We start from the raw sequence: 72,089 nt of genomic DNA on the forward strand, positions 1-72,089 counted from the left end.
GAATCCGGACTTGGATGGGTCTAGGATGTTGTTGTCCTCGAGGTGGCGGGTCAGCTGCATGTTGGCAATTTTCTCAATGACTTTCACCGGGAAGGGGAGAAGGGAGATGGGCCGGATGTTCTTGAGGTCTTTGGGGTCCGCCTTGGGCTTCTTGAGGAGGGCGTTGATTGTGTCGTTCGTCCAGCTTTCCGGGAATGTCGCTGTGTCGAAGGAGATGTTGATGATCTTCCATAGTTGGGGTGCGATGGTTGCGTTGGCTTTGTTGAAGATGTGGTGTGGGAAGGGGTCTGACGTAGAACCTGAGTGGATGGAGTTCATGACCTTGCATGTCTCTTCGTCGTTGATGCAAGACCAGGAGGTTAGCTGGTTGGTGCAGGTGACGTTCGGGGTGGGGTCTGTTGCGGTCAGGGCGGATGAGGAGTTGAAGCTGTCGTGGATGTCGGTGATCTTGCGATGGAAGAAGGTCGCCAGTGAGTCGCACAGATCTTGCGAGGGCGGATGTTGTTTGTGTTGGCGCTGGGGTTGAAGAGTTCCTTCACTATGTGGAAAAGTTATTTGCTGTCATGTGTGTTGTTGTCCAGTCGGGCTTTGAAGGACGTTCTCTTGGCTGTTCTGATTAGGTGGCGATGTCTGCGGATGGCGTCCTTGTGAGCCGTGTGGCTGTCTGGTGTGCAGTCGTGAATCCATTTCTTCTCCAGCTTCTGACATGTACGTTTGGAGGTCAGGAGTTCTTCGGTGAACCAGGCGGCTTTCTTGCTGGGGTGGTTGATGTAGGGTTTCTTGATCGGGCGAAGTTTTTGGTGCAGTCATCGATCCACTGTCTGAGATTTCAGGAAGCAGTGTCTGCGTCGGTGGGGTGGGTGGGTTCTGGGAGAGGGTGGTGGTCAGCTGGTCTTCAGTGACTTTGCTCCAGCAGCGTCGGGGCAGTTGATGGGTGCGATGGTGCGTGGTTGGTTTCTTGAAGGTGAAGTGGATGCATCGGTGATCGGTCCAGTGGAGTTCGGTGGTGTGGTTGAAGGCGACGTGGGTGCTTGTGGAGAAGACGGGGTCAAGCGTGTGGCTGGCGGCGTGGGTGGGTTTGTTGATGAGTTGTCGGAGGCCGAGGTTGGCGATCAGGGTGGTGGAGTTGGCATCGTTGTTGTTCTCGAGGTGTAAGTTCAGGTCCCCGAGGAGGATGTAGTCCGTGGAGGCGAGTTTGTGGGTGCTGGCGAGGTCGGCGATGGAGTCGCTGAAGAGGGACCGGGGTCCAGGAGGTCTGTAGATGAGTGTTCCTCTGAGGGTGATGTTGGGGTTGGTGTGGATCCGGAAGTGAAGGTGTTCGGCGGAGTTGAGGGAGTTGTCTGCAAGGGTGTGGACCTGGTGGGTGGACATGTGGACGATGGCTATTCCTCCTCCCATTCCGTTGGTGCGGTCTCTGCGGGAGATCTTGTCGCCGTCCGGGATGGCTATGGTGATGTCAGGTGCCGAGGAGTTGTTCCACCAGGTCTCGGTCAGGAAGGCCACATCTGGGGAGGTGTTGTCGAGCAGGTCCCAGAGTTCAATGGCGTGTTTGCGTGCAGAGCGGGTGTTGAGGAGTATACAGCAGAGGTGGTTGGGTCTGGTCAGTGGCAGTTTGGCAGGTCTGTCGCATGTGAAGTTGCAGATGTGGCAGGAGAAGGGTCCGTGGGTGCGTATCGGAGCGGCCTGGAAGCAGCGGTTGTCTCGCCGGTGTTGAGAGAGTGGAGAGTGCTGGCATTGTTTAGGAGTCTGGTGTCGTGGCATGTGCGGGGTCCAGGGGTTCTGGTGCTGGGTGCGGTCAAGGTGCGGACCCGCTGAACTCGTCCGCTGCTCGTCCGGGCAGCGGTCATCATTAAGGTGGGGAAGGAGGGAGGACCACCTGGGTGGCGGGAGCGTGGCGGCAAGGGGGCGTGGCCACAAGGGGCCGTGGTGGGAAAACGGGATACAGAAGGAAAGAAGGGAGGATGGGGGGGGCGGTCAGGGCAGTAAACCGGGGAAAAACAGAGCAAAACAAAAACACAATACTGAAGGCCCCCACCAGGGCACAGCATTGAGCAAGCAGCAGGCACAGCAGACACGAACTTGTGCTCAGGGCAGCGGCGAGCCGACAACCAGGAGGAGCTGTACGGTGGTAGGGGGGAATGACCTGACCTGGTCACCTCCACCGTCGGGCAGCGTCAACCTTTAAAGGCAGGGAGGGAGGATCAGCTGGGAGGCAGGAGCGGGTGGCAAGGGAGCATGGCCGCAGGGGGCCGCTATGCAAACCGGGATACAGAAGGCAAAAAAGGGGGGGGGGCCAGGACAGAAAACCGGGAGAAAAACAGAGCAAAAGTCACAAAAACACAATACTGGAGGCGACAAATATGCCCCAAATGAAATTCCCACCAAGGCACAGCGGTGATCAAGCAGCAGGCACAGCTGGGATAAATTAGGACATTAACACACAGTGATGCTGACACAAGGGTATTTCTACTTGACACAGATAATGGAACACCAACATGGGGATATTGACACTGGCACAAATATCGATGCTGGTCCAATGCCACAGGGCAGTAGCGTTGGATAGCGTAGAGGTAAAAATTACTATTCCCACTCCAGAGAGTGCAACAGTAAGGAAAGCGTTGGATAGCGTAGGGGTAACATTATCTATTCCTACTCCAGACAGTGCAACAGTGAGGAAAGCTTTAGATAGCGTAGGGGTTAAAATTTATATTTCCACTCCAGAAAATGCAACAGTAGGTAAGGCGTTGGATAGCGTAGAGGTAAAAATTACTATTCCCACTCCAGAGAGTGCAACAGTAGGGAAAGCATTGGATAGCGTAGGGGTAAAAATTACTATTCCCACTCCAAATTGTAAAATTATTAAAATTAACATAATTATCAATTAATCAATTTAATAAAATTAATTGTCAATGAAAATGTAATGAATTATTAAATAAAAATCATTTAACAATTCATTATAAATAAATAACACTACATAAATTAACATATTTAACATATTTAATTAATATTTAACTAATAACATATTTAATTAATAGCGCGGGGAAGCCCTTGGGTCACCAGGCACTTTAGAAATCGCTAAAATAAAAATAAAATAAATAAAAAATTATAATTAAATTACTTCCCACCCTACTCTCCTATAAACCAACAACCCGCTACAGAAATTAATGTAGTTAAATTAACATAATTATCAATTAATCAATTAAATAAAATTAATTCGCAATTAAAATGTAATTTATTACAAAATAATAAATAATAAAAAATTAATTATAAACAAATACCAATAAATACATTTACATATTTAATTAATTAAAATTCAATTACTTTTCACCCTACTCCCCTATAAACCCACAACCCGCTACAGAAATTAAATTAGTTAAATTAACATAATTATCAATTAAATAAAATTAATTGGCAATTAAAAATGAATTAATTACAACATAAAAATTAAATAACAATTAATTATAAAGAAATACCAATAAATAAATGTACATATTTAATTAATTATAATAAAATTACTTCCCATCCTATTCCCCTATAAACCCACAGCCCGCTACAGAATTAAATTACGCAACATTTAAATAACATTAAATTAATTAATTAAATTACATTATAACATAAATAAACACTTTTAACACATAAACTACACTATAAAATATTCGATATTATTAAATGTTCGATATTTTTTTAACCTATATTATGTACTTCGATATTTTAACTATCTATATTTTAAAATTCAATATTACATTACTTACCTTCAAAACGATATTTTTGATGTCTATGTTTTGTCCATTCGATATTCTGTCCAGCCTATATTTTGTACTCGATATTATGTCCATTCGATATTTTGTAGTCGATATTTTGACTGTGCACCGTTTCTTTCTCACTTTGCTCTAGAATGTACCATTTACTATTTATTATGACTAAAAGTGGTACATGTAGAAAAATGGTAACACTTTAGAACAATTGCAAAATATGCTGCTTTCTTTAAAATCCCAACATATTAGAAAAATACTATGGGGGAACCAAATCAATGTCAAACATCGAGAACTGAAATGCTCCTGTAGTTGTTCCTTGGGGCCATGCCCACCTTAACATCTACCCCTGGCTATGGGCTGGCTGGGGAACACTAAATCACTTAATTAATAGTGCTCATCAACACAAAGAACAAGGACAATGAGGCACTAAGGGGAATTAAGAAGCCACTTTTAACTCACTGTATCATCTGAGTTAGTTAAATTACTTTTTGCTACCTCATTCTGCTTGAGAACTAAGCATGGGCCGAGCTGAAGTAGTGCCTCCACTGAGGTGGAAGAAACTCCGTGGAGCTACACATCGCTCCGCTCCCTCCCTGCTCCCTCCCACCTCCCAAATGCTTTAAAATGATAAAAAGAAGGCACTTACCTGTGTTTCTGTCACTTCCCCTGCCTGGCCACTCTCCTTCCTGCTCCTCGCTGCCTCGTGTCCTTCTTCATAAAAAAAAACACTATGTTGCACGTCTTGCGCGTGCACATGCGCACACACAAGACGTACAATGTATTGTTTTTTGTAATAGCAAGAGGAGCAGGAAGGAGAATGGCCAGGCAGGGGACGCGGCAGAAACACAGGTAAGTGCCTTCTTTTTATCATGTTAAAGCATTTGGGAGGGGGGAGGGAGCGGTTAACTCTGCTCCACCATGGAGGTGGAGTTTTGCCTACCTCTGCGTTCACCGCAAAGTGCCGAGTATGCAAATCTCTGAAAATTCCGCTGGCGGAGCGAAGTTACCCTTCCAGGGTTAATGAAAACACTAGAAAATGGTATGCAACCTTTACAACGCAACTTTTACCACGCAGTGCTGTTACAACGCATGTATTACAACGAAAACCATTACAATGCATTACACTGGGAGGCGCTCTAGGATAAGGAATAGTTTTAATTTACTAGCCAACACCTTCCCTAGTGTCCAAGGGGACTGGAGTTGGAATAGTAAATTAAACTATTCACTATCCAGCACCCCCAAGTGTAATGCGTTGTAAAGGTTTTCGTTGTAATACTTGCGTTGTAACAGCATGCGTGGTAAGAGCATGCTTTGTAAGGTCACACATCCCTCAGACAAATGATGAAAAAAAGGACCGTCCGTCAAAAAAAGGTCAAAATGTCAGCCAATCTTGCAAGGAAGAAATACATGTATAATGTACACCTCCTGTGTTAATACTGTGCAGGCGCAGCCATATAATAATATTGGGGATGAATCAATGCTTTAAATGGGCCGGTACTGTCCGGTACTGAGTACCTGCACTTTTTTATTTTGAGAGGGAGAGTAATGGCACATCTCAAGAGAAATGTAATACTTTTAATTGGAGAGTAGCGGCACTTCTCAGAAACAAGCAGGTACTGTAGTACAGAATACCAGCACTTGTTTTTTTCCACTTCAATCACTGGGCGGAGTTATAAGACCGATCTAATATGTTTTTTTTTGTCAAATTCGAGAGGCCACCAGGGCGTGGTTTTCCATGGGGATATAGTGGCGGCTGAGCATTACTTGATTATAGAAATGATGTATTTATTAAAACATAGAACTGTGCCCTGATGCGCCCGATTCAGAGTACACGTGGGATTGCTGTTAGGAATATTACAAGTTATTGACCACTGTGAGTTCACAAGTAGAATTCCAACAAACAACCTGCTATTAAGGAAAGTTAGAAATAAATGGTAAAACTGCCAATCTGGGATGTTGTTAAAGGAAATAATGTGCCTTTTTTATGATTACGAATTACATTCAGTCTGATAGTTTGTATGACTGGAGTTATTGTATCAGGCATTTTCTTGTTATGATTTCATATTTACTTCTATGACACGGTCTCATCAGATTTGTTTGTTTGGCTTTACAAACCCCCATCAGACTTAAAAATAATAGCAAAAAGAAGACGAAGACAATATACTTTAGTACCAATAAGTTTTGCAATTCCAAAGGAGCTGACATGAAAGTTGGTGTTATGGTGTGCTGCCATCAGGTGTTCATGCTGTAGAATGCAGCTATTTTCTCATCACTACAAATCGCCTAATGAAAACTGATTGCAGTTACAGGCCATTCTTACGGGCTTATTTACAAGCCCATTGCGCAGCCAGTTCGTCACTTTTTCCCATATTAAAAGTGACGCACCGGTGGCGCAAGGGACTTGTCAATCAGCTCCAGAATGGTTAATTTTGACTTTTTTTCTGACATGTTTCGAAATGTATTTAAAGACATAAATGAATGCGCTCTATATACATTGACATGCCATAACATTTCCTATGCTTTAGTTAATTTAAGTATTTCTCTTTCAATCTTTGTATCTGCTTGCTTTCCGTGTCAAACTTTCATTTGACTTAAACGCTGAAAAATACACACAGTATTCGCTCCTTACTTGCCATCTCTTCTTTGGAGTGAAGGGCGTCGGATTCTGTAAGTGTTAAACCTATGACTATTCATATTCTGTCAAATACGTGCGAGTTAAATATGAGGGGGCAGATTTATGAGGCCGTTGCGCCGCAATTGCGGCAAATAATGCGCCCTATTTACAACGTGAGGCATCTAGGAGATGCGTCACGTTGTAAAGCACTGCGCCATAAGGAGGCGTTCCTGCGCAGGGGGGGCGTTCCTGCGCAGGAACGCCTCCTGAAAGTGGCTGAGTGAAATCTATGAGATTTCACTCAGTCACTTTCAGGGCAATGCTGCGTCAAAACCCTGCGCCTGCTTGAAGCAGGCGTAGGTCTTGACGCAGCATTGTGCGGATGGTGTACCCCCGAGCCTTGCTGGAGCTGCGTCGCGCTTTTGACGCAACTCCAGCAATGCGCCACATTTCCGGCACAGATGCGTCACGCATCTGTGCCTTTTTTGCACCATGTTGCGCCGCATTATAAATGCGGCGCACCATGGGTGCTGGAGCTGTGGCGCACGTTAACTGGTGCATCCCTGGGGATGCGCCAGTTAACATAAATCTGCCCCAAATTTACTAATCTCTCAAAGTGTGATTTTCAGTTTTTTTACGACAATAAACATTTTGAACATGCATGACCAGATATGGTGGATTAGAAGACTTAGTTGTTTCTTGTTGTGAAATCATTTTTTTAGAATTCTAAAGAAGCAACTCAAAATGGCAGTCAGAATGTGGCTTGCCATTTTTCTTCTCTGCACATATACACATTTACGAAGCCCTGTGTGCTGTTGGAATATCACGTTTTGTGACGTTCTGGTGGCCTAAATGTGTTAGCATATTCCACAAACTCCATTGCTGAAACTACTCTCCCACTAGAATAAACGGAACAAACGGATGCGAACCAGTAAGTAAGGGGCAGATTTATGTCAGACTTGCGCCACGTTTACGCCGCTGTTGCGTCACGCAACGGCGCGGAAACGTGGCGCATCCCTGCGACCTATTTACAACGTGACGCATCTAGGCAGATGCGTCACGTTGTAAAGCCCTGCACCACATGAAACCTGCGTCAGGTTTCATGTGGTCGTTCTGTCGCAGGGTGGGCGTTCCCTCGTAGGAAACTGACGCAGTGAAATCTACAAGATTTCACTGAGTCAGTTTTACGACGCTGCTGCGTCAAATCCTTAAGTGACGCACCACGTTATGTATGGGTGGCCTCTGTACATTGCAGTAGTTGCGTCGCACTTGCGATGCTCCTCCAGCAATGCACCGCCCGTACACCACAAGATGCGTCACGCATCTGCCCTTCCTTGCACCATGGTGCGCCGCATTGTAAATGCGGTGCATCTGTGGTGCCGCAAGGATGGAATTGCGTGACGCATCAGTTCTGGCGCATCCCTGCTGATGCGCCAGAACTCATAAATCTGCCACTAAGTGCTCAATTTTTTAGTTTATTGAATGTCTTCCACTATGACCGCCATGACGCGTTTTAGCCTGCCTTGGCCTTGTTCACATGACGTGCAATAGGAGTCGCCCAAGTCTATTTAAAGTGACCAGTACCTCTCACGTGATTAACATGGACATAAAAAAAATACGGTTGTTTCAATTGCATTAAATAACACATAGAAAAACACAGCATCTCATGTGCAAATCATAATATATAAATAAATATGTAATATATATAAATATGTAATTATGTATACAATGTAAAAATTCTACCAAATTGATATCACTGTGCACAGTGTGCGCATGCACCATGTCATACACACTACACTGTGCAGGAACGAAGGTGCAATTCCAGAGGAGCACAACGTGTGCCTCCCCACACGCACCCCCATGGCCAGATTCAGACAGGGTGGGGGGGACCAGCCATGAATGGGTGGTGAAAATGCAGGACATAATATGCTAGGCGGTGCAGTCATTATCACCGAAAGCATATTCAGGCCCTTTGAAGATCGCCCTCATAGCGGGATCCTTGACCCCGGTGGAGGAGGCAGCCTTGTGGCAGTCTCAAGCCACACTAGTAATAGTGCCGAGGGTGGTGGTCAGACAACAGTACCAGAATCGCTGTACTTGTTATAAAGTCCTAAGAGTTACACCATGTTCATATTGTTTTTAAAATAATTGCATAATATCCTTGATTTCAAATACGTTTTATGTTTCAGTCTGGATTGCTTTATAAGAGTGACATAGTTTAAAAATAAATTATACACATGAATAAAATGCAGGTCTCTGTTCAGGAGGTAACCAATGATTAAGCATGGAGGTTGTTGGGATTAAAGCACAGCAACAAGTTAGCTGCTAACTAGGGGGCATATTATCAAGGGGGTTTATCTCTGCTTTTTTGGCTTTAAAAGCCAAGAAAGCGGAGATAAAATGATCTCCCTATTACCTAGCTGTCGCTAACACCAGTTAGCGACAGCTAGTAGGAGATAGCGACCATCTTGGGCCCCACTTTGCATGTCAGTGATATTTATCACTAATGACATGCAAAGAGGGCGTGCCAAGATGTTAACGACTGGAAACAGTCGCTAACATCGCTATCTCCTATTACCAACTTTTGAAGATATTCGCGCTAAGCACGAATATCTCCAAAAGCTAACAGCTGCCCTTAGCAGTTCTTAGAAATGTTATCCAATGGAAGGTGGATAACATGGCTAAGAGCATTAGCTCGGTAATGCATGAATATCGCTGACTTTTCAGCGATATTCATGCATTTCGGACGATTTTTATCGCATTTGTGATAAAACTTGGTAATACCAAGGTTTATCTGCGATAAAAATCGCCGCAGCTAAGCGGTAAATTTTTGTCTCTAACCAAGCAATAGCGATAATTATCGCTATTGCTTGGTAATATGCCCCTAAGATGGAAATGGACTTTGCCTTCATAAGATAGGATAACAATGAAACTTGCAGGGACAAGAAAGGAAAACTCTCAGACAACACAAGTCATCAAATGTATGATTTCCTGGTAAGGAATTTATCAGCAAGCAACTGCAAGGCCAAAAGACATGGCCTAAACTGTGTCTTTACAGTGGCAATATTGAAAGCATTATACATTTAAAAAATCAAATGAGAAAGTATATGTTTTACGGTTTCACATTTTATGGTGCTTGCTTCAGAATTAGCTGTAGTGTGTAATGGTGCTTTCATCAGGATTAGGTTCCATGGGCAGTGAACCAGGTTGGTTTCAGGAGTCACTGGACCTAGGTCGCACAATTCTTTGCTCTGCCCCTTTACAGTCTCAACACTACAAAACCCTATTTTCGTTGTACTTTACACCAGCCAGGATAGCAAGGTGGGGCGGTACTACGGGTATCTCCTGCCCTCGCTGTAATTCTCTAGAAGCTGATATGGTACATATCTTCGCGGGGCGTGGTTTGGCGCGCAATGGAGGCAGCCGTGGCAGGGTAGAGCTTTGATCCGAGCTCCCCTTCCCCGGGCCGATTCTCCGACCCAAGCATCCGGACACGGCTGTAACTGCAGGCGGAACCGGAGCAGACACTTGCCTGCCTGACAACCAATTTTGGGGATGACAGCTTGTAGGGCTCCGCACGGGCACAGCCAAAAAGATCGCGGCCGCCCCGGACGCTGCTGTCCCGGCGAGCCCACTAGGCCTGAAGCGGTGGCCGGCACGGCACCTTGTCAACACCAGCGACCGCTTGGGATGGCAACCAAGAGACTTCCCCCTGCCCGCAGATTGCATCGCTGAGGCAGCTCCCCCCCTACACGGCTGCACCCCGACTGTACTCCATCCCTGGGAGACCCTGCCGGAGGATTGACGGAACGGGGCGGACCCACACACCGGGCGGCGCCGGACCCTGTGGTTGCTGTGGCTGGGGAGAGAGAAGGTGAGCCGCGCTCGGATACTGCACCGCTGGCTGTGCGGGGAGAGGGCCCAGAGGTGCCGGAGGACAGATCGCCGTCAATAGCGCCCCGGCAGACCTTGTGCCGGGGGAAAGCACACCACATTGAGGGCTGCAGATACACTGCTCACCACCGCCCCAGAATGCCCGGCTACGCGAGGCCGCGGCTCCTGCCTGCATACTAGGCCTCAGGCTACGGCCTGCACGGCGCATCGTGGGAACCTGCACAGTCCACGGGGAAGGGCGCGGTGACTCCCCCTGCCCCCCAAGAGCGGTGCCCTCGCGCCGGAAGCCACACGATGCTGAGCGGTTGCTGTGCTCTGGCGTCATGGGAGTCTGCTGTGGTGCTGAGGCGGCAGGATGATCACAACTATTGAACAGGGGCTACAAGTGGCCGCGCTCAAAGGAACCTGCAGGGGTGAAGGATGTGGTAGACCGCGGCGGGCCCTTACAACGACGGCTGGGCTGCGCATGAGGCCAGGTACGCAGTTATGTCACCGCCACCGCCACCCGCATAGCAGCGGAGCCATCAGCGGAGCGGGGGCACCTACAGACTCCGGGATACACCCAGCCCTAATCCATATCGTGTTCTGGAGAGAGAGACTCCACATGCTCTATGGTTGGAGAGGCCCCCCCCTAATGGCTGACGCCCCCCAGCATTGACTATCCTCTGACTGTTGCTGAGGAACCCGGAGGGACCAGGCGTGGTGAGACAAACCCCCCCCCCTTGGGAGATAAACCTAGAGTACCCCCGACTAAAACATTCACTCCCCAGAGAGCGCAACACCGGCGGAGGGGGGCAGCGAGCACCAGACGGAGGAGACAAGTATTGGGGCGCCTATACCCCGGCTGTCTCAACATAGCCTCCTCTGTGAGCAGTGATCACTCACACCCACCGCCTTACCCATGTCTGGAGGGGTGAGGACGTGTACTGGAACCGGCAACACATCCATAAAAGGGAAGCAGGCCAAATCGCCACCCACAATGGATACAGATGTGAAATCCAAATTGGACAGTGTCCTAGCTGTGATGGAACGCTTGGAGGAGTCCCTACAACAGACGCGCACCTCCCTAGAGAATAAGATCAACAGTGTGGCAATCGATCTGACTCATCTCAAGGCCGATCACAAGAAATTGCAAGACCGCACCACCGCGCAGGAAACCACGGTAACTGATCTGGGACCCCGAGTGAATCAAGCGGACAAACATATACGTGACCTTCTCAACAGGGTTGAATTCCTGGAGGAGCGCGCTGAGGACGCAGAAGGGCGGGCGCGAAAAAACAACATCAGACTGGTTGGCATACTGGAAAAATGGGAGGGGACGGACCGTACGCGCCACGTGGAGGACTGGCTAAGAAACCTCTTACCGGAGGGAACACTATTGCAACACTTTGTGGTGGAGCAGGCCCACAGGGTATCCATGAGACCCCTCCCCCCGGGATCTAACCCCAGACCGCTGACCTTTCGCATCCTTAACTACAGAGACCGCGACGCCATCTTGCGCGAACCCAGGAAATTAGGATATATACGAATAGACAATGCCACAGTAATGTTTTTTCCGGATTATACCATCCAAGTACAACGACAAAGACACTCCTTTCTAGCAGTGAAACGCAGGCTGCGACATGCGGGCCTCAAGTATTCACTCCTCTTTACCGCGCATCTACGAGTGGTGGCGCAGGATAACACACACTTTTTCACCAACCCTGAGGAGGTTGAAGCCTGGCTGGATGGCGGAGTGGAGGGGACACCTCGATACACGCGGGGCACTGCTACGATGACTCGCTCCCGGCGATCAAGATGAACACGCAGGCGCAAATCACCTACGCCTCACAACTCGCAGGAAACGGCGACCCACTCCCCGCCAGCGGACATAGTCACGGAAATTAGCAGCTCTCTGGCGCCGTCCTCAGCCCCACACGCCAGTCCGCGCACTTTTGCCAGTGACGACGAAGCAATCTACGGCATACCGGACTCTCAACTATCCACGGACCCACCCGATGTCACACCACAAACAGTGGATCTACTTGGCTGAGGGGAGCCCCCTTGGGGTCCTCGGAATATTCACGCTGTGATGACTATTGTGTGCTCGCGCCCCCTGCCCGACATGGGGCGCAGATTAATTGGGTGACGGAGGCCGAAGGGGGATCCCCCCCTTGCTCTTCATGGGATGGAGTGGGTGAAACACAGTGAGTACACCTTACAGACATTACAAATGCTAGACCTGTGTCATTGAGGCGCCTCCCCGCCCCCCACTGTACTTGCTGCTGGGCTGGCGATCCCCGGCCCAACCTTGCTGGAGGTGTGCGCCCTCGCACGGACTTCCTTTCCAATCATTGCAACGGACGAACGCTCTCCCGCCACGTTGCATTTGCTGATGCCCGGTACAGCCGGTTGGATATGGCCCATAATCTTACGGCCCTTTGAGAACACCACTGTTGTGTCACTACTGTACCAATTGCCCACCACCCCCCAGAACTGTATAGTTAGAAGCTTATTTAACTCACTTGAGTGTTTGGACGGCAGCATGTTGCGCAGCCGACCTTTTGGTATTCCTTATTGTATTGCCTCTTTTAGGCTCCATGTTTTCCCTTTTACCCTCACCCCTTGGGAACTGTCTGAGTTGCTACTTAATGTGACAGCAGCTGTGTCTGGTCTGGAAAAGGAGAAGGTGCCGGGAGATCAGTGGGGGGCCACACTCAGGGAATTGGGACCGGATGACAGAGGTGACTCCTACACAAGTGACGATAATGGCTGAAATTAGGATATGTACATGGAATGTCAGGGGCATGCATACACCAGCGGGACGTTACCAGATTTACTCTTACTTGAAGCACCATAAATTTCATGTAGCACTATTACAAGAAACGCATCTAAACAAAGCGGAGGTGCGCGCTCTGCACCGCAGATGGCCCGGGCAACTCTATGCCACGGAGTATTCCTCCTTCGCCCGTGGGGCGCTCCTGTGGGTCCGTCCAGGAACCCCATGGGTGGTCATGGACACACATGTAGACCCGGACGGCAGGTATGTGATAGCCAGAGGTAGACTGGATGGACAGCCAATAGTACTGGCTTCACTGTATTCCCCAAACATTGACCAGGGTAGTTTTTTACCTGCCTCTCGGTGGTGTTGGCGGCCTGGCATGGGGTCCCGTGGATACTAGGGGGTGACTACAACTGCGTCCTAGATATGACTCTAGACAGATCTTCCCCACCCCCGACTAGTGCACCAACACACGTCACCACGAAGGCATTAATCAGCTGGGCTACACAGTGGGACCTACACGATACATGGCGGACACGTAACCCAACAACACGGACGTATTCCTACTGGTCGGGCGCGCATGATCTGCATGTACGTTTAGGCAGGTTCATGGTGACCGCTGACCTCCTCCCATTGGTTACAGACACACAATACATAGGCCGCACACATTCCGACCACAACCAACACACTCTGACCATCGCATGGGAGCATCCACACCCGCCCATCCCCACCTGGCGGCTCCAGCCGGACCTCTTGCTAGACGCGGCTTTCCACGACTCCCTTCTCTCACAAACTGCCCAATACTTTGAAGATAATCCTGATACAGCATCCTCCCTCCAGATCGAATGGGACGCATTCAAAGTGGTAATCCCGGGACACTGCTTGGGCACACAGGGCCACATGCGAAGACAACTGGAGGGTGACCTGACGAGATTAGAAACTGAACTGCTGGACCACGAATGGGACGGGGTGGGAGGCGCAAGCAGCCCCCTGACCGAAGCAAAAGCAGAACATAAACGCCTCCTGGAACGTTTGCGTAGTCTCAACTTCGCTGCACACTCTGCCCGCACGCATCGCCAGGGCGACAGACCTGGCAAACTGTTAGCCTGGCTGATTGCACGCGAATACCGCATGACCCCAATATCGGCGATACAAGTAGAAGGGAGCGGGTTACTCTACACACAACACCAAATACATGAAGCGTTCATTACTCACTACACAGATTTATATCGCGACCCACAACCTGACATAGCTGAATATCTCTCACCCCTACAGCTGACGGCTACGAAACAGGAAGACCTCGGAGCACCACTTGCTCCTGAGGAACTCCATGAAGCCATCTTCAACCTGTCAAACAGCAATCCCCTGGTCCAGATGGCTTACCCGCCGAATTTTATAAGGCTGGCTCGGACATACTCATCCCCCAACTATTAATGATGTATGCTGCGGCTGTGGAGGACTCCTTCCTCCCCCCACGCTCAATGAGGCTAACCTCATTTCCTTACTCAAGCCCGGCAGAGATGGTGAGCAATTGGGCTCTTACCATCCCCTGGCCCTCCTCAATACTGATTATAAAATCCTTGCTTCCACCCTGGCCCGGAGACTGGCCCCCCTGGTCCCAACCCTGGTAAACCATGATCAAAACGGATTCATACCAACACGTCACACCTCCTATAACATCTACCGCCTATTCCACATACAGGAGTACGCAACACACTACTGGCCACGCGCCGGGTGCTAGTGTTGGACCGAGAGAAAGTATTTAACTCGGTGCAATGGCCATACCTGCGGGCGGTCATGGACAAACTTGAATTTGGGGACAGCTATGAGACTATTGTTGGCTTATTGTACCGTAGGCCCACAGTTCGTGTCCGCACTGGTGCGTTGCTTTCCGATGCTATCCGCATACGGAGAGGCACCAGACAGGGCTGCCCCCTGTCACCTCTGCTGTTTTCCTTGGCCATGGAACCCCTAGCCACGATCCTCCGGACCCGAGGTGCGGAGTGGGGAATATCGATGGCGGACGGCCTCCACGTGATATCGTTGTACGCGGATGATCTCCTCCTCTACGTCAGAGACTTGACTAATGTCCCACAATCCCTCGCCAACATTTTCTGCACCTTTGAGGAGATGTCGGGCTTGAGAGTCAACTGGGCTAAGTCTGGAGCCTATTCCTTTGGCCCGGACACACCTGAGAGCGACGTATACATCGGTGGCGAAAGGCTACGATGGTATTCCACGATGTTCAGGTACCTAGGAATCCACATTTACCATAACCCTGCGGATATCTTGGAGGGGAACCTGATGCGAGCGCTCCCATCCATTCGGGCGCAAATTAGATTTTGGAGGACTCTGCCCCTGAATGTGCCCAGCCGAGTAACACTGGCAAAAAAAATTATAGTCCTGCCAAGACTCTTGTATTACTTTGCCAATATCCTGTCCTATGTCCCCCAACAGGGTATTCCGGGACCTCGAGGTCCTACTCCGAGGCTTAATATGGAACACGGGCCGACCGCGGGTGGCGTTGAAAAAGTTGTACTTGCCCACTGACTCGGGGGGTCTAGCGGTTCCCAACATGGAGCTGTATTATCCAGCGGCGCAGATGCAGTAGGTGTCGGGATGGCTAAGCGGTAAAGACCTAGAGGATGCCGCCAAGGACGTCACCACCTGGTCTCAGTTACAAGTGTGCACCCTGTTTCATCCGTTGACCCGAGCTCCTTGTCCCCCACAGCTGTACCTAGCAGTGGCGCACAGGTGTTTTCTGTGATGCCTACGACTCACCCGAGCGACGATACCGTATGCCCCGATACTCCCTCTGCTGGGCACCCCCATGGCAACTGGAGTACTGACGGACGCAATGCTGGAGAGCTGGTCCAATGCGGGCGTGGAAACACTAGGAGACCTATACACTGACGGTGCTCTTCTCCCCTTTGCGAACCTCGCGGAAGATACGTCCCACCCGAATGGACAATTCCTATTGCACGCGTCTCTCATCCGCACGCTGACTGCCGCCTGGGGTGACATGTCCGAGGAGCTACCGACACAGTACTTCATACAGTACGTCCATGTTATGGGCAATGGTTCCCACATAGTGCACTGGCTAGCGCAAGCCCTCCTGATTCATACACAACCCTCTACCTCGCAGTTGAGAGAGAAGTGGGTGGCAGACAGGGGGAGAGATTGGACGGACAAGGAGTGGGCAATTGTGCCCACTGGGCCGGTTAACATCCCGCGCAACCCCCGATTCAAAGTCATACAACTCTACATATTACACCGTGCCTATCTCACACCTGACAAGATAAACATACTTTTCAGTCACAGATACTGCCTGCAGGCGCTGCTCCCTGGTAGATGCAGACCTCTTGCACATGCTTTGGCTGTGCCCCAACATCCAGCAACATTGGGATAAGGTAACAGCACTGCCTACACACTGCACCAACAAAAATGTGCCGAAAATATGGGAAGCCTGCATCCTAGGACTATACAAACGCACAAAGCTGAACAAGGTGGCGGTCCGGTTCTGGGACCACGGGCTAATTATGTCCAAACGACTGCTCACCAAGCGGTGGAAGGCCAATACACCCCCACATATACGGCACTGGTGCATGTCCCTCACCAACTGGGCATGAGCGGAAAGCACAGTCTTACAGCGGGAAGAGACGGCAGGGCTTAGGAAATTCCCCATTGCACAACACTGGGATGACATCCTTCAATCCTTTCAACAGAAATGCCTGGAACAGGGGATCACTTGAAGAGATCCATATCCGACCTCCACACATACACAAGGGACACCGCAGAGTGCGCTTGCGCCCGCTGCTCCCCGTCCCTTCCCTTCCCCCCCTCCCCTCTGGCAGAGTAATTCAAGCCGGGGCTCACGCCGCTATATCTCTGCCATACTGCGAACAATACACTGCGCCTCGCTTGCACATCACCCATGATCCGGAATGCCTAAAACACGTACCCCACTGTCAGCGATAAAGCGCTCTTCACCCCACCTCCACTTCCATATATCAAGCCCTCACTATGCAACCTGGACGGGGCTGCCCCACTGGCTGCACTTTAAAGACGTCATCAAGATGCCCCTATGATGGAACCCCCCCTACGCAAACAAGCTAACTACATGATGCATCCCACTCCCCGGCCACCGGACCTACACTGACGCTGCAACACTGCCCCCCCTTTCCCCTAAAATGCACAGATACACCCACCCACAATTTGTCCCCCCTTTGTACATACCCCCCCACATTAAGGTTTAGATCCTTATCAAAGCGCTGGTTCTGTTCCCTGAACAGGCTTTCTCAATTTTGTTAAAGAAGACATTGTGCGCGTTGCACAAATAACTTTAGGTACCTTATTTTAGCCGACATGCCAGGCCCCCTCCTTCCCAGCGCCAATAACACACAGCGACATAGGAACACGGCCTGAAGGGAACGACTACCACGCGCACAACTTGAGGGCGGGCAGATAGATCCGGGTTGTGTCTCACAATTCCAGCTATCTCGCTCGAACCACCGTTACTGAGAGACGCCACAGACACAGGACCACTAAGAGCGACAGCCATGACCATGGCGGTTCCTGCCAAACGCTGCCGCCAACACGAGCCTCTCGTCCTAGGCATAGTAAGCTGCATAAACGCTCGTCCATTAACACACTTGCGGTATTACATAGACCTACTCCTTAACTTCAATGCCCCGCATCCCCATGGGGAAAAGAAACTTATTGACACACTCACCCATAATATTCACTCATGGGAGCGGGCTGTTATCCAAATGTCACCGATGACAAAACACCACCGTTGCTCTACATAAAGAGAAAACCCTACAGACCTGTTTACTTATTGAGATATGTGAATTACTGAATGTAAGTGCTGCCAAAACTTTACACCGCCGAACCTCAGGGTTGTCGGCCATACAGCTGTGTTCACCTGACAATATTTTCTATGGTTATTGATCCACGCGGCTGGCCCTGAGGGGTTGTAAGCTGTAAGCTGTGTAAGACGCATTTTGTACAATAAAGGTCTTAAAAAAATGGTACATATCTTTGCTACCTGCCCCCAATTGCATATTCTTATTAGACATATAGAGACCTTTCTAGGTAGGTCATTAGGTATACAAACAATGCTTACTCCTACCCGGATATTGCTAGGGATTGGCCTAGAGGCCGATAACCCCCAGAGGGAATTTTTGTTTATTGCCATGGCAGTCTATAGATTAAGTATAGCTAGGGCTTGGTTGGATAAAATTCCCTCGGTACTGCAAATTTGGTTGGCTAATCTGCTGGCAGCGTATAATCTGGAAAAACCTATCTATGCACGGAAAGGCAGGAGAGGTAGGCAGCTTCGCCTGAGAATATGGGAGCCCATTTCTAGAAGGATGGAGGGATTAGATTTTCGTTGAGCTTCATTGATATTGATTTAATTTACTACACGATTTGATAGTTATTATACTCTATCTAATGCTATCTAGGCTATCTAGAATGTCCTTTTGCTTTTTTATCTGTTGTTTTATTTTATTGTTGTCTAGAATGCCTATTATGTCATAATAAACTGTAATGTAATTTAACCGCAAGGAATATGTATATGTATCACGGTTATGGTTAGATGCATTATATGAAATTGCGAAATGATGTACAATATGTGCAAACGAAAAATAAAAATATATTTCACCATTTTAGCAAACATATTGGGCCTCATTCACAAGATTTAGCTCTAGGACCAGTACCTGAAGCTTTCTTGCTGCTCTGTCCTATGGCCTGTCCTTTTCCCCCTGTGCTAGCGCCAATAGGCTGCCATGTGCCAATGCAGACACCTTTAAAACATGGTTCAAGGGTGACTGAATTGCAGGTATGATTGTTTTTGAGCAGGAAGAGACACTTTCCTCCACAAAAGTAATAACAAGAGACGTTTTACTCTTTCATCATGTGCTGCAGAATGCAGCACACATAGAAAAAGGAAAAATGAGGAAATATAAAGGTGCTTCTTTTTATTGCATTCTCCCATACATCTTCCCTGCGGAGGCGGAGGATTTTGATACATTCCCAGGTTTACAAAATCTCTTTAATCTGGGAATGTGTTAAATGCCGTGGGTGTTACGTGGGAACACCCACTGTAACACCCATGGCATGCCTCCATATTGCAGAGTGAGGCAATATAGTGACTTGCTCTGCATTGCCTCAGTCCATATCTACAAGGGCATGTAAAGCTACGCAGGGTGGCTTTAAGTGGCTTTGTAGATATGTCCCTGCAGTGTGGGCCTCCAGACCGTCAGAAAAAGTGATATTCCGATGTCGCACAGGGCCTTGTGAATGAGGCCCATTGTATTTAATACATACTCTATTCTTGTAGAAAGGGACTTCAGGTCAGCCTTCTTCCACTTTTGGCTTGAGGGAATGTTAAACATATCTTGGATAATCCTATATAGTTGCATTTCATTACCATGACTGTCTATCAGCTTAGATGTGTCTTTTTGAATATTGCGGTATGCATGAGGAACTATATTGTTTATCTGAAAAGCATACAGTAATATTACATTTAATTTATCTCATTCACAGACGGTTTATACAAAGCAATGTTTTTGTTTTGCACTTCAGCAGGAATTTATTTTTTTTGCTGTATTCATACACATATTGATAGAGTTTCTTCACAATCCAAAGATGTAAAAGGCCGGTACTCCTTTGACCTAGAGCACCATGAGATTGCTATTGGCAACCATTAGGACCAAGAAAGCTGCAGTTTTATTCTACGGCCAACAGATGCCCTCAAAGGAGAATACAGTTGCTTGAAGCTGACATTGCGCTATATAACCAAAAGATGTCATCTAGGCCTGGGAGTAAAACTCTGCTCGGCTCGCGAAGTTTCCCAAATTTGGGCAATCCACAGAGGAACACGGGGTTCCTCAATTCCGCCTTTCTAGGTGCAAAGCAGTGGAATGTTTATTGGTCACAGCTTCGTGTTTTGGTTTGGCACAACAGTGCCAATCTAGTACCGATCAAAAATGCAGTTTCTGGGCTCAAGATACAGCTGAGAGACTTTTGGACTGGATATTCTTCTCCAACTGGACGTTGGAGTTGCTTTTTTTTGTGCATGAAGCCTTTTTTTAAAACTTTTTTTTTCCAACAGAAAGGAAGTGCCCCAGATTTCACAAGTAAGTTAGAAACCTGATGTATAAGGGTGGTATTTGTTTGTTTGGGGGAATGCACCAGGATTTATGTATACTTTTATTCGATTTTTTATCATTTATTGTGGTGGGAGACCCGCAGTTTTAGTGGGGGTCTAGTTATTATTTTGCATGTAATTTTTATTCTTTTGTAAATGTTGTACAGTTCAGTCCATTTTCCCAGAGGTTTTTAATAAGTGTGCAATATTCATTCAATTCACTATATAGTCTAGTCTGTCAATGGGCCCTCCTTCCAGTTGGCTTAGTATTAATCATGAGTACATAAAACAACTGTTTCTGTGGTGTTTGTTGAATTGAAACATCATTTAGGCAATGGATGGCATTGGATTGAATGGCTTTTTGGGACTATTTCACATTTTATTTTCAGCAAATAGTGTGTAGGTATGGTAATTATATTTGATGTCTTTGGAGGATGTGCGCAGTTACCCCATTTCATTTTTGTTTTTGGCTTTTCTGAAATAATGCTCTTTTTTCTGTCTTACCAAACCATTCCTCCTTTGTATTACCAGTGTGAGTGTGTTTGCCATAGGCCACCATTTGTCTTTGATCCCCATACCATGTGGCCTGAGGCCATTTTGTGTAGTAAGTGCCTCAGGCCTGCATTTGGTTGTGGCCATGCCTCCCCTCCTTGCTTGCCATTGGACCATGTGGTCGGTCAGTGGTCATTGTATGTAGACAGCTTGTCTACTTTGCCAAAAAGACCTGCATTTGTTTTTTGTTCCCCATGACGTCTTGCTTGCTTGTTTTTGTGACCATGTGGCTGGCAGCCTTTTTGTGTAGCCAGCCGGTGTGCTTGTGCCATAGGTCTGCATATCTCCTTTGTTCCCCATGTCATCTTCCTTGCTTGTTATTGTGCCCATGTTACTGATGGCTCTTTTGTGCAGCCAGCTAGTGTTTCTGCCACAGGCTTGCATGTCTTCTTTGCTCCCCCTGCCTTCTGGCTTGTTTGTTGTTGTGGCCATGTGGCTGGCAGCCATTCTGTGTAGCCAGCTAGCGTGCTTTGCCAGAGGCCTGCATGTTTTATTTGTTGTGGCCATGCCACCTAGCTTTCTGTTTCACCATATGGCCGGTGGCCATTTTGGGTAGTCATCCAGTGTGATTTTGCCATAGGCCTGCATGTCTTCTTTTTGCTTCATGCCTTCTTGCTAGGTGTGGGCGGAAAATCCGTTCCGCTCGCGGATTTTGCGGATTTTCGGGAAATTCGCAATCCGCGAGATTCGCGAATCTCCCGCAAAATCCGCAAATCCGCGAGCAGCGGATTTTGCTCGCACTGCTCGCACTGTTCGCGTGAGTTCGCGCCCCGCGAATAAGTGCAAAATTGCAGAAATACGCTCTTAGCAAAACTGAAAGTAACTACTTACCAGGTTCAAAAGTTCAGGCTCATCATTAGTAGCCATTTCCTGTAGTGCTTCCTGAGGGGCCCCTCCAGAGTTCAGTTGCCAGTTGAAACTATTATGTGACCCTGCTCTGAACCTCAGAATAGTTACACATATGCCACAAAGGTCCTGAATTACAGCTAAGGGAGACAAGCAGGAGCCAGGCTGGAAGTTCAAATCCATTAATCAGCCCCTAATTCATTATTGTCAGTTGGGGCAGGGCAGGTGTTGTAACTAATTTTGCAACAATGAAAGCACTTAGCAAGTGCAAAAGATCACTAATCAGGGCGCACTAAGGAAGCAGGTGCCAGCTAAAAAAATATTCTGTGACACATTAATCAGCCCCAAATTAATTCAGGTCACTTGAGGCAGGGAAGGTGTGCTTTGCTTTGCCGAAAATAATGTACACTGGACAACCAGAGGGTGTGGTGATGAAACAGAGGGTGGCATGGGTGGGCCAGAGGGTGGCATGAGTAGTCAGAGAGTGGCAGTGGTGACAGAGAGTGGCAGTGATGAAGAAGAGTGTCCCAACCAGGCTGGACACGTAGAAACAACAAGTTCGCAAAACTTGCGACCCGACAGGTAAGTTCGCAAATTGCGAAATTGTAAAAACCCTCGCGAACTGGCAGAAACACGGGCGAACACAAAAAAAAAAATCCGCAAATTCGCGGGAATTCGCAGATTTTGCGGATTGCAAATCCGCAAATCCGCAAAATTCGCGAACGCGAGATCCGCAAAATTCGCCCATGCTGTTGTTGTGACCATGTGGCAGGTGGCCATTTTGTGTATTAAGCCTGTGCACTTTTGCCATAGGCCTGCATGTCTTTTTGGTTCCCCATGCCTTCTTGATTGCTTGTTGTTGTTACCAATTGACTGGTAGCCAATTTGTGTAGGCAGCTAGTGTGCTTTTGCCGTAGGCCTGCATGTCTTCTCTTTGTTCCACATGCCTTCTTGCTCAGTTTTTTTGTTGTTAACCATGTGGTACTGGCTGGCAGCCATCATTTGCGTCCAGCCAGTGTGCCTTTTTGCCATAGGGTTGCTTGGATGAATGAGATAGCAGTTTAATAAATTATATGCCTGAGGATAATTTCACAAATGTATAATTTATTTTTTTTTTTTTACATTTTCAGTCTTTTTTATTTAATTGTATTTTCATATGATTTCTTTACTTTTCTTTTGATTCTTTTTAATTGTTAGTTTTTTTCTCCCCTTTTCCTAACATCCTGCATACACCCCATGTCTGCTACAGGCGCACAGCAGCATTCATTGTCTAAGAATAATTACGTTGTCACCTGCACCTCCCTGAGTGCCACATTCCACATTGGTGCACATAAAGCAAACAATTCCATCTGTATGTTGTTGTTGTTACTCTTTCTTATCCTTCCTGAGCATATTCCATGAAAGTTTATATTGGTGTAGTTTTACAAATGGATACACCGTATTGTTATTTATTTAAAATAACTTTAGTTGATACACTAAATTATATTAATTGTTTGTACTACTAATTGAATTGCAATAATGTCATGTTTCACTGTTGTTCTTCATTTGCTTTTAGGTGCACAAGAGAAGGGACATCACCCACAGTACTTCCAGGCAGAAGACCTACCTGTGCAACACAGAGATCTCTTCAGCTTATGGAGCTAAGTCCCACTGCCAGCTGACAGTGTCAAGATGGCCCTAAAGGAAGGTGCAACCAAGAAAGTGGCCTGTGCCCCGAAGTAGAACTCCACCAATAGGGTGCTGACCAGAACCTTTTTCGGCAAACTTGTACCTGCCCCAAGGGCCTCCGGCAAGCAAGCTGAGAGCGCGCTCCTGCATCAACAGGGCCACCCCACCAACCTAAGCCCAGGACCATGTATATCAGTGAGGCAGCCACTGCAATCATGTCAACGCAGATAAGTAGTGACTTTGACTTGGATTTGTCCCTTTTGCAAAGTAATACACAATCTTTTCAGGAAAAAGAGAAAAGTATACAGCAGCCACAGCCAGCAATAGTACATTTGAGTGAGGTTGGAGCAGAACAGGAGGTTGAGCTTCCTTCCAAGAAAGAACCTCCTCTTTTAGAACCATTGGCTCCCTTATCTCCAGCAAGGAAAAGCAAGAGTACCACTCCACCACTTTCTACTCGCACTATTTCTGATGATGATGACGGGGACATGGAGTGGAACCTGGCAAAATCCAGGAAACAACAGGAGAGACAAGGGAAAAGAAAAGTTCCTGAAAGACTTTGACTTTTGGAATGGGGTGATGAGGAGGATGACGGTGACAAGGTAGTCATTCTGGAAGGTGACACAGAGGATTCTGACATTGCTATTCAACCTGCTCTGAGGGATGTGGCACAGGTAGCAATGCCACCAGCCCCATATTTGTAAAGCCCCCGCTGAGACCTTTACCAACTCCTACCTCAGGAGAAGCGGAGAGGCAATCGATGACATGCCCTCCTACCTCCAGTTGTTTTCGAGGCATTGACAGTGGCACAGTAAAAAAGTACTCCTCTCCAGTTTGGGACTTTTTTACAGTTAGCGAAGAGTGGGAGCACAACGCAGTATGGACCATCTGCCACACGAATGTTCGTCAAGGGATGCCTGGTACACATTATGGTACTGGAGGCTAAATGACCCATATGAAAAAACACCACTCAATCAAGTGGGAGGAGCAACTTAAAAAAAATGCTGAACCTGGTTGTGGTGGTGAGGAGAGCCAGGGAACATCAGCCTCAAGTCTACTCATGGTGGAAGGTGATGATGAAGAAGAAGAGGGTGACATATTCATGCAAAGCAGCCCTGTCCCCAACAGTGCACCAGCAGATTTATCCACCTCTGTGACTTCACAAAGGCACAAGATTCAGTGTCAGTTGAAGACAACACAGCATACAGTGACTGCCCCACCAGGACACACATTGAGTCTACCACCACTGTCTACTTATCAATAGATGTCTGTGTTAGTGGCCCCAGAACAAAGACAATCCAGGCTACTATTAAGGGCATGTTTAGGTAAGAGGAGCCTTACTAGCGGAATTACCCAATCGCACGTTTGTAAAATGGGAAGCTGGCAAAAAAAATTGTGCTGGGCCTCTTCCCCTTTTTTTTGTGGAAGGAGTGGTATTCTTGGAATTTGTAGCAGCCATCTGACTGAAATAGAAGGTACCAAGTCAGACCTATTTTCCCAGAGTTGCTTTTCCAATGCTGCATCACGATGTGCTGAAGTTGGTTGGACAAGCTTTGCACCAAAGTGTTGTTCACCCCATCCACCTGACGACAGACATTCAGGTCTTTTCCCTGAAAAAAGTTTGACCCCAGCAGGCTTACATGAATGCGACACTAACCAATTTTTTAAAGTTTTAATTTGCGACCGCCCCATGCTTTATAATAAGGTAGCTAAATTGTGACCCACTTCGCATTGGGTATTTTGTGAATCAACCTATTAATACATACATTGTTCACAAAACCCTAATGCATTTGATAGAAGTCAAGGTGCCAATTGCACCTATTTCCACCAAATTCATTTTAGTAGATTCCTAGAAAAACTTGCTAATTGCAAATCGTCATTTAATAATAATAATAATAATAAAAAAAAATATTAAGCGCCTGAATACACTAAAGACAGTGCGCTAGGATGCGTTCCAACACGGTTAAAAAACAAGATCAATCCACAGAGAGGAGAGGGGATAGGGGAAGAGAAACCCTACGTTTATACTAATCTTCAGGTAATAGATAGGTCTTCAATTTCTGCCGGAACCTGGTTTCTGATGGCTCCATCCGCAGCTCAACAGGAAGTTCATTCCATTCTTTGCTGGCCAGGATCCTGAAAGATCGCCCTCCCATCCGTACTTTATAAATGCAGGGTATCGCAAACTGCATACTGCCCATGGATCTCAAAAGGCGCCTAGGGCGGTAGATAGTTAGCAACTTGTGAAGGTAGGTCGGGCCCCTGTCATGTGCAATTTACAATTTCTTGATGTGAATCTTAGTACATAAGACACCAGGTTAATGGTTTTGTTGTTATAAAGGTTGTGTCACTCTTTGGAATTAAACTTTTAATATAGACTAATTTATGCGATTGTGCATAGAAATGTACAGCTGTTGAATGTAAAAACTGGCACACTTTTCCACCTCACTTTAGCCTGTACCTTTTACGTGAGAAGCTCCATACATGTTGGAAATGCATTATTAAATGTTTAGGATTACCCTCTAAATGAAGGTGTTAATTAGAGAGTATACATCTATTTCTAATTCCCTTATCCTTCCTCTAACTATCCTCTCCGTGCTCCCACAAGTAATATATATTTGTCAAAAAAGCTTATTTATTTTATCATTAAGCTTCCTTTCAGGGTACTATTAACTTACCTCTTAAATTGCTGTTTTAACTCAGAAATATTAATTTCATGGACAATCCAAATCACGATCTGGGAAGGTTTTTTTTTCTATTTCTCTAAGGTATTTAAAAATAAAAAAAATTTCATCTAATGTTATTGCTACAAAAAGGCATTTCTACTTGTAAAAGCAAATGACTGAAAATGACTTGTGACCTAAATCAGATGAAGAAGAAAACACATCAATTTGAGATGTCCCTTTAAAGATGTGTTAGAAGAATAATTACAAAAAAGACAGTGTATATCTAGCATTATTGCACATCAGCAAAGTGCTGTTTTATCCTTGTATAATGTGACACCAAGCATATCCAGCTAACCTCACTGAACATTTCTTCTGATTTCATCTCGTGGAGCGAATGCAATTTGTGTTGCCTGGAGTAATGGCAAATTTCACTTTGTACCTCTTTATTATGCCTTGAGGAGAGGCCACTGATCTCAGGCTTCTGAGATGTGACAGTTAAGTTGCACACACACTAATGGCATGCACCCTTACAGCACTGGCTGCTCTGCAGAGAGAGTCTGCAGACCTCAGCATGGCACTGACAGGGAGAAGCCGGCACCGAGAAGATGACACTGTGGGCAGAAACACAGACATGTTTGACAGAGCCCCTTTGCGAAGGGATCCCAAGGCTTATTTAAATTTAAACCTGCCATACCTTATTTGGAGTGATGGGTGCCTTGGTAGGTGCGCTGTGGGCAGGAGTCACAAATAATAAACCAGCCTAGATTTGTCAGGTGACGGAAAGCTTTTAATTCTCAGATCCCATATTGCACTTCCTGCCATCTCATCCTTATTCGTGAGTGAGTGAAAATAGCCTGATCGTTACACTAGTAAAAAGAGACAAAAGAAGGAAAAGATAAGCATTTCTGTCTGATAAGTGAAATATCACTTGCAGTCCTGGCTTCCCATGTGAGACTGTGTCTCAGTGATTTGGTGCAGGGTTTGTGATTGCTTTCTCCCAAGAGGGCCCGTTTTAATGGGAGCCGGGGCAAAGAGTCTCTAAAAATTAATATCAACAATTTGCCACACACTGTCTTGTGTTAAGCCGCGAGGAATCATAAATGCAAGACTTACTTGGGCATGTTTCTACTAAGTAAAGCAAGCTCTTACTATTGCTATTGATTAATATCTTTGCTGGGAGTGCCAGCAGAGATGCATTGAATTAGATGAGCCAGGAAATAGCGACTGGTTTAGTAAATTACTATAAATTACAATTCAGTCCTCTCACAGAACATACTTGCAAGTGGATGTGTAACTAACTGTTCTTTCCATCGCTGCAGTAGGTGATGACAACAAGTTCACAATCAGACATATCTGGGTACAATATAGTATCCTTTGGACTTCCAAGATAAAGCTTTGCTTAAATTTCATTTTAACAATAAGAAGAGGGGTGATACATATGTGTGATTGTATAGAGAATGTGCAACAGCATACTAAATTTGATGAACAGCAGATTGAACATCTGGCACTCTGTTTTGCCTCGCTACAATCTGTATCATGCGTGTGAGACAAAGGTCTGATGGGCCTGTAGTTAATACCTGTGTGCAGCTGGCAAAAGCTGATCTCTTAAACAAACATGGGGCAGAGCTTCAAGAAAGTGACGCATCTGTAGAGATGCATCACTTTCCCTGCGCCACCCTGAGAAACACTTGTGCCACCATGAATGCCCCATATTTACAATTTAGCGCACCGTGGCGCAAGGATTGACAGATGCGTCAGAAATTCCGATGCATCTGTTGGGGCAAAAGTCACGTATTGCTGGAGTCATGTCTCAAGCATGATGCAACTCCAGCAATGCATTTTGCGGCCTATTCTCACTACACTGCGTCAATCCTCAAGCCTGCTTCAAGCAGGCGTAAGCGTTTGACAAGGTGGTGACCTAGAAGTGAGGCAGTGAAATCTTGTAGATTTCACAGCATTACTTTTACGAGCCTTTCTTGCGTGGGAACGCCCACCCTGCGTACATTATACCAGACATAGGTATAATGTGACGCAGGGCTTTACAACGTGATGCAGCTCCCTAGATACGTCATGTTGTAAATTGGCTGGACTTGTGATGCTGCTACTGCGGCACAAAAGTGACGCAATGGTGGCGCAAAAGTGTTGCAAGGGGCTTATAAATCTGCCCCCTTGTTTTTGTGTGACCCCGGATACTTAATGACATTTGGTAATGAATATGGGTCATCATTGCAGACATGGTGGAATGGGTTTTTGATATTTGTACTTTACGCCTTCCATCACTATGCTTCTTAGGGTTTGGTCTACCCATTTGTAAATTGCCACAAAAGTCCTATGGACTTTTTGGGTTGTATGTTAATGCAGGGCTTCTGGAATCATGCAGAGCCTGTTCAAAGGTGTTGAAAGTTTTTTGTTAACTCAATTGGTATATTTTGATGATTTTGTGAATATTTCTTGAGTGAAGCACATAGTGTGGTACTGGTTCTTAGGCCAAGTAGAAATATGTAGTGTGTAATTCCTCTGTTTTGGGTGGAGGTGCGATGTGTTTATGTGAGCTGGTTGTTATATGGGATGTTAGGCAGGTAAATGATCAGGCTTGTGGTGGGGGGCATCACAGGATAGGTAGGACGATGGAGATCTGCGGAATGGATCCAGGCCAAAGTATTAAATGTGCTGGAGTGCAACTGTGATTGCTGCACTACTATGTGTGGGCAAATGGGAATGGTAGAGTTAAGTGTTAAGTTGATGGTGCTTAGGTGAGAAACCATTGTTTTCATATTATTATAATATTGCTATTACTATTAGTTACTGCTTCAAACAGATTTCTCTAAAAATCACCCAACATTTCAAAACAAAAACATCTGGCAATAGCATGGGCTAGTATTCTCGATTTCACTGTTTAATTTTGTCTACACACGTATTATGCATAGCTTGCTTACCTGTCATTATTATTATTATTAAAGGGAAGCCTGGTCATATGTCCATAACCATTGGTGTCCACTAGCATCAAAGACTGTCTCATTTTCAACATAATGGACTGCTCCTCCAGTACATTATGTCAAACTCTTCGATCTGCAACCCATATACTTCCCCCACTCTGGCTATAAGGATCCATTTTCCTCTTACTCAAACAGACTCTTAGCCAATTTTGAATAAAAAATATCGAAGCAGAACATTTTTATAAAATATGGCTACATTAATTTTAGATAATCATATGTATAATGCTAATAACTATTGCTGCATAATTTTTTTTCCTTAGTTGTAAGTTTAATTTTTAGTTTGAACTTGCTGTAGCATTTTAAATGTTGTACTACATTTAAAGTAAATCTATAAAGCAAATATACAATAATATGTTATGTTAAAATATTTTACATATTTATTTTCAAATGAATTATTTTAAATAAAAATTCCCTATACTTTACCATGCAGGAATCTCGGTGTCTCCCTATGGTACACTATGGGGGACAAAGGATTGCAGTCATTGAAGTGACATGCTTTATCATCCTGCCCTTAATCACCATGTTTACCTTCAGGTGTGCCTCCCTAATGATGAAGTATATGGGAACAAAAGATAGCAAAAAAAATGCGTAGTGAAAGGGAATTTACTTTACTTTAACTTATAGACAGTGTTAGGAAGAAGGGGCAGTTTGCCCTGATGAATGTCGCAAATCAGTTGAGGCCAGAAATTGTGGGGCAGAAGCATGTTGACGTTTACAATATTTTCCTGGTAACTATGGTGATGAGAGCCCAGATGATGAAGCATGACATTGAATTGAGTGAGAGTGTTTTCCATTCCCTGGGAAAACTCCCAGACTGGATTTCGTCCGCCAGGGTATAATTTCTTAGTATTGGAGGTCCTAGCATCCCCTTCATAGTGCGGTGAGTACTTTTGAGTTACATTTTTAGGTTGGTCAGGAATTTCCAGTTATCTACTTCATGGGAGTACTTATGCAAGATTCATATCCCCCACTAGTGATGGAGTCTAATAGAATTGCTCCCACCAACTCATTATGTACTCATAAACGTATGATTCTAAACTATAAGAAAGCACTTAAATCCGCACAAGCCGCTTTCTTTGAAGAAAAAATCAAATCGGCTTCTAATTCATCAAGAGAAACTTTTCAAATTGTGAAAAAGATTTTAAAAACCCCGGACCCCCCATGTCCCGTGGATCCCTCCGATAGCCGCTGCAAAGAGCTAGCTGAGTTTTTTGACCAGAAGATTAAAAAAATTCTGAAGAATTTCCCCCTGCAGTCCATTGACAATCCACTAGAACCGCCTTTTCCAGTACCTAAGCAAGTAGAGCCCAGATTGGACATGTTTGCTCCCATTACAATGTACACTCTTTCCCCCATCTTTCAATAAATCAAGAGTGGATCCCGTTAGATTCAGCGCCTTTGAACATCTTAAAATTAGTCAAACTCACCATCCTTACTCCTATGGCGAATCTGATCAACACATCCCTATCACAGGGCGTCGTTCCCCCGAACTGGAAGAAGGCCATAGTCAAAGCTCTACTTAAAAAACCCAATCTTGACCCTTTGGAACTGAACAACTTTCGGCCCATCTCCCTTCTTCCAGGTATTAGCAAGGTGGCAGAAAAAATTATCAACCGGCAGCTATCTGACTACCTTGAATCAAGGGACCCTCTCAAACCCTCACAGATGGGTTTTCGCCCCTGCCAGGGTATGGAGACCGCCATGATTGCGGTAGTCGAAGAGGCGGGAAAGATCATAGATTCAGGGGGATCAGTGGCAGTGATCCTCCTGGATCTGCGTGCAGCCTTTGACACCGGGAACCATGGCACACTGGTCTACCGGCTCAGAGACCTGGGCATTTCTGGACTGGCCCTCTCTTGGCTGACATCCTTTCTACACTGCCGCTCATTTCAGGTGGTAGAGGGCAATTTCATCTCCAATATCACTCCGGTACACAGCGAGGTCCCGCAGGGCTCATCCTTGAGCCCTACGCTTTTTAATGTGTACATGTCTCCCCTTGAAAAAATCGTCACTTCATATGGCGTTAAACTCTTGACCTATGCAGATGACACCCAGCTCGTTGTATCCCTAAGTCAGCAGGACCACCCTTCAATCGATCTCTACTCCTGTCTTGGGGATATAGCCGGCTGGATGGACAGGTCCCACCTTAGGCTTAACGGTGACAAGACGGAGATCTTGGTCATAGGTAACCAGTCACATTTTCGCCCTGAGACATTGTGGCCCCCATGCATGGGTCCGCCCGACCCCGAAGTCTGATATTAAAAGCCTGGGGATCTGGTTGGACCAAGGCCTTACGCTTAACACCCAAGCTAGGAAAACCGCTGTCACTTGTTACGGCCTTCTTCGTACTTCCCGAAAAATTCTACCTCTGCTCCCCACTCAGTCCAGAAAGCTTCTGATCCAGGGCCTCATATTGTCCAGATTGGACTATGGGAATGCCTATACCTAGGTGTTCCAAAGAAAGTGACGGCTAAACTTCAGGTTGTACAAAACACCGCTGCCCGGCTCCTTACTGGCGCCAACAACCGAAGCTCAGCAAAACCGGCTCTCAGGTCACTTCATTGGGTACCCATTTTGGAAAGAGTTCATTTTAAAGCCCTTTGCACTACTCACAATATACTTCATGGCAAGGCCCCCCCTATTCTAAAAGATCTTATCGTCCCCTATAAAACCAACAGAACCCTGTGGTCTACCCATCTTCATCCGACTTTGACACCCAGGATCAAGAGGGCTCAATCAGGAGTCTGCCTTTTTTCGTATAATGCCTCTAAACTGTGAAATTCTCTTCCACTGGACATCCGTGCTCAGCCTAATCTTCTTTCTTTTCATAAACTTCTGAAGACCTGGCTTTTCCCCTAATCCCCCTCTCTTGGCCTCACAGGTTCTATCACTAGCGCTGGGATGCTCACGGGCAGCCATGCGCTCTAGAAATCAACAAACATAAACATAAACAAAAGTATATGCTATGGCTACCTTCTCAGACATGATGTAAGTTAATCCCCAGTGCTGGCTAAGAGCTTGGTTGCTGACTAAGTACTGAATAAAAGTCTGGTTACCACCTTATTGAATATGTAGGCTACAGGTAATCAGATGTTCTATTCCATGAAGTAGATGATATATTTAGCCCACCAGCATGCAAGGCTGCTTGCATTGAGGGAATGATTGTTTATGTGCAGGAAGTGTCCCTTCCTGCACATAAACAAGCATAAATGTTGATTTGTAACTCCTATAAGTGCTGCATTGTGCAGCACAGATAGAACACATAGACGTTCTGAAAAGTACAGAGGCACACACAGTAATTGAATCTCTTTGGTCAGGGAAGAATAATTGATGACATAAGAGTATAGCTGTATGTACAATAATGGTTTATGGTAAGCTAGGCACAACACCCACTACTAAGCTGAAGTAGTGGTTCTGTATGTGTAGAGAGATTTTTTGTAGTTGGGTGTTCTTTATTATCCCTAAGAATTCAAGTTATTGTTTATATCCTTCCCCAGCAATTGTTCCAATCAATAATATCACTTGTAAAGCGCACTACTTACACGTGAGGGTCTCAATGTGCAGGGGGGGGTGCTGCTCCTGCTCGAAGACCCAGGTCTTGAGGAGTCTTCTGAAGGCAAACAGATCTTGGGTCTGCCGTAGGCGGGTGGGGAGGGTGTTCCAGGTCTTGGAGGCAAGGTGGGAGAAAGATCTGCAGCCGGCAGTCATTCTTTGGATGCAGGAAACTGTGGCAAGGCCGAGGCCGGTGGAGCGGAGCTGGCGGGTGGGGGTGCAGAAGCTGAGTCGTCTTTGAGATATACTGGTCCGGTTTTGTGGAGTGCTTTGTGTGCGTGGATGAGGAACTTGCACGTAATCCTCTTGTTTATGGGGAGCCAGTGCAGGTCTCTCAGATGGGGTGTGATGTGGCTGCGGCGGGGGATGTCGAGGATCAGATGTGTGGAGGCCTTCTAGATGCGTTGCAGGTGTCTCCGGAGCTTGGCTGAAGTTCCTGCATAGAGGGTGTTTCCGTAGTCCAACATGCTAGTGACGAGGGCCTGGGTGACTGTTCTTGTTGTTTCAGTGGGGATCCACTTGTATATCCTGCAGAGCATGTGGAGGGTGTTGAAGCAGGAGGAGGAGACAGCGTTGGCCTGCTTAGCCATGTAGAGGGTGGAGTCGAGATGACCCCTAGGTTACGTGCGTGGTTGGTGGGTGTTGGGGCAGTTCCCGGTGTTGTCGGCCACCAGGAGTCATCCCTGGCTGAAGGGGTGGATCCGAGAATGAGGACCTCCATCTTGTCCAAGTTCAGCTTCAGTCGGCTGTTCCTCATCCATTCGGCGATGGCCTTCATTCCTTCGCGGAGGTCGGTTTTGGCGGCGTGAGGGTCTTTGGTGAGGAAGAGGATCAGGTGGGTGTCAGAGGCGTAGGATAGGATGTTGAGGTTGTGCGTGGGCGAGGGGTGCCATGTAGATGTTGAACAGCGTCGAGCTGAGGGATGAGCCCTGGGGTATGCCGCAGATGATCTTGATGGCATTGGAGGAGAAGGGGGGAAAGCAGATGCTCTGTGTTCTGCCGGAGAGGAAGGATGTGGTCCAGTCCAGGGCCTTTCCTTGGATCCCGGTGTCATGTAGGCGTGTCGTAGTGTGCGGTGGCAGACCGTGTTGAATGCGGCTGACAGGTCCAGGAGGATGAGGGCTGCTGTTTCTCCATTGTCTAGAAGGGTCCTGATGTCATCGGTGGCGGCAATGAGGGTGGTTTCGGTGCAATGGTTTCTGCAGAACACAGACTGGGGCAGGTCCAGGATGCTGTTCTCCTCAAGTTAGCAGGTCAGTTGTTTGTTGACGGTTTTCTAGATAACCTTCGCCGAGATAGGGAGCAGGGAGATGGGCTGGAAGATCTTAAGGTCCTTGGGGTCTGCCTTGGGTTTCTTGAGTAAGGAGTTGATCTCGGCGTGCTTCCAGCTTTCCGTGAAGGTTGCTGTCTCGAAGGAGATGTTGATTACTTTCTGGAGATGGGGTGCAATGGCAGTGCTGGCTTTGTTGAAGATATGGTGGGGGCATGGGTCCAACGGTGATCAGGGGGGGATGGTATTCATGATCTTGCTGGTGTCTCGTCATTGATGCTGGTCAAGAAGAGAAGGCGGTTGGTGCGGGTGGTGGTCTTGGGGGCGGAGGTCTCAGTGGTTGTCGGGCTGTTGTGACATTGAAGCTGCCTTGGAAGTCGCGATATTGCGGTGGAAGAAGGTGGCCGGCAAGTCGCAAAAGTCTTGTGAAGGTGGGATGTCTTTGGTGTTAGAGCTGGGGTTGGAGAGTCCCTTCACGATGTTGAAGAGCTCTTCGCTGTTGTGTGCATTGTTATCTAGGCGGTCTTTGATTGAGGCCCTTTAGGCAGATCTGATGAGGTGATGGTGTCTGTGGGTGGTGTTCTTGTGGGCTGCGTAGCTGTGCAGGGTTCGTTCATGGAGCCAGTTCTTCTCCAGTTTTCTGCATGTTTGTTTGGAGGCCTGGAGATCCTCGGTAAACCAGGTGGCTTTCTTGCTGGTGTGGCTGTTGGGGGTGGCTTGATCGGGCGAGGGTGTTGGCGCAGTCGTCGATCCACTGCCTGAGGTTGCGGGCGGCAGTGTCGTGGTCCGTGGGTTTAGCGGGTGGGCTCTGGGTGAGGGTGGTGGTTAACTGGTCTTCAGTGACTTTCCTTCAGCAGCGACGGAACATCGGTTGGGTGCGGTGGTCCGTGGTGGGCTTTCTGAAGATGAAGTGGATGCAGTGATAGTTGGTCCAGTGGGGTTTGGCGGTGCAGTTGAAGGAAACGTGGGGGCTTGCGGAGAATAAGGGGTCAAGCGTGTGGCCGGCAGAGTGGGTGGGTGTTGATTCCGAGGTTGGCGAGGTTGTCAATCAGGGTGGTGGAGTTGCTGTTGTTGTTGTTCTCGAGGTGGAAGTTCAGGTCCCCGAGGAAGATGTAGTCCATGGAGGCGAGGGAGTGTGTGCTGACGAAGTCCACAATAGAGTCGCTGAACTGTGGTCGGGGTCAGGGGGTGTGTAACTTGCCCATGCGATCACTAATGGGTGTGGCCATCTTGCTCGCGATGCTTATTTCCTGTTCCGGGTTGAATGACGTGTTCACAATCACAAACTCGCGCGGGATAGCGCGACAGGTTACCAACAATCCAACATCTTGTGGTGCACGCGAACGGATAGGAAAACTCGCCGGCGAACGCGCGTGCAAGAACGCATTTTTAAAGCGCGAACAAGAAAAACTTCCGTTTTGCGGCAGATTGCGAACGTTTTGACATTTTCGCGCTCTCCGCGGAACGCAAAAATGTGAAAATATCGCAAATTCTGTGAGCGTAGTGAAATTTACCGTCTAGGCCTAATCATTAGCCACAACAAGGGTCTTGGACCTGTGAGGCTGCATTTGGGGGTTTGGAACCCGCTGTGGATGTGCCCAGGAGCTGGTTTGGGAGCCTTTTAATGTTTGTGAGGCTCAGATCAAGAGGCCAGTAGTTTAGCCCTGTGAGTCACTCTGGGGTCCTGGGTTCAAGGTGAATTTACAGATTTAGGTCTTCTTCCCCATGCAAGAGGACAGCAGGTAAGCACAGCAGGGCAGCAATTCATTTAGTGCACCATTCTAGCAGAGTGGCAGTTCTTCTTCCTGGCAAAGTATCCACAGGTCCAGAAGTGTACCGAAGAGTTGGTGTAGGAGCTCAATGCAGCCCTTTGTGTGCAGGCAGGACATAGCCTTTTCAAGTGTACCAGTGATGGTCCATCCATTCACACCTAAGATCTCATTGTGTTTGGCTGTCTAGGAGGAACCCAAAAAGCCTAACTGTCCCCCACACCCAGTCATGTGATCCAGGGACAGACTGCAGGCACCAAATGGCTAAAGGACAAAATGCCAGCTTTCTAAATGTCTCGCAAAAGGGACGCTTCACTTACGCACCTTTCTGTTGCACTGCTGAATGAGGAATAACCCCTCAAAGTGAACAACTTCCTCCTGATTTCACCATGTTTGACGTAGTATACCACAGTTTTTCAATGCTTTGTTAGTCTTCTTACTTATATTAATCACCACTGAGACAGGATGGTGGTACCTGAATATTTTATTCACCAGTTTCAAATGCCTACTGCTGCCCATCCAGGCTTTCACCAGTAGCACATTGAAGAGGGTGGTAATTTCCAAGTGTTTTGCACTCGCAATTGCTGACACAAAACATTCTTACATAGGGAAGGGAACTCCCCTACCTAATAGCAACTCGCAAAACCCTACTTTGCGACTCGCAAAAAATTGTGTTTAACAACAAGGGGTGGTGATGGACACAGTTTCTGAATTAAGCAGAATACTCTCACCCAGTCAAGAGATCAGGGCTAGATCCAACACCGTTTTTTAGCTCACTGCACGATCCTAGTTCAGAACCTGGCTATATGCAAATTAGTCTGTTCCTGTCCCAGTGCATGATGGGAACAGGGCAAACCAAACTACCAAGCCAATTCTTACACTGCGACGGAAACAAGCTTCCGGGGACCGGTTTCTGGCATTTCAGACGTCGTCAGCCGGGCTTGCTTGAATCCTGATGGTGCAATGAGCAAGGGACTCACATCTGAGTATACCCTTCCACGCTTAGTGTGGACAAAATATTTAACAACAAGGGGTGGTGATGGACAGAGTTTCTGAATTAAGCAGAATACTCTTACCCAGTCAAGAGATCAGGGCTAGATCCAACACCGTTTCTTAGCTCACTGCACCATCCCAGTTCAGAACCTGGCTATATGCAAATTAGTCTGTTCCTGTCCCAGTGCGTGATGGGAACAGGGCAAACCAAACTACCAACCCAATTCTTACACTGGGAAGGAAACAAGCTTCCGGGGACCGGTTTCTGGCATTTCAGCCGCCGTCGGCCCGGCTTGCTTGAATCCTGATGGTGCAATGAGCAAGGGACTCACATCTGAGTATACCCTTCCACGCTTAGGGTGGACAAAATATTTAACAACAAGGGGTGGTGATGGACAGAGTTTCTGAATTAAGCAGAATACTCTCACCCAGTCAAGAGATCAGGGCTAGATCAAACACCATTTTTTAGCTCGCTGCACCATCCCAGTTCAGAACCTGGCTATATGCAAATTAGTCTGTTCCTGTCCCAGTGCATGATGGGAACAGGGCAAACCAAACTACCAAGTTAATTCTTACACTGGGAAGGAAACAAGCTTCCGGGGACCGGTTTCTGGCATTTCAGCCGTCGTCGGCCCGGCTTGCTTGAATCCTGATGGTGCAATGAGCAAGGGACTCACATCTGAGTATACCCTTCCACGCTTTTGTGACACAAATAATAGGGTTTGTACATTCCCCATGCTGCTTTTGCATGTGCAAACAGGTTCAAAAACTTGTTCTCGCATGCAAAAGTGATCGTACATCTGGCCTTAAGTTATGTTAAGTTGTATTTGTTTTAACTAAGTTGAACTGGACTTTGACATTTTCTAATTCTTTTCTACATTATAATCTTGTTATGCTGTCTTAGACAACACCTCTCACAATCCCACCAAGATTTTGCCTTGGTATTTTATTTGACAAATGTAAGACCAAGAAACCTTAAGAAAAACACGTTCCCCTGGAATGATGAACAATGGCTCATTAAGCAAAATACTCTTTCCTAATACTGTACTTCATCACAGGTGCTCAGCAGAGCCAACTAGACTGCTTATGTTCTCAGTCACTGCTCAAAGGCTAAGTAGTTCATGCCAGGAAATACCTTTGGGCCAAGGCTCATTTTCATTTGATTTTTCCTTGCCTAAATTCTCAAAGTGGAATTACAAGTGGAAAATATAATTTCAAGTGCAACATTCATCACATATTGTTTATTAGCAGGTATGTGATCATCAGCCCACACAATCTGCCCACTTGTCTGCTTTCTCCCAACTCACACAACTGCCAATTTCCAGCTTTATCCTAACTTTCCAATGTGTTTTGTTTCTTTTTGCTTGTATGAATTGAGTTTTCTGAGAAACAAATATTGCTTAATATTAATCTAAAAGCTCTATATTCCATAAAATGATTCGTTTTCTTGGATTAATATGTCATCAAAATCCAATTTGTAATGTTCTTTTCATTGTTGGATTAGGCAAAAGACTATTTTATGGACATTTAATTCTTCTCTACCTTTACAAATACAGTATGGATGACAGTGTCTTCAACATGGTAGCCACCACACGTTAATGTTTGCTCCCTGTTCCTCTACAGCTTAATAATCAGAAGCATCCTGACTCCTAGCATTTCCCCACAGTGTCATTCGCCAAATTCTGTAATATCTGGGCTACCACCAAACTCCTAAATTTGAGTACAACATAATGTAACGGGCTGGTATTGTTTCACATCTGGTTATAAATCTCTAAATTATTTGACCCTATCTGATCTTTATGAACTATTTAAATACCATACAATGCTGCACTTGATGAACAACTTTTAATGCCATCAAACCCACAGTGAAGCAGCGTTTAATATGTTGTTAATCACCAAGAAAGACAGAATACAATATTGCAGAGCAGTAGGAGCCCACAATTCAATATAAGAAAAGGAAAAAATGTGTAGGTCTTTCATTCATTAATAGCAAAACAATAGTACAATACATGGACTGTTCTGTTGGATGACATTTTAAGAATACTTTTAACTAGGAGGTGGTGTAAGAAGCAGCGTTGATATGTTCAAATGCATGTTGAGAAAGGAAAACAAAGACTTTTTTGTGGAATTGGCAGATAGAAGTTTCTTTGTTTCTGAGACTAGCTCCATTAATTTCAAGTATATTATTATTCAATCTCCTTTTTAGATTAAATATATTCATTTTGTTTAGGCAGGTGTTGGACTTGGCCGTTTCTGCAGGGTCATTCCCAAACATTAAGTCTACACCCTCCTGTTTTCTGAACCTAATTCTGTTGGCTTTTAGGATTCAGGACACTTTACCACTGCTAGCCACTGCTAAATTGTCTGTGCTGTCTCTGTTAAATTAGCTTTTTTAATTTACGTGTACGTCCCCAGTGGTGCGACATGTACCCAGGGCTTACAAATTAAATGCTACTAGTGGCCCTGCAGCACTGATTGTGCCACCTAGTTAAGTATCCATTCAAATATGTCTCAGGCACGCCATTGCATTCTGGTACACAGTTTAAATTGCCATTTCAACCTGGTGAAATAAACTTTTTACATTCCTAAACCTTCACTTTAATGCATATAAGTCACTCTTATGGTAGGCCCTATACAGCCCAGAGGTCGGGATACATTGTATTTAAAAGGTGTGACATCTACTTTTAGATTTTACATGTCCAGGGGTGTGAAAAACTCTTACATTGTTTTTTCACTATTGTGATGCCTACCTGCTGCATAGGATAATATTGGGTTGCCCTATTACATTTAATTAGTGCTAATGTTTAATTGGGAACCGGTAAACATTTCACGTTTAGTGCCAGGGAAATTGTAATTAGGAATTAACTTACAATTTTGAAAGGGCCCTAACTATTTGACGCCTGCAGCATGTTCCTGGGTCACATGACTGGCTGTAGTTGGCAGTTGGACTTTGCCTATTCCTCCTAGACAGCCACATAATAGAGAGATTATCTGTGACTGGATGGACCATCAACTAGCAGTATGGAGGGGTAGAGCTGGACACAGCCCCACATGCAACTGAAAAGGCTGTGCCCTGCTTCTCACAAAGGACTTATCACCAGTGCATTGTAATCATGCAGTCAGTTTAGAGCCAGGGCAGAGGAGGCAGGAAACTTCAAGGACTTCAAAGACAATTCTCTAGAAACTTCCCTACTTCAAATTAGGAATCGGGTATAAACATTGGACTCTCAGACCTGCCTCTTCAGTACACTTTTGGGCCTATGAATACTACAGAAGAAGGGCTGCAGTACGGCTTTGCTGCAAGAAGGACATCCACTTTGCTGTTCTATTACTTTGATGTTCTGCTGCCTGCTGCCTTGCTTGCTGAGAAGGAAGACAAGACCTGCCCCTTTCATCCCCGCCTAAAGTGACTACAAGGGTAAGCTGACTGAATCCTGTTCTGTGCTACAGGGACATACCTCCAGAGTCTGACTTTCTGGACTTGCAACTTGACCTGCCTGAGTCCTGATGGCTATTGTTTCCCACTTTGCATGCTGAATTACCAGTCTTGCAATTCTGACCTGCTTTGTATGCATCAAGCACCATGCATTACAATCTTATCCTGTGACCACGTCCTCTATACTCTTCTCGGGGATACTCGTATTGGTACCCACAAGTAAGTAACTCTTTTGTTTTCGTTTTTCAGCACCTTGGGTGGTTTCTCATATTGCTATCCGATGTACCACCCCTAAGAAGACAGTTTAAGGTGTCACTTTCATTGTTGGTCCCGATGAGACTCAATATCCACAACTGGGTCGAAATGTTGTCAACAATTAAAATCACAAACAAACTAATGGGAAACACCCTTAATTCACCCAAGGGCTTGTATTTATTCTAATCCTTGATTTAGACGGCTATATGTGGTTGTTTGTTGTTCTATTGAATAAATATGTTTATGTTGCCTTGTTTTTTCATTATGAGTATGTGTTGTTTGGTACTATTTTTGCTTGGTACCTCTTTTCACATGGGACATTATGCACTTGAAATATATCTAAAGAATAATGATGGATACATGCATTAAGTGATGGTTCTTTATTCATTTGTGTTGTGAACAGAACAATTAAATATGGCCATTATTGTATTTGTAGTCTTCTATCACTTGTATAATTAATGAGCACCTCTGTTCTTTGAAAGTACCTTATATCCTGTTTCTCAATGAGTAAGGGCTGCCCTTGTTTTTTAAGACATTTTTAATGTATTTGCAGCATTGAAAACGCAACTAAAAAAATAGCTCCTAGAGGTCATCACAAATCACATTTAACCATGAACTTTGACCCTAGGGACACATTTACACCACAGCAGTGGCAGCAATAGATTTCCCCCCTGGAGAACTCTCCATTCCTAGCAGAAGAGCACAAGCTCCTGCCCAGGGAGTGATTGAAACCTTGAAAAGAAGTCCTGAAATCCCGGGGTAGTCTTCTTTACATCAACACTGTAAACCTAGGGTCAGTACTTTAAAAATGTCTTTGGGGCCATTTAAGGGGAGCTTCAACACTCCTGCAATGCCCCATGTTGTTTTCTAGGCTCTTGGTGAGGGCCTATTGTCCTAGTGCCACCACAAGCCGCAAAAATAGGTGAGTCCGTTTCAGGCCTTGCAGGGCATTATGGAGCATTCCTCCGGAGCAGTGAGTATTTTATTAGAGGCTCTCCTACTGAGCAATTTCTAATTTTTCTTGCTCCACTTGGTCCCCCTTCATGCCTCCTTTTCTGTTGAGGGGGTAGCCCATGAATCCTACCACTGGAAGCCCCCAGCCAACTCCCTAAACAAGAAGCACTTCTCCAGCTACCCTCAGTGTGCTGTCTTCTGAATTAGCTGCACTGCTTCTTTCAGAAGAAGGCACAGGAAGCAGGGTTGAGGCCACAACCATTGGGGGCTCACCAGCCTTTGTCCTTTGCTTCCTCTGTAGTTTTATCTCCTCCTCAGTCTTTCCCACAGCTCTCCTTAGGGGGTGTAAGGGACCAGCTTCCCTAGTTCTGGGGAAAGCCCCACTGGTCCTGGGGTTAACTGAAGCTATAGTGCTCAGGAGGTTCTTCCTTCCAATTTTCCATGGTTACTGCCACCAATCCCAATGTCCAGCAGAAAAGCACAACCAAGAGAGAACTCTCCCCCTTGCTCAAGAACTTTTAAGTGGGGGTGGGAGGTTCCAGCAGTGAGGCACCTCTGGTCCATCCTGGATTGCCACATCATCTCTACCTCCTGTACCAACACACCTGCACAGCCTCTTGGAACATTTAAAAATGTCCGATAAGTCACTTGCCTCATCTACTCTACGGGCCTCAGCTCCACCACTTGCTGACACCACTGCCTGGGCTTTTTCCACCAAATCGTCAGAGGGAGCCCCCTCCTGTGTTGACTTCAGGGTTCTTGGCTCCCATCTTTGCTCAATGGGCTTGTGCAGGCCCATCCCTGGCACAGTGTAGCAGCTGTTTGATTGTGCAGATCCTTCATCCCCATCCCGTTCCACCTCAGAAGTCAAGTACTGTTAATTACTCCCTTTGTATGGAGAAGCCTTTTCTCCTGCTGCTGGAGAGAAATTTAATTATCTTAGCACAGAAGAGTGAAAAAAGGCCTTGGCACTGATCCTGAGCTGAGGCAGAGAAATATGACTTTCCTGGATGACCCATAAGCTGTTCTTTTTGGAACTTGCAAAATTGATTTTCCCACACTTAAGGTTTCTCTGCTTGGGGTCCTCACTTCTCACACAAAGGTACAAGCCCCTTGTGCCACCGGAGAATCACTTTTATGGAAGCTCTGGTGGCGCTGTGTGCTGACCCATATGTAGAAGGCCACGCAAAGCCCCTTTGAATTGCTTTACACTGCCTTGTAAATTTGGCCCTCTTTCACATAGTACTTAATGTTAAAGGGGCATGTTCCCACACACACCCAGGGCTTTTTTATTTACATGGATTTAAATGGCAGATATACAAGGGTTCGGAAATCTGAGGCAGCACAAAATACAAACTTTTTTCCAGAGGAGGCATAACAGTGGTGCAACGAGGAGAAATACGTTTATTTCTCCTTTTTTTGTTCTATGTGTGCTGCATGAAGCACACCTAGAAGGAGCAAAACACCATTAATAACTGTTTGGATGCAGGATGGTGTCTTTTCCTGCACAAACACAATCATCCTTGCAGTGTAGGCAACCTTGCACCATGGTGCAATGCTGCCTGCGTTGGAGCATGACTGCTCTTTTTGCACCAACAGAGCGGAGAGCACAGTGGCGCGCTGTATTCTTCTAAATACAACACATCCCTGCAGCTCGGAGCAGCAAAATAGCTTGTAGCACCTTTATGTCATTATTTTGTTGCACTCTAGAAATGCTACAATCACAATTACACAGGTTAAGCTCTAATTCAATATGTATCTGGTCTTTGTAAGCCAAAGGGAAGTGAAGCTGCACTTCAAGTCAGCCCTCCCCAAATGTGTGTAATGGAGTGTTACTGCAGAAGTGACAGTACATCGAGCTACTATCCCAGTGTCAGTATCCAATTTGGCAGATTCCCCTCTGTCCCAAGCTACCTGTGTGCAGGTACCAGGCTGCGCACATCAGAAGTCTATCACATGCAGCCCTTACACATGTGCACACATGTTCACATGCAACCAGCCAAATGCCCCTTTCCTTTGCTGCGTTGCAGTAGCCTTATCTCTAATGTGGGTGACTCTCTGGTTGTGAGGCTCACCCACAATAAAAAAAATCTCACAACAGGTGGTCAAAAAGAAAAAAATCTGGGCGGATTTGATGAGCAGAACCCATTTGCTTCCCCAATTGACATAACATTATTGACTAGGGATAATTGTTAGACCTTGACTGTTCGACATATTTATCTCCAAACATTTTGCCTTTTGCCTCCTATTTCGCTGACCCTGTTTTTGTGGGCTATAAGACTCTGGGCTCTTCACCACTGCTGATAAGTGCTAAAGGGCATATGTTCTCTGTTTAAATTGTGGATATGATTAGTTATCCATGATTGGCATATTTGATCTGCTGGTAAGTCTATAGTAAAGTACACCGGGTGGCCAGGGCCTGTAAATCTAATGCTACTAGTGGGCTTTCAGCACTGGTTGTCCCACCAACATAAGTAGCCCTGTAAATGTATCCCACACCTGCCACTGTAATTTATGTGCACCCTACTTTCCAGGCCCACACCTTCCCTTTCCTTACAGGAAAGGCACCCCTAAGGTAGGCCCCCGTGGGCAGGGAGTAGAGTATGTGAAAGGCAGGACATGTACTGGTGTGCCTGACCAGCTGATAGTGAAGTACTGTGTTTTTTGTTTTTTACTATTAAAATGCTGTCTGTCCCCTGGGATATCATGGGGGCAACACTGTAACCTTTCTACAGGTTTAACTTTCAAATGGCATAAGATGGAAAAATTGTGCTTAGGCCCAAAAAGGTGTTTTTAGGTCAAGCATTTGAGACCTCTTGTATATACTTTAGTATATACTTTATTATATTCTTATATTTGTATGTAATTTGTGGGCTCTAGCCCTAGGACTTGTCTGCTTCCGCTCAGGGACTTTTTTTCTGTTCAACTGCCTCTATTTAAGTGTCTGGATAGAAAACTGCCAGCAGAGGTCAGTACAAAACCAGAATTGCTTTCTGCTGAGGGACTTTCTATTTTTAATGTTTCTGGCAAAAGCCTCTATTTAACTTTCTTGATAGAAAACGACCTGCAAAGGTCAGTAAAATACCAGAATCTTTTTAGCGTTCTCTAGTTTCCAGTCTATACAAATTGTCTTGCATATATAATAATATTTTTTTTCAAATCTTGTATTTTCAGTGATATGAACACTGAAGGCCCTGCTTTTTATTAAAAACAGAGCTTTGGACTATACCATTTCCCGCTGAAAGGCAATAATAACAATAATAATAATAAATTTTATAAAGCGCCTGGTTTCACTAGGAACAGTGAGTCCGCGCGCTGAGAAGAAAAAGAACAGGGTGCACCAGCTAATCAAGCAGAAAGCTCTGGGGCACCCGGCAGAACCGAGCCCTACTTTTTGGGAAACAGGTGAGTCTTCAGTTTTTGGCGGAACCTCATCACTGATGGTTCCATACGAAGCTCAATCAGTAGAGTATTCCATTGCTTGCTGGCCAGGTATCTAAAGGATCGACCCCCATCCGTGGCCTGTTGATTCGCGACACTTGAAAGAGCATAGTCCCTAGCGATCTCAAAGACCAAATGGGCTGATACACCATCAATAATTTTTGGAGAAAGATGGGGCCCTTCTCCTGAGCGATACGCTGGCCAAACACATTGTTTTGAGCATAATACGCTCACGGACAGGGAGCCAGTGCAGAGTAGCTAGGGCATGACTTCCGGACGACTTCCGGGGGAGTTTCAGAGCCACTCTAGCCACTGTGTTCTGCACACTTTGCAACGGATGCAGGCCTTTTTTACTCAGACCAACATACTGTGCATTCCCATAGTCTAGGTGGGGAGTAACCCATGTATGAATCAGCGTTTTCCTACCAGCAGCGGGGATTAGGTCTAAGGTTTTGTGCAGATTTTTTAAAATGCCATAGCATTTACCTGCTACCCCTCTAGTGTGGTGTTCAAAGGACAGATTGACGTCCAGATGAACTCACAGGTTTTTCACCTGCTCCGAGGGGGTGGGGGTGGGTCCCAGTGTGGGATGCCACCATGCTGAGGACCATATGGACGGTGCTTTCCCCACTACTAAAAGCTCGGGTTTACTCGCATTAAGGCGCAGACAGTTGTTATTCATCCAATTCGCTAGGTCCCCCAGACAGGCAGAGAAGTTTGCGGCCGCCTTCTCCGGGGCCTCCGGGGCCTGGAATAGTGTCACTATTAGTTGCGTATCATCCGCGTAGGACACTTTATCCACCCTATAGGCTTCCACCAGCTTTGCCAGGGGTTCCATATACAGATTGGAGACGTGTGGCTCACTGGTTAGAGGAGGCAGACCTGTAAGCAGAGGTCAGCCCGGGACCAGGGTTCAATTCCCGGCTCGGAGGGGTCTTGAGTCCTAAAATGTCCATGGACTCGACAATTCTCGCTCCGGTGCCTACTCGATTCACGGGTTCACACTCTGCGACTCTGGGCAATAGCTTGCTTAATCTCCGCAACGGCCCCTCGTGGCTAGATGCCTGGCTTTCACCTTGCGGATACCCTGCTGGAGTTATCTCACAGGGGAATACCAGGACGGGTTCCCTAAGCAAGCGCTTAGAAACCGCTCGGTGATTTGCGCTATATAAATTCCTGTACATTTACATTTACATTTACATTAAATAAAGTAGGGCTCAGAATTGAGCCCTGCGGAACCCCCTGCCATAATGCTCGTGCCTCCGATTTAAAGGGGGGGCAGTGGACCTGAAACCTACGGTCAGCGAGGAACGAGCATATCCACTCATGAGCCGGTCCTACCACACCTGCCTCTGTAAGGCGGGAAAGTAGAAGGGGATGAGAGACGGTATCGAACGCTGCACTCAAATCAAGTAACAGCAGAGCGGCCGTCCGCCCCTCATCCACTCTCCTGTGAAGCAGTTCCATGGAGAAAAGCAGTGCCGACTCCGTAGAGTGGTTAGCCCGAAACCCCGACTGAGTAGGGTGAAGAAGCTGACTCTCTTCTATGTATTTAACCAACTGGGTATTGGCCATTTTCTCTACACTTTGGCACACAAGGGTAATAATGAGATGGGGCGAAAATTGTCCAGATGGGCGGGGCCAAGATTGGCCTTCTTTTTAATAGGGATAACCTGAGCTGTTTTCCAGTCCTAGGGAACGTAGCTTACTTGAAAGGACAGCTCAGCCAAACGTCTTATATGGTTAATAAGAATTTCTAGTGAGTTCTTAAGGATCTTGGGTTGAGCTGCATCTGTTGGGGAGCCTGACTGGATACTACGGACTATCTTCAACAGTGCGCCGTTATCGGGGACAACGAACTGAGCAAGACGATTGTCCCCCCTAGGCCTAGCCTCTCTAATTTGTCCCAGGGATACCTCCTCTGATCCCATAGAGAAGGACCTATATATGGTTTCGACCTTTTGAACAAAGAAGTCTGCGAGAGCCTCGCAGATCTCCCAAGAATAAGTGTCTGATGCCAGAGTCCTATTAAGTGACGTAAGATCCCTGTAGATGGCGAAGAGCTCCTTGGAAGAATTTTTCCGCCAGCTCAATTCTCTCTTTTAAAAATTCTCTTTTAGTTTTCCTTATCAGACGATGGTATTGTTTTATACTACTCTCATACTATAATATTTCTCTCCATGTGTTCCCATACCTGGCTTGCTATGCAGTGAGGAGCTTACTTTCCCTCCATTTTAAAGAACAGTACATATTTCAGCAACCAGGCTAATATGCTGCATAGCTAAATACATATAAGGGTCCCAAAGGCGAGACCATTTGCATTGAAAAATGCTTGTTAAATTATGTGTTTGAAAATGAGTATTTTCTAACTTTACCATTCTGTAGGCCTTCGGCTGTTTGTGTATTCAGTGTCTGATGTTTGAGTGGCATAAGGCCACTGTGCTGCACACCGGTGCAGGAGCAGCACCTCACGTCTCCCGCCTCTGTGTAAATCCGTGTGGGGCATATTTATTGTTTAGCCGCCCTTACTGTGGTGTAAAGGCAGATTGTCTGATTACTTGCCGCAACAACTTTATACCAGAGCAGTGTGCAGTAGGATCGTTGGCTTTGAGGTGGTGACAACAATGCGATAATCCTGGTATTATTTTTTCGTGACCCGTGTTCATTGAGAGAAAGTGATTACTGGTACATCTTTTTCCCTTCTGTGACCAGAGAATAAGCGTTATGTTGGCAGGGCCTTCCTATAACCTGCAGTAGAAGTGATGTTATGAAATAAGTGACCTAAAAATGTTCACTACAATGCCCTAACTGTTAGGATTATGACCATTGCCTAGTAGTAAACAAAAAGTGATTGCGGTCTAATTTGTTTTATCTATAATACTGATGATATTTTTGTATATTGTATATTGTATATTTGTGTATTGTATATATATTTGGATATTTTGAGGAGTCTCTTTTGTGGTGTGCCTATATTATATTGTATATTGTATATTTGTATATTGTATATATAATAATAATAATAATAATACATATTTGGATATTTTTTATATTTTTGAGGAGTCTCTTTTGTGGTGTGCCTAGGGTGTCAATGGTGGGTGGGTGTGTTGCCTCTGTGATAAGACTGACTGCTCTGACAAGCTACCAAGCGGGTGAGCAGGGGTTATCTTGGGTGTTTAACTCCCTTTTCCTGACTAGAGTGGTGGGTTCTGCCTGACTTAGGTGCATACCCTAGCCAACCAGAACCCCCATTTATAATCATAACAAAACTAGTACAGCAGTAGCGGCCCGTGGAGGGAGTTTCATTGCGATGCAGCGCGCACAACAAAATTCGTTTTATTTATTTCATTGTTTACTTACCTCTGTTCATCCATACTGCGGTGTTTACTACCCCCCCACCCTGCCCCTCCCCCGCCCCTCCCCCGCCCTGCCTCACTGCCCTCCACAGGCTGCTACTGTAGTACAGATATACTAGTCCTTTCCTTAGCAGCATTGTTACAATTTGTACTGTAAGGGAAGGAATATAGACCGCCATCAGAAATGACTCTTTCAGATAGGTTGAAAGTGAATTTCGTTTTTCTTAATTTCAGTTTACTCATGGGAATATCTATGGATGGGATTAAGTTTACACTATTTTAAAGAGTCTCATAGGGGGAGTGCAAATTTCGTTTTGGTTTGATGTTTCCTATTAATACCATATTTGCTTTCTAAAAGAATGCACCTTTTATGTTATAGTTTTAACCAGAAAGAAGCCGCGTCACAGAATTGTGTGTTTCTTTACATTTTGTTGATTTCAAGTTGAGAACGTTTTTAGTTGAAAGCTTTTTGCAATAGAGGCACATGTTAACACCAAGTTATCTACTAATTTGGTGTATTTAGAATAAGAACTATTTATCCACACATAATATGTTTTCCGTCAAAACTTAAATGAAGCGAACTTTCGCAAAACGCTTACCCACGTTGTGTGGCAATTAAATCTGGTTACTTTCTGTACTTCTGTTACAGCTCGCGGCAATGTAATGCTTCATACCCGCTTCAGTGACAAGGAAAAGACATATCCATTAAATCCAATTTAAATGGCCGTTTTTTCTCACACACAAACGATGTTATGTTTATTGAAAGAGAAAATGCAGCCTTATTCACTGTTTCTTATCTTTTGTCCGAGAATTAATGGATAAATAGACAAAACCTATTTTTCTTGTGTAATATAATATTCTACTGAAACAAATATTAAATACAGCAGTGTAAGTGTTATTAGTACACTAGCGCATCATGTCTACCCTCACCATTTTTGATCTCTTGAAGTTTTTCAACTCTGGTGATACAGAATCTAGACAATAACCAACTTTTGTAGACGTGGGCATGCACACAGCAAAGAAACCTTATGAATACCTAGGGTACAAACATGCATGGTTTGAAATAGAAGGCTTCATCATATTTCATATTGTATGAATCTAGCAAACAGGCTGCAAAATGTATAAATGGTTAAAGGGAAAGAGATATAGTTAGATAGCGATTCTTCCTTACGGGCACAGGGAAGGAGGATGCACTGTTTACTTCATCACAATATACTGTTATTTAAAGATCTGTGTCTTCATCTTTTTCCTAAAATGAAGACAGTTGGAAGTACTGAAGTACTTGGGGATGTCATTTTTACACCCATTTTTTGGCCAAGACATGGAACTCCCTCCCCATCCACCTTCGGCTGACCCAGGACCACCTCGCCTTCAGGAGCCAACTCAAGACTTGGCTGTTCGAGCAGTAGCGGACCCCTTCCCTCAAGCGCCTTGAGACCCTTCCGGGTGAGTAGTGCGCTATACAAGTGTTATGACTGATTGATTGATTGTGTAGATATATGGAGATGGCCTGCGTATTCCCTTGGAAGGTGAAAAACATGCATAATTGGACCCTGTAGTATCCGGTCCGCATGTTATCCCAAATTCTGAAGGAAATATTTCATAATCCCTTTTTTTAATTCATGGAACTATACCCATAAAAATAGTTAACTCCATCCCCAGTTTCCCCGACTGATTTAAAGGGAACTCTAATGAAGGCCTTAAATGAATTTCATTGGAAACGATACCTCCTGCTTGGCTTTACAGATGCTTGTTGTTTATAAGGTTATTTGACAACCCCATACAAGCATAGACCCTAAAGATAAAGCAAAGCTGTGTGTTATGAATGACTGAGTAAAAAAAACGTTATTTCGATTGTGCAAAAGCTTAGATAGATTTTCTTGTTTGTCTATTCTTAGATAAAAGGTCACCAAAACTTAGCTTTGAAACGTGCATTTATATTCAGTCCAACATATGGGGAATTAAGTGTCGAAGAATTAACTGGATCCGAATATGTGTCTTAAAATTTGACTTATGAATGATGAAAAAACATCTACGAATTTCTCCTTTTGGATGAGGGATTATAATGCATGCAACTAAAAAAAATAGTTAATATTTAGTGCTTTAATTTACAGTGAGTTAATCTATTTGCTAGCATCTGTCAAAAAAAGAAGAAAGAAAACTGACACAACATGTAAAAAAACCTAGCGGTATTGCCTCTCACTCCTCTGTCTTTAATGGGCTAGTGATGCTACACATCTTCATCATTGAAGTGGTGAATATAAGATTTATGTTCAGATCACATGCTTTAAACCTTTCTGCTAAGTGCTAGTTTGCTCTTTGGTGTTTCGTCTGAAATTTAAAGCACCAAGTATTAAAAGGATTACAACATAATCCTAAATAATCCTAAGTGTCATTTACACAGAGATGGTTGTAATAACTAAATAAAACCAAGTTATGGGATGGTAATGTTGTCAGTCAGCCGCCGAACAGTGACAGTGTGCACAATATGCCACTCTGGCATAATTTTTTAAGGTTTTTTTTTTCGTTGAGGTTGCATCAAATTAATTTCTTTTGATGTGACAGACGTGAAGAAGAAACGAGTAGGATCCTGAGCTAAAAATTCCCATTTAAGTGTTAATAACTTGATTTATTGCTGAAAGGATGAGTATTTTGTACTTCTTGGAAACTTGCGAGGTGGATTTTATTACAAAGTGACTTTTTCTGTTTTTGTCTCAGCTGTTAGCCGAGCAGCCTTTTGTGTACGCGCTGTTTTGACAGGGCACTCGCGAAGAATTGTGCATTGTCTGACCTTATTGCGCCCAAGGCCTGTAGATACAGAAGGCTGAAGTTCCTTTAGCAGATGATCTTAGCGTAATGAATGAACTGCTCCGGGGGACTTTTTTTCTTGTCTTTAAATCTATAGTTTATACTGAACATAAACGCATTTTGAAAATTTGCTATTTGAACTTGAACATGTTCTAAAACGTACATTGCACCATATGTGGTTACCCATGGTCCATGTTGTTTGTGCAGTGAGTCATTTAGCAACACATTAATAATTTAAATTCTTTAAGTGGAGAACATGAACATTTCCACTGGATACAAGTAATTTTCTTTTTACATTCTTGGGAAGACCCCACACGTTCTAACGCAAAAAAAGACGTTGTTGAGCGTAGTGATTACGAAACCTATAAATCCGGATTTAAAGGACAGCTGGGAACGTGAACTAATTTCACTAGCATTTATTACACGGGTATTAAATGTATATATTACAGCTGTATGGCACTCTTTTTGTATGGGAAATATCTTTGCAGATTATAGAGATTCGTTGAAATTTTGTAACACAGTTTATAGGATAAACATTTAATACGTTTTACCGCCCTCGGCGTGTTTTGCTCACGTTTCCTCTTCGTTTCTACTCGATGAGGTAGGCTTTACTAAATGTCAATGTGTCGATCAAATATTGTTTCTCAATTTTAAAAGCATTGCCTTTGTAATGTCCTTACAGCCAGACTGACAGAAGAATGTAGCAGGAACTTTGGAGAAGGGCCAATTATGGAAGGAGAGAATTACAACATACATGGCACTCGTTCTCATATTACATTTCTTAAAAATCCAAGGTTCTTCACTCTCAGGGATATTGTGCATACATCTACATATTACTTTTGTGCACATGCATCTGCTCAGCTGTAGTATATCACCTCATAAAGTTTACAACATTTGGTTAGACTATCTGAGGCATGCACTTATGTGAGTGTACAATTCAATAAGATGGGGAATCATTTCAGGTCAATATGGTTTATCAGTTAGACAATTTCCATTTGTGAAAGTCAGGATTTGAAGTAAATATTTTAAAAAAGGCACTTTTTAAAAGTTACCTTTAGCCTGCCTAAAGCGTTTAGAAGCCCTCAGCTTCAAACGGTCACCCAGGAGCTGTAAAGCCTCTTGATTAGTTGTGAATTGGATCCCAGATTTGATACGAAGGCATTGGTGGAGTCACAACAGTTGCAGAGGGTCTCACAAAAGGCAATTATGGGCTACAAGGGTGCTCATGAAAAGGAGGGTATCTGTAGCAGAGGGGGCTTAGAGGGAGAAAAAGGCTACAGGTAACCCATTCAGGTGTTCCTAGGTGGAAGAGTATGGCCCCTTAAGGGTTTTCACTTTGATATGTTTGAACAGAGGTTTGTGGTTTGCTGAATTCCACCACTGTTATAACTTTACAGAGAGAGGCTGAGAAACTTACACCAGTTTACTCCCCTCACAAGTATCCTTACACTGCTTCTAGACAGGCTACACTCACGCTCTGCTGTTCATCTTTTAATTTTGTGGGGGCTTCATTAGTACCATATAGCGCATGTATGCAACTTCAAAGCTCCATTCACATGACATGTTGGAGGGTAGTGTCTATGTGGTGTCTGTGGGGCTACAGCCCTCTGGGAGATAGGAGCATATATAAGTCTGACTGATTTATTCAGGCCTTCAATTGGACCACATCTCTCAATTATGAAATCAGTGCAAGATCAAAGGCATAGACGGTGATGATGGAGAGAACACTGCACAATCTAAAAAGGGGTTGAGAAGGTAGGTTTGACTATTCTCTCTCTCTCTCTCTCTCTGTCTCTCGCTCTCTCTCTCTTTCTCTCTCTCTCCCCTTCACCCCTCACCAAAACATCAGGGGCCTTATTTATGTAGGCCTTACGCCGCCGGTGCGTCACTTTTAAAATGGGAAAAAGTGACACACCGGTGGCGCAAGGCCTTCATAAATAAGACCCCAGTATTTTTCTCTGAGAAAGTTGGCAACTCTGATTAATGCTAATCACCAGATAAACATTGTCTTAGCAACTGACTAAAAGTAAGTTGAGCAATTTAATGAAAGAACGCATATTGAGGCAGCAAAATACAATTACTTATACATATTTAACATTCTTCAGTAGCACTTTAGTACCAGTGATTTGGGATCTTTCATGAATCCTCTGCAAAACTATAGTTCTGTGCCACAAAATCACATAATGTGGAAGACCATAACTCCATGGGGTCAAATTGAAATTTACTTTATTCGGATTCATTGGAACTATAAAGGTACATACAGAATACAAATAATAAAATAGGCCATCACAGAAACCCTACAAACCCTAAAGCACAATAGAGTACAAATCAGTCACTTTTTCTGCAAGTTCCTCCAGCACGTAATGGATCTTACAAAGCAAATAACATGAAATCTCAGAAATTCATTGCTCAGCATCTGTGAAAAAAGCAAGGGCATGACGAATGTGAGAAAAACCCTTACCCTTTAAAAGAGGAATAATAAAAGATCTTCTTGTAAAATATTTACAAAACATAATGAAGTGGAGGTGTCCTGAGGAGGCACATTGTCGCAAACACAAGAACCCAGTAGCGGCTCCTCGAGGGAATGCTGCCGGGCGGTGACGCAGGGCAGGGAAGGGGCAGGGAGTGAGCCTTAAATGGACTTCCTTCCCCAAAATGCCAAGGACGGTTCTGTGGAGGAAGCAGGCACGGCCCGTGACGAGCGTGCCACCGGGCGGTGATGTGGGCCAGGGTGGGGGGTTGTAAAATGCGGGAAACTGAAGATTTCAGGTACGTACCGGAAAAAATAAATAAAACAAACTTTGCTGCGTGCGCTGCATCACATTTGGCGATGCAGCGCGCGCAACGAAATTCGTTTTTTTTTTCAGTACTTACCTGAAATCTTCAGTTTCCCGCATTTTACAACCCCCCCCCCCCTGCCGCTCCCCTGCCCCACGTCACCGCCCGGTGGCACGCCCGTCACGGGCCGTGCCTGGGAGGAAGTAGTGCCGTCCCCTGCACTGATGGAGCAGCTGTGGAGATACTGTAACCCCATTCTGAGGCAGTTTGCTGGACTGTTCTCACTGACACCTGAATCGAACCAGTGGTGTGTTCAGGACATTGATAGTGGTGACACCTTACCAGTCAAAAACAAAATATATAGGTTATCAGACATATAGAGGCCCCGCATAAAGGAAGTAATTTCCAAAATGTTTGTCCTTGGGAGAGATTGAGCCATCTAGTAGTCCCTGTGCAACCACAGAAGTCTTGATACCCTGTGAACATGAAAGGGGGGACCACAGAACTCAAATTCTGCATAGACTATAGAGGACTGAATGTTGTCACTAAGACTGATGCATACCCCATCCCCAGAGGTGATGAGCACATCTGCCGAAAGAGTGGCTGACAGTTATTTCAGCAGATTTAACTTCTGGGTACTTAGGATAGACTGCCCTAATTGAAGAAGCATAGGAGAGATCAGCATTCAAAACACCTGAGGAACACTTCCAGTTTATAGTGATACCCTATTGGTTGAAGAATGAACCTCCAACCTTCCAGCGGCTGGTGGACAGGATACTGACTGGGCTGGAGACCTTTAGTGTAGCATATTTAGATGATATTTCAGTATTTTGCTCCACCTGGAAGAAACACTTGACCCGCCCCAGAGAAGAGCTTCAGGCCGAGTGGCAAAACTGAATACCAAGGCCAGCAAGGGTCGGATAAGGCTGGGGTCTGTTGTCTTACTGGGCCACCAAGTTGGTGGGGCACATGTACAGCCACTCCATTCCAAAATGCAGGAAATTATGGCTTGGGATCCTCCCAAAACCCACACTCAGAGCTTTCCTGCGTCAAACAGTTTGGTACAGGAAATTTGTCAAGGTGTATGGCATGAAAATATACCTCTTTGGGAGTGATTCATGTGCTTTACAAACTACTCATTTATTCATTCACCATTGTATCCTCCTTACAGATCCAACTTCAAAGAAGTAGCCCACAAAACTCATATCCATTGAAGGATGCCAGAAAACCTTTGCAACACAGACGTAGGAGCTGTGTACAGCATCTGTACTCAAAGCACTTGATTTTATCAAGGGTCTATGGTCCAAACAGGTGCTTTAGAATATGGGACTGGGGCAGTGTTATAACAGCTGAATGATGAGGGTCGGGAAAGACTAGTTGCCTTCATTAGCAGATGACTACTTCACAGGAGAAGAGTTTGGAGTGCCATGAAGAGGGAAACCTTTACTGCGATTTCATCACTGAAACTCACAACCTTCTTGAATGGGGATCTTTTTAGGGTTCATCCAGATGGGAGGGGGGGTAGTACGGAGTCCGCGCTGGCCGGGAATTCCATCATGGATCCCGACAAGGCTCTCCTCAGGACTGAGGTCAGCGCTCTAGCCCTGGAACGACGCCCACTGATGATGTCAGACGCCGATGAGGAAAAGGAAGAAGACTAAGACTCGGAGGGATGAGAAGCGCATACCACAGGAGAGACAAACGCCTGCGGAGCACCACAGAGACCCGAACAACAGACCCCAGAGAGACCCGAACAACAGACCGGAGCGGAGTACAGCGGAAGCTCGTTTTCAGAGCCCCCTAACGCCGAAGTATTTGGACGTCCCAGGGGAGGAGAGGACACCTTGATACCCATTGCCACAGTCCAGGAGGACCATGGTTCCAGGCAAGTGTACTGGACAAATTTATTTCAGAAGCTAAGGAGATGGGGAGGCTTGCTGGAAGCTAAAGAGAAGGGAGGGGGCGGGGAAAAAGAAAAGGAGGGGGAACACATGTAAATAATACCCCACAACTTTTTCCCTCAATCTGGTGGCAACGCAACCTGGTGAAGGGTACACAGACAAAATATCGAGATTTAAATTTCGAAATACAATTATATCGAAGTTTAAATATCGATGGGACATAATACAGAAGGTAAGTAATATCGACAGTCTTAATATCGATATTAGTATGATATCAGTAATTTCAAAGTTTGAAATATCGATGTCAATAATATCGAAATCAATAATTTCGATGTTACTAATATCGATTTTTAAATACATTTTGTGTATATTATAATGTATTTATTATGTTTTATTATGTAATTTTTAATGTAATTTAATTAAATATTGTCTTTTAGTACTGTAGCGGGTTGTGGGTTTATAGGGGAATAGGGTGGGAAGTAATTTAATAATAATTAATTAATTAATATATGTTTGTAAATATTTTTAATTATTAATTAATTGGTAATTAATTAATATTAATTAGTTAATTACATTATTTAAAGTAATTTTTTATATATATATATATTTTTGTTATTGTTAATTAATTAATTGGAAACATAATATTAATTATTAAATTTAATTAATTACAGCTAATGTGCTAATATATTTACTTTATTGTTATTGTTAATTAATAATTAATTGGTAATTAAATAATATTAATTAATTTTGGGTAAAGGAGTATTTTTAGGGTTCAGGGTCAGTTTTGGGTTTTTGGGTAAAGGGGTATTTTTAGGGTTCAGGGTCAGTTTTGGGTTTTTGGGTAAAGGGGTATTTTTAGGGTTCAGGGTCAGTTTTGGGTTTTTGGGTAAAGGGGTATTTTTAGGGTTCAGGGTCAGTTTTCAGTTCTTGGGTAAAGGGGTATTTTTAGGGTTCAGGGTCAGTTTTCAGTTCTTGGGTAAAGGGGTATTTTTAGGGTTCAGGGTCAGTTTTCAGTTTTTGGGTAAAGGGGTATTTTTAGGGTTCAGGGTCAGTTTTCAGTTTTTGGGTAAAGGGGTATTTTTAGGGTTCAGGGTCAGTTTTGGGTTTTTGGGTAAAGGGGTATTTTTAGGGTTCAGGGTCAGTTTTGGGTTTTTGGGGTACAGTCGTATAGGGTAAAAATAAAATAAATGTAAATTAAATCAAATAAATGAAATTAAAAAATATAAAATTACATTAAATTATTAAGTTTTTAATTTATTTTAAATGTATATGTATTAGTTTTAATTTTTTAATTATGTTTTAATATTTTTATTTAATACTTGTAACATTATATGTATTTTATAATTATTTTTACATTATTATTAATACATTTAATAAAACGATATTTTTAATTTCGATATTTTTGTACTACGATATTAATTTTTCGATATTTTTGTACTTACCTTGTTAGGGATAGGATTCCTATATTTTTGACTTCGATATTTTTGTTCCGATATTTTTGTATTTCGATATTTTTGATTTCGATATTTTGTCAGACATTCCTGGTGAAGGTAGCACCCATAGAAAAGAGCCCATACAGCGACCTGATATTTTATTTTCGTTTTGTTTGTTTCATCCTCACCCCTTTTTGGAAGGCGATATCACACCTCCATCCCAGTGAAGGACGCCAGAGACTATTAAAGAACAATTTCTCCTCTATCGCGTATAAACCTTCTCCCTCAGGACCGCTTTTGTATTTTTGTTGAGTTAAATATTTCTTTCTTCTTGGACACCTGTATTTGTCTGAATAAAAGACCTGCAGGTGTGACCTGCCTCCCAAGAAAGTGTGTCAAGATAGTCTCCCTTATAGGAACCTTTAAACAATAACCCCCAAAAGATCTTGGCCTTCCGCTAACAATATAACAAGTGGTGTCAGAAGTGGGATTTGACATCTAGGTTGAAAAGATGTCCCAACTCATTACTATGCAAGATATAGTGAGCCAACAGGCGGAGGGGCAGAGACATTTACAGATGGCCCTTGAACAACAAAATCAACATGCACAACGAGACAGAGAGGCATTCCAAGCCACCCTGAAAGAGCGGGTAATACTACTCACAAATAATCAAAAAGTGCAAGACACTGCTATCATGCACCTCACTGACGCTATCACTAGCACCATCCTAATTTCCCTAGTAGAGTATTACAGAAATGTAAGGAAGGGGACAACCCTGATTATTTCTCTACAAATTTCTAGAGAGTAGCCACCACCACCACATGGCCGCCGGAAAGGTGGGGTCAGAACATTTCCCCATTGCTGTCAGGTAAACTACAGGCAGGGTATCAGGCTGCCAACCCAGCTGGGGTTACTCCATACCCAAAAATCAAAAGGGCCATCCTGGAAAGATTAGGCTGTGATTGTGAATATTACAGAGTCCACTTTCGTAAGGAGAAGTGGACCAACGGGGACAACCCCAGGGCTCTATTTTTTAGGATTCAAGATTTAGGAACCAGGTGGTTTCGACCTTAAACATCCAGCATGGAGGAAGTCACAGAAATGATTTTTATGGAACAATACTAAGATGCCTTGCCCTCAAATACCAGAGCATGGGTGAAGCAACATCCAAATCTGACAACCCATACAGGCTCGAGTGTCCAGCGATAACGGAGACCAACATCCCCCTTCCTTTAGTAAAACCATGAATAAACCCATACCTAAAAACCCCCAGCTTCCTGTGGGTCCCCAATATTTCAGATGTGCTGAGTGGGGGCACATAGCCCACAATTGTCCCCTACAGAACGATAGCACAGACCCTATGGAAGTAGACTTATCTCGGGGGAAGTACTTTAGCACAGGAGGAGTTAGGGAAAAGTATAAGAAAACTATAAGAGTGAATGGACGGCCTCTAGAGGCATTACTTGATACCGGATGCCACCATACAGTGATTTCGCAGGAGTTGGTCCCCTGTGCAAAAACATGTGAAGACGAAAAAGTACTCGTCTCATGTGTACATGGTGATACTAGGGCTTATCCTTTAGTAGAAGTACTATTAGAGATAGATGGTGACCCACAAGTGCGAAAGGTTGGGGTAGTTCCCCAACTTTCAGAAAAGGTACTCCTAGGCACAGAATTACCAAACTTTAATGAGTATTTAACCTCTGTCACAAATTCATCCCTTGCGAAAGACTTGTACACGAGGCTCCATTCTCCATAGAAATCTTACCGAGTCCCCAGGATAGGGAAAAGGAAACCAGAAGAGAGAAAACGAGATGTAAGCAAAAGTTTACTAAGGGTGACCTGTATCTCTCCTCATGTATGCTTTCCTCTCCAGATGATTGGAACATTCGCTCCTGACGCTTCCGAACAGCTCAGAAGGAAGACAGCATCCTTGCAAACGCATAGACCCAGGCCCAGGAGATGACTCCCAAAAAGGTAGGCCCCTACCTTGTTATAAAAAAAGGCCTACTGTATAGAAATACGGGAGACAATGGGGATTCTAATGAACAATTGGTAATCCCGGTAGCCTTTAGAGAACAAGCTTTAAACGTAGCACATCAACAAGTAGGAGGGGGACACTATGGCCAGGAGCTTACCTTGTATTGTCTACTGGGACGGTTTTATTGGCTCGGTATTTACAAAGAGACTGCAAGGTTTTGTGCTACCTGCCCTACCTGTCAACTAATCAACCCCTCCAAAGATAAAAAGGCACCTCTACAACCCTTACCACTAATTGACATTCCATTCCATAGAGTGGGGATGGACTTGGTAGGTCCTTTGATTCCATCTGCTAGAGGACATCAGTATATAGTAGTGCTGGTAGACCATGCCACTCGTTATCCTGAAGCCATACCCCTAACAAGCATGACTACCCTTACCATAGCACAAGCCATGATTTCCTTCTTTTCCTGAGTGGGGTTTCCCCTGGAAATCCTGACGGATCAGGGAACTCCTTTCATGGTTAAGTTAATGAAGGAGGTGTGCAAGTTGCTTGGGATAAACCACATCAGAACAGCTGTATATCACACCCAGACAGATGGGCTGGTAGAAAGATATAATAGAACCAATAGAACCATAAAAAACATACTCAGGAAAATGATCAACGAAACAGGAAAGGATTGGGACCGGAAACTTCCCCTTCTTCTTTTTGCTATTCGGTCATATGAACAGAAATCGACTGGGTTTAGCCCCTTTGAAATCCTATTTGGTAGGAAACCTCGAACATTGCTTGAAATCACAGCAGAGCAGTGGGCAGAAGAGAAAGACAAAAGTAAGCCCCTTTTAGGATATATGAAAACGCTGAAGGAAACTTTAACATCCCAATGGGATACTGTGCATAGAAATATGGACAGGGCACACAAAAGTCAAAAGGACCAGTACAACAGACAGTGTAAGATGAGAACACTGGACATAGGAGACAAGGTATTAATCCTTCTACTGTCATCAGATAAAAAGCTGTTGGCCACATGGCAAGGACCCTATGTAGTCACCCAAAAAGTCACTCCCGTCTCTTATAGAGTGACAGTGCCCCATACCCGAAAAGGCAGGCAAACTTATCACATAAATCTATAAAAAAATGGGAAGACTCTGAAGGGGCCCCAAAAGATTCAGTGGTCTCCATAAATCAGGTTACCTTCTCTAGACCCCCTGAGATACACGTATGGAGTAGAAACGATCTAGAAAATGAAAAACCTAACGTAGGACCCAAGCTTTCCCCTGACCAAAACGAAAACATATGACAACTACTTAATGAATTTCCAGGTTTAAGTTATAGCAAACTAGGACGAACTCCATTGATAGTACACAACATCATAACCCCAAAAGGCAAGGTAATCAACTTAAAACCTTACAGAATACCAGAAGCAAGATGCATAGTGGTAGTACAAGAAGTTGAAGCAGTGCTTAAAACGGATATCATTGAACAATCTCGAAGCGCTTGGCACTCTCCCATTGTTTTAGTGCCCAAACCTGATGGCAGTGTCCGCTTTTGCATTGACGTTCGCCAATTAAACATCCACTCAAAATGTGATAATTATCCTATGCTGCAAGTGAATGAATTGGTAGAGAGATTAGGGGAAGCACGTATCATGTTGACAATAGATCTAACAAAAGGATATTGACAAATCCCCCTAACTCAAATGGCAAGGGAGAAGACTGCATTTTGTACTCCGTCTGGGCTATATCATTTCAAAGTAATGCCCTTCGGACTTCACGAGGATCATGCAACTTTTCTAGAGGTTAATGGATTTAATACTGAAAACTCATCAAACATATGCAGTAGCATACTTAGATGATATTGTCGTACATAGTCCCGACTGGGAGACCCACATTAAACACTTACAGAATGTGTTTACCAAACTAAAAAAAGCAGGGCTGACAAGAAATCCTAAAAAGACAACTCTGGGTACACACCAATCAAATACTTAGGGTACACCGTTAGCCGAGGGGAGATCAAACCGGAACACAACAATATAGAGGCCATACAAAACATACCCCCTCCGACCAACCAGAAGGAAGTAAGGGCTTTCCTTGGTTTAGTAGCTCATTATTATAGATTCATACCCCACTTCTCAGAAACAGCCAATCCCCTCACAGAATTACTCAGACACACCAACACCAAACATCAGATGGAATGGGGAGTTGACAAAGAACACAGTTTTAGAACCCTGAAAACTATAATATGTAACGCTCCAGTCTTCACTTGCCCTGACTTCCAGAAGTCCTTTGTATTACAGATGATTGCCTCTGACAGGGTTCTTGGGGCGGTTTTATCACAACCTGACTCCAAGGCCATCTACGCCCCATTTTATTCCTTAGCAGAAAGCTGTTTCTGAGGGAGAGGCATTATGCCACAATGGAAAAAGAATGCTTAGCAGTGAAGTGGGCCATGGAATCCTTACAGTATTACCTGCTAGGACGTTTGTTTTTTTTGTTAACCGATCATGCACCACTAACTTGGTTGTCCACCAACAAAGACACTAATCCAAAAGTGTTACGCTGGTTCTTAGCTCTGCAGCCCTTTTCATTTCAGACTTTACACCATCCTGGAAAATTGCAAGGAAATGTGGAATACCTGTCGCATTTACCAGTGACTGAATGGCCCGATCATCCATCCCTAGAGGAAAGGCAATGTAGTACGGAGTCCCCGCAGGCAGGGAATTCCATCATGGATCCCGACAAGAATTTCCTCGGGACTGAGGTCAGCGCTTTAGCGCTGGAACGATGCCCACTGATGATGTCAGACACCAATGTGGGAAGGGAAGAAGACGGGGTCGGAGGGGACAAACGCTTGTGGAGCGCCAGAGAGACCCGAACAACAGACCCCGGAGAGACCCGAACAACAGGCCGGAGCGGAGTACAGCGGAAGCTCGTTTTCAGAGCCCCCTAGCGCTGAAGTATCTGGACGTCCCAGGGGAGGAGAGGACTTCTCGATACCCATTGCCATGGTCCAGGAGGACCGTGGTTCCAGGCAAATGCACTGGATAAATCTATTTTAGAAGATAAGAAGACGGGGAGGCTTGCTGGAGGCTAAAGACAATGGAGGGGGTGGGGAAAAAGAAAAGGAGGGGGTAAACATGTAAATAATACCCCTTTTTGGAAGGCGACATCACACCTCCATCCCAGAGAAGAGTAGCCCGAAGGGAAGGACACCAAAGACTTTTAAAGGACAATTTCTCCTCCATCGCGAATAAACCTTCTCCCTCAGGACTGCTTTTGAATTTTTGTTGACTTGAATATTCTTTCTTCTTGTACACCTGTATTAGTCTGAATAAAAGACCTGCAGGTGTGACCTGCCTCCCAAGAAAGTGTGTCAAGATAGTCTCCTTTATAGGAACCTTTAAACAATAACTCCCAAAAGATCCCGGCCCTTCCACTAACAATATAACAGGGGGAACCTGCAAATTGTTGATGTTGTCAATCTCCCTAAAATGTATAGACTTTACAGTGGAACATAGACCTGCAACTGACCATGCCAAAGCAGATGGACTTTTCAGCAGCCGAAGGAGTATTAATATTATTTCATTAATTTTCCCTCACAGTCATCTCTTGAAATCCCCCCCACCTGGCCCCACCGCTTTTACCTGCAGCAGCCGTGGCTGATTTCTAGGTTCTTCTACCTAAATGATGAGTACTGCCAGGGAAATGTTTCAGTTGCTCCTTACCTTTCATCTGGAGGGGCATACAAGAAAAAAAACTATTTTTGGCATAATCATGCCCATGTTTTGGGCTGCTGCCATTGTGTGACTGTGCACTGGGGCTCTTCTAACCAGGCCCCATTGCATTAGCTCTGACACCTAAAACATGTAAAACTTGGCAAAACTCCTAATTAGTACTTTAGCTTGCCTATAAGTCCCTAGTAGATGGTACAGACTATACACAGGATCTGCAATTTGAATATCACGTGTGGACTGCAGCACATATTGTTCCACCATTAAAGTGACAAGTCAAAACACGACTTCAGGGCTGCCACCAGTAACTTGGTTGAGTAGGTTTAAACTGGAAATTCGACATGTCTAATAATCCCTTTTGACAGACCTAATCCCCCCTTACAAATAGTAATAGGTGATCCCTAAGTAGACCATAACTGCCCAGACTGCAGGGTGCATAATATGTACAGGTAGAAAATGTAGGGGTACATTTACCAACATTTTGTGCTGTGTTTGTATCAGAACAGTGATGTAATCCAGCACAAAATTTTCTTGTTAGCATTCCCATGCAACCGCCTGTGCTTTTTGATGCAAAATCCTACCTACCAAAAAACTGAGACAGGGTTCTGTATCAAAATGTAAAGCCTTTTGAAAGCAGAAATTAAAAGGAGAAATCTTTTAATTTCTCTTCCAACTTTGCATGTGTGCTGTACAGTACAGCACACATACAAAGAAGGAAAAGTTTTTTAAAACGTGTCTAGGCGTACAAAACCTATACTACATTTATGCACAGACCCTTGCAATATGGCACAAAGATATGTGCAGGCCACCAAAGCAAAATTCTGCGCCAGTGCTAGGGAGAGGGGAGGAGAATGTCATATCTTGGTAATGATGTCCAGATAAATAATTAATTCTTGGGCTTTTACAAATATGTGTTACAAATCCAATGTATCCATATCTTTAGTCTTCCCTAAGCTTCTAGAAGCTCTTGTACCTCAACTTCCAACTTCACCCAGGAGCTGAATAGTTCCTTGATCAGATGTAAAGGGGCTCCAGAGCTGAAAGAAAGGCCTTGGGTGTAGGGAGAAGTTAACCATCCTCTGTGCCCAGCCCCTTGCATATCTCAAAGGATACTTATCCTTTCACTGGCAGATGTAGCGCCCATCTGGGCCTGCCTCATGGTTGTCTTACTAGCCAGCCATGCACCAATCACAGTTGGAGAGGATTTAGCTCAAAAACTGATTTTGAGTGACCACAGGGAAGGGTTTACAGCCTTACAGGAAACAGCTTTTTTACACAAAAAGGTTTTTAAAAAGGTTCACTGAGAACTGGCATTAGTACCCCAGTATGAATAAGTTACCTCCTCTGCTTGGGATTTTGTAACCTTTCAATAGGTTTATGACCAAATTATTGATACATCAGGGTACACGTCACAAATTGGACAGAACTCCCAGAACATGCCTCTTCCAAATTGTGATTCATACTCCATTTGTAGAATGGGTAAATGGATTGAATAATTCCAAATCTACTTTTGAGCAGTCACAAACCCTCTGATTTATCAAGTAGAGGGTTTGTTACGATTCAAATTTTTTTAAAACCGGCCCTAAATGTAAACATTTTACTAGCATCTTGAATATATTCATGAACTTGATCTTTTGTATTAGCTAAATTTGTCAGGCTTTTTTTTACCAGGTCGTCTCTATATATGTGGCTAAAGATGCAGTCAAGATGCAACATGCAAATGTTGGATCCATTGTCCGCCTGTATACTATTGTATGTTCACCCTGGATGTCTTACACTTTTTGCTGTTCTGACAACAAGCTAGCTTGTCTGACTGTATTTTGGTGGATTATAAACTTTGTAAAAATCACCCACCAACACCACAATTTTGAGTTTGCATAGGCAATAGTAACATGCACATTGCCCTAATACATTATGATTATACATTTTATGTTTCCTGCATATTCTGGAAAAAGCTAATTTATGGCAATAGGGCTCAGTCAAATGTTCATCTGCAACCTTTAGATGGAGATAGAAGAAACCAAATCTCTAAATCAAAGGAAATGTGGTCTGTAAAGGTAAATGGGGAGATACTTGACCTAGGGTTGTCCTCAATTGAGAGAGATGTGATAAATAAATACGTTTGAGTACGAATTGCTTCACCTGAAATGGAATTTTAACCAATCATTCAATGGGTGCAACACCCATGCATTAACCCGTGTGGTGTTTATGTCAAGAACTGATTGAATTAAATGCAGTTATATTTTTGGAATAAGTCAACTGATATAGTGGATGATACAGGTTGGTATAAGACCAGAAATTAGACTGTTGACTCATGGTGATTGTTCATAAACCTTTGTCCAAAACTGAAATTGATCCTCATTCTGTTTCAGCACATAGATTTAGCAGTGATCTTTTAATTCACTTGGATTCTGCACCTGTATAAGAAGAAAAGATCTCAATTACCTGTGTAGTCTTTCCATCACTGTCATATTTTCCTTCATCCTGGAGGTTGCCCTCTATTTTTCATTTTTTGTATATATGATGGGGGACCAAATTCCACAGGAAAAAAAACAAATTGTAGATTTAATACTACTTAGAGGATGACCTTGTTGTGTCCTAAAATTGAGGGAAACCTCCATCAATTTCCCCACCCAGTAGCCTCAACTTAGTAGTTCACCACCAACGCCTTTGCTTGGTTTCCGTGAGGTAGCAGTATAATATATTTTTAGGGGTTCAATGGAAGATATGTTCAGTGACGTGTGCCATTTCATGTTTATTTTCAATCATCATGGGTTATCACAAACATGTTGTGCATTGTTTTTGCAATGATAATTATGAATATCACATAGCGTGTCGAGAGGATGGAAGATGAATTACCATCTTCTTTAATTGGCCTCCTAGTGTTAAACTAAAAGGATTATGAACATTTGTTGTCTTCTAAATGGTGATTAGGAGATAAGGGATGGTTTCTTCCTTTGTCACTATGCCCTGCATGAGGGTTCCCTGCAAATGTAGGCTGCTGAGGATGATACCTGTGTGGTTTCATACAGGCAGCCACATTTAAGAAAGGTAACCAGAAACCCCTCAGAAGAGGACAACTCTACCCCAAACTGGTTGGCTGGTATTTTACATTTTGTGGATTTGCTGCCTTGTTTCCGGAATACTGGCATGTGTATTGCACATTTCCTCAAAGATAGGACTACGCCTCAAGCTCTGCTCACCTGCACTGCAACTGACCTTACCTAAGTGGAAGCACCTGCCGACCTGAAGTATAACTAATACTGAGATACCATAGAGGCCAGTGAGCCATTTGTGTCCCTGATGAGAGATCGGAGGATGGATGACCAAAGAACTGTCTACCTATATACAAGAGTGAGTGGTGAATGTTCTTGGAGGTCATACACTTTCACTGAATCAACGTTTCCTTTTTCTTGTTTTTTTTCTTCTGTGAATCTTCCAACTTTACCTGATCAAAGTGTGAACTACCATTAATCTGTCTTAATAACAATATCTCAACTCCAGCATAATCAGCCTGACTGTAAGATGAACTTTCTGCAAGACTTCCTTGAGGGGCTCCCTTCAAGTACCTTGTAGTTTAGTAACCAGTTGACGTTCATATTGGCCAGACATATATAGCACAAAGAGATCCTAAATGGTGCTAGGTCATTCAGTTGCCCTTGCAGGCAAAATCTCTGCTTACCTTTGTAGGTCAGACTGCATTATGTCCCATTTCTGTAACTTTATCTGCTCACCTGAAATTCGTTTGTCAAATTACCAACACGCCCAAAACCATGAGAGTAACAGATTTGCTGGTCCTATAACACTGTTCCTATATCACCTGACTCTGGATAATGAAACACCGGTGTTCGAATCTTGTTTTCCTCTGCATCAGCTTGCACAATTTGTGTTCATTAAAATCATATTTTTCTGGTATTCAGAGAACAGCATTTTTATTCAAGAGGTTCACCGTCCTCTATATTGTCTTTTGTTTATGAATAGGGCAGTGTTCACAAACTAGTTATTGATAATAAACACAATATCTTGCATGGAATTTGGATTCCCAGTGCTGGCACTGTGATTCCTTTTTTATTGTGTTACTTTAAAAATGTGTGTGCTTAATGATGTTTGATTATTTGTGCAATAAATACATCTACATATTTCAGAATATGATAAAAGTAGTTTAGTTTTATACAAAAATAACCATGGATGGAGATTTTATTTATTTTGCAACTGTAATAATAGTGTTGCACAGTACCCTCACTTAATCCCTACTCACACTTTTTTTGAACTACTCATGGTTGCTCCTCTGCACTTGCCTTCAGTGCTTTCCCTCGACACGCATGGGGATCATATCATGTTCACAATTTGCTGTCTCCAGCTTCAGAGCTCACTTTCCTTTGATGAAACAACAAGTTCGCCCTATAGTGCATAAATAAGTGGAATGTTGTAGAATGGTGCTGCTTATAGCTTTACATTTTCAACCTCTTGCTTTCTGCTGTTCTTAGTTATATGGCTGTAGCATTTAACATCTACAGAGTGGCTATGGTACTTGAAACATCATTCCTGTGATGCTCCTATTGTAAGTGTTCTGTCCATTTCGACCACTGTTTCTACCCTATTACATGCGTATGTTCGATATGTCACGATGCACATCAAATCTCCTCTACACTAGACTGCTGGACCAGTGAAGTGATTCTTTAGAGCCATCAATGAATTTCTCCTATAAAATTCAGAATTTGGGCCCACCCTCGACTAATCTTGTGGCCAAGCTGTTATAGTGTTGCTAACCCCGGGTGACTGTTTGAGAGAATGTTAGTGAATGGAAGGTTCATGTGTGTGAGAGTCAGTTGGAGGATGGGCTGAGCAGCAGTGAGGCTGCTCCTGGTGGGGCTCTCCCTTATGTAACATTCTCCCTGAATAAATCTACATAACCGCTTTGCTGTGTGCGGATGACGAGCTGAGCTTATCATGTAACGCGGCTTTTCGCAAATTGCGGCACACAGCGGGAAAAGCCGCCGCAGCGATGCAGCTAGAGAAACTACATGGTCCAGTCTACTTTTATTTACAACATTTTAGTAATAATTTGAGAAGGAAGAACCTCCGTCTGCCACCTGTTGGACTGTAACTTACAACCGCTAAGTTACTAGATGTTCTAGAACACGCTGGCAGCCCCAGCCCCACCAGTGACCACAAGACCAGTCAGCCCCAACACCCATGTGCCATCCCCTGCTGCATTTTCACCCTGCTTGTTTTGCTACCTGCCAGCTCTTGCTGGACTTTCTACATCCTCACTGCTGTGACCCAAGAATAAGTGTCCTACAAGAGGTGTTGAGTTTAAGGATTCTTCCTGGTATGACTACAACCCAAGTGTGCCAGTTCCTGTCCCAGTGTGTAAAGTTTCAGAGAGGCGCGACTAGTCCTAGTCTCCTTGGGTTTTCCTTCTGTCAAGTGTCCCAGTGACCATCTTTACCTTGCTGCAGCCATAACGGTGAAGTCCTGCTGTTCCTAATCTAGCTCTGTGCCCTCAGAAATTTACTGTTTCTCGTTACTGCCTATTGCCAGCCTGATGTGCCACTAGTTGTGAGTGTCTCGCCTGTACTGTACTTCCGGCTCTGTTTTCCCGCAGCGACTTATGGAAATCCTCAGAGAAATCTGAGGATCAACACACTCTGTCAGCTAAAACTTTTATTTGGGAAAGACTGCCGACGGTGCAATAATGGGTAACTGAGAGTACTTTGTTTATTTTACCGATTTCGATGCCTAATGTGATTATGGCTGCACCATGGCAGTTCAACCGCTGCCTGACATTTAAACATCTTACGAGCTGGGCACAGACTGCACATACAGAGCGCGCGCAGTCTTACGGTACTTGATTCTTGCTCTTCTGCGATGCCTCCCTTCAATCTTTATTATGTGTTCTCTCTTGCAAGGTGACTGGCATTAATGGACATTTCTAAGCACGGTGATGCCGGGGGCAATCCGGCTCCATTTTGTGTTTGGAGTATCCTACATGGTTTCCTGCAGTGTCCAGCATGTATTTTACATGCTCTGCCAACCACGACACTCTTGTCAATAAAGTTTCCGCATAGCTGAAGAAGTCTCCCGCCTGGTTTCATGTTGTGCTTTCATCAGCTTCTGTGCTGTTCTTCCTACATGCCGTCATCCTCTCTTATGCCGTGTACTTTTCAGGGACATGTGTGCAGCGGAGTTGGTAACTGTTTTGAGCATTCTTTCAAGTAGTGTTTAGTTTGTTGTCTTTGTTGAGCTGGCTTTCACATCATGCCAACCTGTGATTTATTCATCGTGTGCAGCTTTTATCTACGTGTGATGGAGATTGCGTCTGCCTATTAACTTTGTACAAGTTTACTAGACTCTTGTCCTCAGCTGAAACTCACTCTACAACATATTGGAATGCATTTTTAATATGATTTTCGTGTTTAATGAATTGCAGGCATGATTACAAGGGAGAGGGTCAGATGGCTGGAAATATTCATGTATGTATTATACTATGAATTGTTTGCCTTTGCCTTAGTTTCACTTCAACTTACGGGGTTTTTGGTGGTTCTACACTTCGGGTTTCTTCAGAGCTGATTACATTACATTTTATGATGTTGTGCAAGGGGTTGTGTGCTGTGTTGTTGTTTTTGTTCCTTTCTCCTCTTTGCATATCATAGTTTGCGTTGAGAGTGTTTTTTTCTTCCTTCGCATGGCAAGGTTTGTGTTGGGAGTGTTTTGTTCCGTGTGGAGCCCCTCCCACACATCACACCCCACCTTGCTGTTGAGGGAAGTACATATGTTCTGTGTGGTATGTTTTCCATACATTCCACGCATGTCAAGGTTTGCGTTGGTAGTGTTTTCCATGGCACGTCAAGGTTTGCATTGGGTGTGTTTTTAGTCCGTGTGGAGTATCTGCCACACATCACACCGCAACTTGTTGTTGGGGGAAGTGTATATGTTCTTACCTTGTTTCCAGATTGCTTCTTATTTGCAGTTTGCTTCTTATTTTCTCTGCATTCCACACGTCAAGGTTTGCGTTGTTAGTGCTTTCCCTCGCACGTCAAGGTTTGCGTTTCGTGTGGTTTTTTTTGGTTCTGTGTTGAGTCCCTTTCACACATCACACCACAAACTTGTTGTTGGGGGAAGTGCATATTTTCTGTTTGGTTTGTTTTCTTCATTCTTCGCTCGTCAAGGTTTGCGCTGGGAGTGTTTTTGGTTCCGTGTGGAGTCTTTTTCCACACATCACACCCCAATTTCCTGTTGGGGGAAGTGCTTATGTTCAGTGTCTGTTTTGATACATCCCATCCCATCTTAAGTCGTTGGGGGAAGTGCTGTAGTTATTGGGTGTAGCATTATGCTTCTGCTTATGTTCTGTGTGGTTTGTTTCCCACACATTACACCCCAACTCGTGTTGGTGGGGGAAGTTTCTCAATTATTGTGGTGATGTAATGTTATTATGTTCTGTGGGGATATTCTCCACCTGAACATTCTGGTGGTTTTCTATTTGGATGGTTCTCCTTCACACTTTTGTTGTTGGCACCCTTGTACTTTTCTTGTGATTGCCTGGCCAACTTGCATGATTATTGGTCTTTGGTTTGTTGGTAGTTTTGGTGTGAGAGTGTGGGTTGTGTTGTGATACGAAGGGAGATGGTGTATTCCTGTGTCTCTTTCTATCTTCTTTATTCTTTGTGCATGAATCTGCCACCTTTAATTTGCCATGCTACTTTTCAGAACTATGTTATTTTATTTATTTCTTGCATTTGTACTGATACTATTCTGAGAGTTTGTGTATTCCCTTAAAGAAAGGAGATGTGTTATACTGCTGCTCAGCCTGGGTGACTGTGTGAGAGAATGTTGGTGAATGGAATGTTCATGTGTGTGAAAGTCAGTTGGTGGATCGGCTGAGCAGCAGTGAGGCTGCTCCTGGTGGGGCTCTCCCTTATGTAACATCCTACCCGAATAAATCTACATAAAAAAACGACATGGACCAGTCTACATTTATTTACAACACAAGCACTGAAGGGTCCTTCTTAGAGCACTTGGTTCCAGTGGCGGCTGCTCCCTTCAGAAAGTGATGAGCCATATATAATACTTTCAATCCATTAAAATTAAAAACAAACTTACCTCTTTCGAAGTTCTGCAGCACAATATCGGCTGCAAACAAACCTGAAGTTCCTCCTGTCTCGCACTGTTTCCTGGACAATAGCATAGAGCCAAACGAAGCACCACTCTCTTGTTGCTGACAATGCTAAACAGCATAAGGGAAGTGCTATGATGCACTGGAGCGGGCAAATACGTGTATGTCACACTGGCCACAGTGAAAACACCGGCCAATCTGACATGCGCAGTTCAGTTAACACAACCTGAACTGCTGCTGTGATGCTAGTGTTAGAAATGGGGATCTCTAGTTGGCAGCGGCTGGCACTGAGGTCCAAATAGGGATACTTCTTCCTAAGTCAGATTAAGGGGGCTATACCCTTTGATAACCCCTGCTCAAACCTGTGGTAACGCAGCACAAGCAGACAGGCCTATCTCAGTGGCAGTGTGTGAAGCATTTATGACCATACACAATAACGCAGTGAAGACACTACAAAGGAACACCACACAAGTAGCTATAGAATAATAAGTATCTTTATATACGCTTAACATAAGGCTCAAAAGCGATCAAGAAACCACAATGCACATAATTACAGATTCACTTCGAAGCTATAGAGGACTCAAAAAGCGTGTGGAACGAACTTAGTTCGAGGCCAGGGTCCATGCAACCAGGTGATGCACAATGTACCTGAGATTTAAAGGGGCACTGCATGCAGCCTCACTAGGAAGCCGCTGTGATGACAGGCAGACTCACAACGGCCACAGCTCCCAGCTGTAGCGGTCCGCGGCGTGCTCTCACAATAATCCTGTGGCGGGACTTAAAGGCAGGCACCCAGCGGCACATGCAGGTGATAACAAAATCCTCGAAGTGGTGACTCGTGCGGGCACTCAGCGACACAGCTCCTCACCTGCAGCTGCCCACAATAGCGATGATTCTCGTTGGATGGCAAATGTGGGCACTCAGCGGCACAGTTCCTCAGCTGCCGTGGCCCACAATAGTGATAGCAATGATTCCCGTAGGACGGCAAATGCAAGCACTCAGTGGCACATCTCCTCAGTTGCAGCAGCCCACAATAGCATCAGCAATGACTCTCGTAGGACGGCAAATGTGGGCACTCAGGAGCACAGCTCCTCAGCTGCAGTGGCCCACAATAACGTCAGCAATGATTCCCCACAGGAGCGATACCAATGATTCTTGTAGGACGGCAAATGCGGGCACTCAGCGGCACAGCTCCTCAGCTGCAGCGGCCCACAATAGCGCCAGCAAGGATTCACGTAGGATGGCAAATGGGGGCACTCAGCGGCCCAGCTCGTCAGCTGCAGTGGCCCACAATAACGTCAGCAATGATTCTCGTAGGACGGCAAATGCGGGCACTCAGTGGCACAGCTCTTCAGCTGCAGCACCCACAAGAGCGATACCAATGATTCTTGTAGGACGGCAAATGCGGGCACTC

This window comes from Lissotriton vulgaris, chromosome 2_1 (assembly GCF_964263255.1).
Source record: "Lissotriton vulgaris chromosome 2_1, aLisVul1.2, whole genome shotgun sequence".
In the NCBI taxonomy this organism is placed as follows: Eukaryota; Metazoa; Chordata; class Amphibia; order Caudata; family Salamandridae; genus Lissotriton; species Lissotriton vulgaris.